Source organism: Corvus hawaiiensis, chromosome 26 (genome assembly GCF_020740725.1).
Source record: "Corvus hawaiiensis isolate bCorHaw1 chromosome 26, bCorHaw1.pri.cur, whole genome shotgun sequence".
Taxonomy (NCBI): Eukaryota; Metazoa; Chordata; class Aves; order Passeriformes; family Corvidae; genus Corvus; species Corvus hawaiiensis.
In genome coordinates, this window is record NC_063238.1 from 32,664,580 (window position 1) to 32,736,668 (window position 72,089).

General features: G+C 42.1%; 1 protein-coding gene and 2 long non-coding RNA genes across 4 annotated transcripts; 2 read left to right on the forward strand and 1 right to left on the reverse strand.

Moving 5' to 3' along the window:
• Positions 1-10,477: 10,477 nt before the first annotated feature.
• On the reverse strand, positions 10,478-30,270 carry HAS2 (hyaluronan synthase 2). Its single transcript, XM_048287029.1, has 4 exons — positions 29,681-30,270; positions 20,187-20,813; positions 15,548-15,649; positions 10,478-13,456 (listed from the first exon to the last, which is right to left on the reverse strand). Exons 2-4 carry the CDS (start codon positions 20,811-20,813, stop codon positions 12,524-12,526), a joined length of 1,662 nt encoding a protein of 553 aa, XP_048142986.1. The 5' UTR covers positions 29,681-30,270; the 3' UTR covers positions 10,478-12,523.
• LOC125317275 lies at positions 18,616-28,192 on the forward strand. 2 transcript variants are annotated; one of them, XR_007199991.1, is made up of 3 exons: positions 18,616-18,762; positions 25,313-25,378; positions 28,032-28,192. It is a non-coding gene; the product is annotated as an uncharacterized LOC125317275 (long non-coding RNA). The 2 variants fall into 2 exon arrangements; XR_007199990.1 differs by lacking the exon at positions 28,032-28,192 and adding an exon at positions 27,436-27,697.
• On the forward strand, positions 29,164-51,709 carry LOC125317274. Its single transcript, XR_007199989.1, has 4 exons — positions 29,164-29,551; positions 39,668-39,868; positions 41,509-41,641; positions 41,891-51,709. It is a non-coding gene; the product is annotated as an uncharacterized LOC125317274 (long non-coding RNA).
• Positions 51,710-72,089: the final 20,380 nt, after the last annotated feature.

Consider the following 72,089-nt stretch of genomic DNA (forward strand, 5'->3'; position numbering starts at 1 on the left):
TGATTATCTAACTGACAAGTTAGCCACCCAGAATGCTTGCAGATGGCTGACATGGCACTGTCCAACTGTGAAAAGGTCTTGCCCATTTTGCCAGCTGTGAAAGCACAGACAGGGTTCCACAGTGAGTTAAACTGCATAAAGGAAACCAAGTGGTATTTACACCTTCTCCTTAAGTTCCTATGTCAAAAAGCCACCTGTGGATTTCCTTGCTGAAAGACCACTGGGAGTACTCCAACTGAATGTCCAGAGCAAAATTGATCAACAAGGTCTTCTGAGTAGGCCAAAGGGTAAGGAAAGTGGCAGTATGTTATGGATATGTTATGCAAGTCAGGACTTCTGTCTGTACCTGTTGTTGCTGTTAGTCTATGGGACTGTCATTCCCACAAATTTCACACATATTAAGCTTGATTAAAAACAACCAAAGGAGTATTTAGCACTCAAAGAATCCTTTCATTATGGAGAACACTGAGATGCTTGTTACATTTACACTTAATGAAGTGCATAAAAGACGGTTGCTAAAATATGCTGCACTCTGGCATGTAGCTCAGTTAAGAGAATTTGTGGGGGTTTTTGAAACCTGGTCTCAACAGCAAATCTAAAAAAAAGCAACCTTTCTGACAGTACTGATCGTATCTTGACCAAAAGTATAAGAGGACCAAGTAGGCTACAAATAGCCAAGTAGGTAGAAAAAGCCCCTGTAGAAATTCTGTATACCTTGGCAAAAATTCTGTTAACTGTCTGATCTCTTCCAGCAGAGAAGTGGAAGTTTCCACCCTGAACTCAAATGTTGTTATAAGGAGGTAAAAGAGCAAATGAAGGAATGAATTGCTCATAGTAAGCCACTCACTAGAAAATAGTAAACAGATAAGATAGAAATATCACAAAAGAGTACATGCTGCAAATACCAACAAGTGGCAGCAGAAGGATAATTAGCACTTCAAAGAATTTTTATTAAGACAAGTAAAATTAAAAAAATAGTCTTTCCTCAGGCAAAATGCACACTGAATTTAGACCTGTAGATGCAGGCAGAGTTCACTGCCTCCTCCACCCTGTGTATGGGCCTAGTACTTCACAAGACTAGACCCATAGCTATGCAACACTGGACCAGAAACGTGTAGCAGTTTTACATGGAGCTACACTGGGAAAAGCCGACTTCTGAATGGAATACTAGTAAATTTGAGACTGGATTTTATGAAGTGTGTGGGTGGTGGTATGTGTCAATTATGTCATTCCCATTATCCTAGTGTCCCTGCTGACTTAGAATATACACATCTTGAATTCATTAAGTGCTGTGTTGGTCTAGGAAAGAAAATGAAGGGAATCTTCTCTTCTAGCTTACGGATAGAACTGATTCAAGGTTTACGAACAGCACAGACTAAATTTTCATTGTTGCGCAGTACATTTAGACAGAGTATGTAAAGTGCTCTGAACCACTCCAAAACATGTTGTAGCAACCACCTGCTTTCAGTTCCGGTAGCTTAAACAAGTGAAGTAAGATAGACTTGTCAGAGAGAAGAGGTGAAATGAAAGATTTGATTGCCACAATAAATGTAGGAGGAAAGATTAAGTTTGGCTGGGGTTTGAGAGAACAGATCAAGAAAGCCTCAAACTCTTTATTCACCTCCATATTTTTTGACATGGTTGAGGTGCTTATGTTTGCCTGAATATTGAGGGTGGCTCTAGGTTATAGTTTGGGAACTACCTCAGGGCAAGGAGCAGAGAGCACAGTTGATAAGAATGGAGGTAGTCCAGCCTCACCTGCCTTCTGTTGACTCCTACCCAATATTTACAGTCTGGCCCAAAAGGAAAGACTGCTGAAAAAGCTATTTATGCAGGTTAGCATGACCTTGAGCATTCGCTGAGTTAACACGAAACCTTTTATGGACCATCAGGGACTCTCTGGGACATAGGAACCTCCAGTGGATTGGAGGCTGGGATCATGAAAAGAAAGGCAGGAGAAAAGCAAGGAGGAGGAAAAACAGTAAGTGATAAAGTTAGCTAACATGTCTTTTCTGAGACAAATACAAAAAATACAGTCAAACTGTTCAACAGCAGAGAGAGCAGAAGCGAGGGAAGCTGTAGACATCAATTTCTCATTTTGATGAGGCTTTCAAGACATTTCAAAGGACAATGTCTTGAGCGAAGTAAGGACCTGTGATAAGGAACCATTCTAAGTTACATGGTTGGTGAAAATATATAGACAACAATTACATGACAGCTGATTGAAAAAAGAGGTTGCATTTCAAAGAGGATATCTCAGCAGGGACACAATCAAGATCTGCCTGGAATCCATTTTATAGTTGTGGTATTTGGGGATCAGTCAAATGCTGGTTGAAATTTTATTCAAGCTCTAGGACATGGTAATGGTGCGACAACCTAAGCTACCTGTTATTCAGCATTGAATGATGCTAGCTGACACATCCTTGAAACATTTCACACAGTTTTATAAAATGTTCTTGAAATCTTAGAATTCCATTGGAGGAAATCTGGTTTCATTGAGCATTTATATGTACAGAATCTGTACAGAATTAACAAACATACTTGGAGCTTTAAGTGGAAAACAGTTTCTGAAGACTCTTATTTTTAACAGAGGTATGTTAAATGGGAATGCATTTCACTGGGCTTCAGAGTTTCTTAAATGGAGAATTTCTTACCTTTCTGCTAATGACTAAAGCATAATAAGTGTTGTATTTAACAAGAAGAAATTCAACAGTGACCTTATAGCCATTAGAGTTGGGAAAAAACCCTCTTCAGTTCTCTTCAGTCTCCAATTAGCTCATGGGTGGAAGTTACAAAAAAACTGCAGAAGTTACAAGCTCGGCTCTGCTGCTGGTCTCTTCTTGTAACTCATCTCCTCTGAAAACAACCAGTCTTTGAGGACTCTCAGAGTTGTGGGTTGGAACCTGCTTTTCCAAAGTATTCTGCTCCCATGTAAGTAATGTAGAGCCTGCTCCTTCTAGCATTTTAGCATTTGTATGTTCCTGTTTGCAATGAGTTGTGGCTTGTCTGAATTTTACTGTCTGAATTTTACTGCATGAATATAATAATAATAGGACAATCCATGGAGGAGGCCTCTTCTACTCTTGAACAGACTTACTGTGGTGTAAGAATGGCTTTTTTGGCTTTGATTCCAAATAACGTAGGCTTAAAAGAAAAAACAAAACAGGTGTGCCTGAATAAACTCTCAAGAGTTTCATTGATCTATTTGATTAAAATAAATGACTTAACATATACTAAATAAACTGACATGTGCAGACAAGGTTTTTAAAATATGCAGCCCCTCCCTTTCAGGAGTTTGGCAGCAGCAACACAGAACGATGCCAGCTGGATTACAGTCTACTTGTATCAGGGCAAAGACAGACAGTGCTTTCTGATGGAGCTGTAACTCTCGAAGAAGTAAATAACCCTGGCTGTTGACTGCTGCTGTTGCCTTCACAGCTGGGGTCATAAAAGGGACTGAGACCGGATAATGCCTGGATAATGCTATTCAAATATTTTACCTTAATAAGCATTGATGAGCATGGTTTGCATTAACCTGGCTGAACAGGTGCTGAAGCAGGTGAGGATGCAAAGCATAAAACCTCTGTGGCAACTGGTATAAAGGTGGGAGCATCTTGCATGCCTCACCTATTTTTAAATCAATATGAACTATTTATCATCAGTCTAAATACAAGTCTTCTAAAGCACAATATTGTCCTGGGCAAGCTATTTTAGTAGTTTACCTCATACAAACAGGTAAAAGCTGCTCTGCTAGGATACAGTCCTATAGCATAGCAGGCTTTGCAGCCTAAACAGATCTAAGGAATGATCCATTCACTCGTTTTCTGCTTTTCTTAGAAAAACATGTGTTTCTGCATCTTGATTACTTGTTCTGCCTGTGGTCAAGAAGACAAATCAAGATCAATTTATTTAATATGAATTAAACTTGAGATAATTGCAAGATCTTTTTAAACTTCTGTAAATGCCAAGGGATTCAATGTAGCTGAATCAAAACAAAGTTTTTTTCCATCTATTTTAGATGTGGAAGTACATGATAAATGTACAAAACAGAGGCATCGCTTTACCAATACTGGAAATGTGGCCTTGTCTCCCTTGGAGAACATCTGTTTGTTGTTATGCAGCTGTGTTTTGGGAAAAGCAACCTTCAGAGCAGAGAAATACCAGTTCCATTCAAGCTTCAGGAGCAATTCAATTAAAACAAGTGTTAACTACTGGAATTTATGAAGTGTTTCCTGCCTAATCTTATGAAGCATGTGTAATTGCTATGGGTGGTTAAGACTTTAGTTTTATACCTGCCTGGCTCTGCTGATTTAAATAGAGAAGTAACAAATTAGATTTGAGGAAGTGGCTGGAAAACAAAAGGATACAGGTGTCCCGTGCAGTGATGCTGAGTTTCTCGGGTCTTTGCTTGTTAGCACATAGGGTATCACCCAAAATTCACAGGAAGAAAACCACAAGGATAATAAGCTTTTTGTTTTATTTCAACACCAGGTTGATCAGAAAACTTCCCACAGTTCTTGGCAAGCTGAAGTCAATGCCAGATATATTTCCAAATGACTTCTTCACTGGTTAGTTGTTTAAAAAAACCAAAACAAACAAAGGGTATGGAGTGATCTATCATGTGTGCAGAACACACTAGCAGAGACCAGCACTCTCCCCAACATTTACCAACATGCTACAGCAATGTATTACTGAGGAGTGTATTTCTGCTGACAGATTCTTTCCACCACAATTACAGAGAGAATAATGGCAGAGAAAAAACACCCATATGTCCCCATTAACTTTGCAATCTGTCTAATCTGTGTGCTTACAAAGCCCTCATCACATCTCAGATATTATAGTGATAACAGGGGAGATTAGACAGACTTCAAAGCTGCAAGAGGAATACGAACGTTGATTCCAAACCATGATTAATTTGGCCAGAACCTCACACTCCTTTAATTTAATTAAGAACATAAGGAGCAATCAGAGCAACGACAAACCAAGAGAGGGACTGAGCTGGCAGCTGAGGACAACATCGGCTCCCCAACAGGTAAAGATACCCACATGAGATCTGTCAGGCTGTCCAGGGAGCACACTCTGCTGGGAGTGGGCAGGTGATTCATTCTCCATGGGATGAATCCAGCTGATTACAGCATGTGTTTTAGAACTGGAACTGCGTTAAGCCAAATGACCATTAAATAATTAATTACTGGAATTAAAGACTAATAATTATATAAATTGAAATTAATGGATCTGGCAGCTGCCTGTGATCATGCTGTCATGTTGCAGTGTGTATAAAGCAGTTGGTCTGTCAGGAAAAGAGTAAACTGCTTCCAGTGGGCCAAGAGGGAAGAGCATGCACCGTGACAGCTGCACCCAGCATAAGGCACCATAGGTTCACACTCTTTTCCCCCTACAGTAACATGCTGATGTGCCAATGCCAGCAGGCAGAGCAGCCCCAGTAATGCTCATCTGGCCACAAAGGGATGTGCCATGCGGCGAGTTAGCTTATTTACAGCTTATTTATGCTTCTTTCAGTGATTAAATCCCTCTCTCCCTCCTCTGCTGCCAGGACCAGATGTCTTACTTGCACACCCGACTTCTGTGGTTCCTGGCCAAATATGGGTTTGCTGCACGTACAGCATGTTCTGTTCTACCACTTGGGTACAACATATATGCAGCCTATGCATCTGTCATGCTGGAGGTGCCTCAGAGGGGCATATGCAGTCGTTCAGCCAACAGCCTGCTTCTTGTTCAGCCTGAGGAAAGTGGTTGCTGGCATTGGGAGGAGGTATTTTGGTTCTGGCCTGTGCAAAGTCTAGTGCAGAGACAGTGCAGGCACACCTGCAACTTCCTCAGCTTAATTTGCTTTGCAGCAGATGGTATCTTCAGCATCTTCTCCAGTGCCTGCAGGAGGGCAACTCCATATCCCACACTTGGGATCATGTGAGCACATCTTGGTCACACTTCTAGTCTTAAACTGTCTTAAAGTCCTACCTATACAAAATACGGAGAAGAGGAGGTGTTACTAAATCAAATCAGAACTGCCCTTATTCTGAAAACACATTCTTAAAGGATTCTTCCAACAGTTTAAATAACCAGGCTGAAATTTTGGTAATTCACAAGTCCCTGATGTCTTTGTGTGCGCATGGCACAAGCCCCTGGCTTACCTAGAAGGCAGTCCTGAGCAGTTTAAGGTACATATACATCTAAAAGCTTTGAATGGCCTAGGGCATGAGTTTACACTGCCTTAATTATCTGTACATTATCTGTCCATATTTCCTCTCATGCCCTGTGGCCAATGCAATATAACTAATGACTCTGACACTGCAGACTTAAGCTACCTCATGCTTACTGCCCTGCCCAGGGCAATCCTCATGGAAAAGAAGTGCTGTGAATTCACATCGTGGCTTATCTTAAGGTAAATCATATGAGACTGATCTGGCATAGGTTGACATAAAAGTGTCATGTTTCTCTGCAAGTTTGATTAAATCAGTTTATTACCACAATTTAAGTAAAGTTTTCTTTGTACAAGCTAGTGAACAGAAGTTTCAATTTTACCGTTGTGGGCATAATTTCCCAAGAAACACAAATCAAACCAAACCAAATATAATAACACTTAGACTACAATAAGTAAAATCACAAAGATTTTGGTTGCATCACACTTTCTTGTGTAGACAAGGCTGTCAGAGTGCAGAGGTTTTTACATATTTGACCAAATCTGAGCATCTACAAAAGTCAGCATTCAGGGAAAGGCTGTGCTAAAGTGTGGAATCGACTCTTCTGCTGGGTTGTTTTCATTTCAGAGCTGTCCCTGCTTTGAGCAAAATGTTGGACTAGATGATCTCCTGAGACCCCTCCAACCTGAATTAAACTATGAGCCATGATCTGAGTGGGCCATGGAGCCTCCCTCCATAGGCAGTGAACAGCAACAGGCACTTGAAGGGAGCAAGGTCTATTTCTCTACAGTATAAGCATGAAATAAGCATTTTGTGTACTGTGCAATGCTGCTTTTATACCTCTGTTATCAAATGTTTCCTTCTGTCCTGCCTAAAGAATGAGGGCAGACAGAATTCACTGGTATCTGCATCATCAACTGGATGGGTTCAGCCTTTAAGATACATTCATTAAAAAGAATCAGTATGGAAAACTTAAAAACAGTTTTGGGGAGCAGATACAGGCCACAGTCTTGTAATTAATCTAGAATAAGCTGCCCATTTGATCTATTTTTAGCCACATTCATCTCAGTTCTTCATGACTACAGTGTTCTATGTAGCAGTATGTCCCCAAAGTGCTGTAGGGTCAAGACATAGAAAGAAGTGCTACTTCTACTCATAAAGACTATAAAATAAATAATTATATGGGCAGAGGGACTTACAAAATCTAATTTCCTGTGATCCACTTGCTAGCTGTCACACTTTCTCATGCTCTTTCTGTGGGTTTTGTGATTTCTAATAATGTGACCGATAATGTCAGATTCCAGACTTCACTCCCTTGGGTTATATAAAGCAGCACTGATCATGGGCAAGCTCTTAATGCTTTCTGTTTTCACTGATATTTGTGAGAAGCAGCCAAAGAAGGTCCTGTCATAACCATACCATTTCTACAGTGTGTCCAACTGGAGCAAAGTGAAGTACTAGAAGAAAGTCAGCCCAGCAGGAATGTTGTAAAAGAAGCAATGGAAGTATTAATGCAATGGGTCCTAGACCCTGGTTAGTGTTTTTTCTTGCTTCCTGCAAAGAACTTAGAAAATGTGTGGAGTTTCTTCATTGAAAGGTAAAAAAGAAAACTGTGAAAACTGCAGAACTATAAGACATCTAAGGATCTTTTGAGAGAATAAGATCCCACATTATGTCCAGTAAAGGAGTGAATTGACCTGCCTTTTGCTATTCAGTGGGGTAGTGATAGCTTGTATTTAATCTGGTAAAAAAAAAAAAGCCAGGGACTCTTTTCAATCTTGAGAACAGCTGATGGCAGGGATCACACCTAAGCTCTACAATCTCCCAGACCAGGCTGGTTGCTGCTCCATGTACCAATCCCACCTGTGTCCAGCATTTTCTGGGGCAGGACTCTCTGGCCTATGGCAACAACATGCCACAGACTGCACTTGAACAATAGAGTATTATCATGTACCAAAGCTCAGAAACATGGCCTGGATTTCTCATTTATTTAGTGAAAATGTAACTATGAGGTTATTTTCCTCTAGGCAGTCTGGTAACTTAGAGAAATCTTAGTGTTATTTTAGGAGAACAAATTGGATTTATTTGGCCGAGACAAATATTATAGAAAGTATAATACTTATTATAAAAAGTATAAAATTCTTCTTCCATAGCTGGAAGAAGCAGGAACAATTTGTGGCATCCATCCATCCGTCCGTCTGTCCGTCCAAGACAAAGCTGAAGCAGCAAATTTAGGCTAAATAAAAGTTGGGGAAAAAAATGTACTATATATAAAATAATTGTGTTAACTCCAGAGAAAAGTGGCATTTGCATCAAAGCCTCAGTAATACCAAACCTCATCAACAGCTTTCAGTGGTTTTGTTTCCTTTTTACCATCTTAACTCTTGCTAAGAAAAAAATTCAGACCAAATTTTTTAACAGATTCACAACAGCTTGTGCATCAGGACATGTTTGGCAGTACGTGTCTGACAGGAATTTTTCTGCCTCCTAGAAAGGTTCTGCTAAATATTCATGCATTTGCCATTGAAAGAAACCTGATTCTTGGCCAAAATGAAGCTTATTAGCAGACAGAAGAGGAGGGGTCCTTCCTCCCTGCTGCACCTCTGATTATTGTAGGTTTTGCGTCACACCTGGCATCTGCAAACAGATGCTTTCAAACCCAAATTAGTCTACTTTGGAAATGATTTATAACTTGAGATATTGCCAATTCATGGCATTTTTTTGAAAGGTTGTTTTTAAACTTTTATGTAGAATTCATAATTTGTGGGAGTTCTTTCAGCACCATCTGTCTATCAGAGGTGACTAAAAAAAAATCTGCCTTTTTTAAAAAGTTCAAAACAAAACATGAGTATTTCTTTTAACATGCTTTCTTCTTTTGATGGAGATCTCAAAAATATATTTGCTATTAATGAAAACTAGGATATTTTATTAAAAATCTCAATTTGTTTGAGAACACTTTCAATAAGAACTGTTTCATAGTCTATTTTTCTGCTGAAACCTTTTTCTAAACAGCCGCAAACATGGTGAGGAGAGTGATCCAGTAACAGAAGGGTTCTGAGTTTTTGGGTACTTAGTACCAGCTGCTGCTGAGCTATTTGTGCCTGGGGTCAGGATGGATGTGTTTGGAACAGAGATGGAATGAGCTTCCGTGTGCGGGTGGGAGCTGTCAGCACCTGCTTCAGAAAGGATGACAGGAGAGTCCATGTCTCTACCCCAACCTCTTGCTTAAAGGAGGGGCAGCTCTGAGGTCAGACCAGGCATCTCAGTACTATACCTAGTTTAGTCTTGAAACTCTCTCAGGATGGAGGGAGACTGCACTGTCCTGGCACCTGCTTAAATGTCTTCATGGGGAAGAAGTCACTGTTCATAACCAGGCTGAACCCTGAACCTTGAACCTCTCCCCTTTCATCTTGGAGTCTTTCATTGTCACACCAAGAAACACTGTTAAGGGCCTGCAACCATTTTCTTGAAAACCTCCCTAAAGGTATTGGATATGACCTCAGGGTCCTCCTGCCAAAGCTATCCCTTGTCCAGCCCATCCAGCCCAACCAGCCCAGGTGTCTCAGACCCTCCACTCCAGCCCAAACCAACACGCTGCCCCTGAGCTGAACTTGCTGCAGTTTATCAATGACGTCCTTGTGCTGGGGAACTCAGTACTGGTCATGGTATGCAGACATAGGGTAACAAGTACTGAGGGCTGAGAAGCTGTCTCCTAAGTACCTGACCTGTGGCAGGCCTGTGTGAGATTTCACTTTACACACTGTGTCCCTGCAGTAGTGGCTGCTGCCCCTAACCCGCAGTGACAGAATATACACAGCTACATTTCAGCTGTGCCAGGGCAAAGGGGGCTTGACAAACGGCAGCAGTGAGGAGCAGGAGAAGGCCGTAGACCTGTCCTCCTCTGCTTCCCAAGCTATGGAGGGTGGTAATTTCCAGTGGACAGGAGGGCTGGAAAACTTCAGCTCCCATGTAAAGTACTTTGGCCGTAAACTTCAAAGTGCTTCCCAAAAGGAAGTTGGATTGCTATTCCTGTTTTGTAAGTCAGGAAGCCGAGGAAAAAGGGAAGGAAGTGTTTTGACTGAATTGATCTAGCAGCTGCTGGCAGAGACTCTGAGTGCTGCCTATGCACCGCACTGCCTCTCAGAGCAGGGACCAGCTCCAGCCGCCTCAGGCACGCACTGCACTCCATGGGTGCTCCATGGCAAATTCCCACTTGGAAATCAGGCTGGTGACATGAGAACAACAGCCTTCAAACTGTGCAGATTTGTGGCTTCAAAGAACGAGTGCTGGTGAGAAATACCATGAATTAGTCATAATCTTATCAAAAATATTTTATTTATGAAAGTAACAATTATACTATACAACCTATATTGGAAATACATTGAATAATTGCTAGAATAAATACAGGCAATTAATTCAATCTTTTTATAGAATGAGAAGATTTATTTGACATTTGAATGTTAACCCAAGCTTTAACTTACATCATAAATAGTTAAAAGGCATAGTCAAGTTTTTTTTTATTTTTACCATTTCTCTTGCTTTTTTTTAATACTGTTCTATTTTGTAATCAACATGAATCAACTCTCCAATCATTAACATAATATTAGTATGACTTTCAAGCAATCATGTACCTCAAGATAATCAGACAATAAGGTAGTGTGTGTGCAGTTCATACTACAGCAGAATCTATTCCTGTCTGCATAAAAAAGAGAAGCTGAAAATGCTTCCAAGTTCTTTAAGCATCATATGCCGATTTCTGCTTTACCACAGTGCTTTTAATACCAGAATCTAAAAAAGGCAGCTGGTCTTTCTGTTGCTCTTTATAAAGTATATTAGAGCTCAATGCCACATTCCTTTGGCTGGTGAAGGACTGCAGAATTTAGTCCTGAATATTATTTCTCAAAACCATGGTCCAAACTAAATGTCCAAGACTGATTATTAGGCACCAAGGAAGTGATGCATTTGCTAAGGCTTGATGTTTTCTGATAAAAAAATTGGCTTCTTTTCTGGTAGATATGCTGTAGTCAAAAACAAATTATTGGGCTCAGTACTGGGGTCTGTATTACACTGGATGTCTGAGAAGGTGATGTTTTTATTTTTTGTAAACTGTATGAACGGCTCTGCAGAAGTTTTATAGTACAACATACACATTTTGAAAGTGTTGATAAGTTTTTCCTTCCATGATTTTTTTAATGAAAATTCTGAACTATTTGCTTGGTGCTAGCTGATTATGAACACCTATGACCATCAGTGAATTCAATAGCAGTTTCAGGTGCCCAATATTTTTCCAGATTAGAAGTTTTTGACTGCTCAGGTCCCATATAAAATCAGTGGGAGGCTTTCCATAGCAATGTCTTTTCCAGTGGTGTGGAGGCCTGCCTTGCCTTATGGTTTATTGTGCATGCTAGGGATATTAAGCTCTCAACAGAGAAGCAAATTTCCCTTTTACAATGTTATCAAAACAAAAACCCCAAATTGCACATATCTACCCCTTTGGCCTTTTTTTTTATGCACAAATATGCTTGTATGCAAAACCTGACAATTTTGGGCCTTATTAATAAATGTCTTATAAGAGCACATTTAAATGCCTTTTCACAGAAATAACCATTCATTAGTTGCAAAAATGCAGAGACACTTTTTATTCTTTCTGTTGTGAACAATATCATTTCAGCAGAAATTTGGGGAGAGAATGTGATTTTTTTGTCCCCAAATATATTTAAAAAGGCTAAAGAACAAAATGTTGGGGAGGCATCTTTTTTTGGCAGATAGTAAAATATAAAATATGTGATTTAAAAAAAAAGTTGGCTTAAAAATACACACACACAAATAATACAATAATATAAAAATACAGCTCAGCCAATGGCCTCTTAAAATTTACCTTTGGCATTACATTTGGCAGCCTAAAACAAAAGACCCTTCCTATAAACAGAACTATAAAAAAAGAAAAGTTCATAAATTAGGTTGCAAGGGGTTGTACAGTCCTTTTCTTGATTCTCCAAACTCCCTTTCTTTCTGTCCACACACATAAGCATGACCAGTGAGGTATATAGAATGTAACACTGTCAGGCATATGCACAATAAAAAAGTGCATAAACATAGACGTTCTCCCCTTTTCTTGTGAACAGGTCGTAACTGTGTGGTTTGCGTCCTTCCCCCCTTGGAAACAAAAAAATCTTTTTTTTTTTCTTTTCTTTTTTTTTTTTTCTCCTTACTTTGGCAGGATGAAAATGAACCCAGAGGAATATAAGTGTCCTATTCCCAGCAGCAGTGATCCATTTCCCTTGGCAACATATGTCTGATGCCACAGATACTACAAGGTCGTTGGGTTGCTTTACAACTCTGGGTAACTTCCCACGGAAACATCATACGTCTAGCACCATGTCGTAGTGTTGTTGCTCTTTCTTCCGCCTGCCACATTTGTTGATAAGAACCATGTACAAAGTCAAAAGCAAAACCCAGTAACATGCATAGAGTATTGTGCCAATGATGAGAACTGTCTGTTTTGACTCAGAAAATGGCTTTTTTGATTCCTTGTAAATAGTGAAAATTACGCCACCTAGGAGGATTGTAAACCAAATGGAGACTGGAATGAGTCCTATAAAATTAACTACAATGGTTTTCCTTCCTGATGTGCCCCACCCTGCTTTGTTTATCGTGGCAATTGCAAACATCTTTGCTGGCAGTAAACTTGACATGTACAACACTGAGTAGAGTGACATGAAAACCATGACAATGTTGCCCCTAAGGAAGCTGGCAAAGGAAGACTTTATCAGGCCAACTAACTGAACTGTCAACAGGAAGAGGAGGATGTTCCAGATTTTTCCCCTGTAGAAGAGCTGAATTACTGTGGCAATAAGGAAGAAAGGAAAGAATCCAGTGATTACAGCTTCATAGGTCATCCACAAATGGTGCTTGTGGAACCACATTGCATTATAAAGCCACTCTCTAAAGTAGGATTTACTCCAGCGGGTCTGCTGATTCAGCCACCTGAGATACTCTATCGGTGTTTCCGTAAGGCACTTGGATCTAGCTGTGTATTTTGTTGCATAGCCCAGACTTAGCACTCTGTTAGTTAGATGCCTGTCATCTCCAAAGCTGCACTGGGAACCCATAAACTCTTGATTGTACCAATCTTCCACAAATTCATGGAGTAAAGAGTTTCTGTACATTCCCAGAGGTCCACTGATGCACTGTACACAGCCAAAGTAGGACTGACAGGCTCTTTCGATGTTAAATGCCATCCAGTATCTCACACTGCTCAGAAAGGAGATCCAGGAATCGTATTTGTTCAAAATCTGCAAAATAAAAAAAAAAGTTTTCCTTTTAGATGAGCTCTTGAAACAGAAAATATGCACATTGGAGCAATAAGGAATTTGCAGAGACTAGAGCACCATTACATGAAATGTGGTGGGAACCTCACTCCTGTGTCCTACCCATGGCAAACCCAGGAGCTACTCAAACAGCTCTGCCAGGACATTGACAGGAAAGGTGAGATGAAACCTTCAAATGTCTGCTTCACCAAGATGTTCTTTTTTCCTTGCAAGCTTTCCTATTCTCCACCAAGAAATTTCCTTATTTTCTGTCTCATTCTTCCTTCCCTTTTGTCCCCAGTTAAAGACCTGCTGGATTTAGACTTTCCCAAGAGGAGCTGGTGAGTTCATGGTCTTCTGCTGCTTTTCTGCACATGCACATCTTTGGAACTCACAGGACTCCTTCCAGCCCTCCCAAAACGATGCTGGAGCATGAGAAAAGCTGAGCACATGGTCTTCGCCCTACATTTTTGGTATCATAAGGCTGGCCCTAGAGGTTTAACCCTGAACTGTGTCCCATATCCAGCATTAGGTCCTCTGAGGAACAACCTGTTCTGTCTCTGCAGTACCAGCCTGTTACCTTGTCCCAAGACATATGGTGATACTCCAGCAGAGTCTTCCTCAGGCCCACATAAATGTCTCAGTCTTTCTCTTCTGCACAATGCAAAGCTCACCCAAAGCTCAGACCTACACTTAACATAGACATATTCTAAGTCTGAACACTCAGTGGATGTATGAATGCATGCAGATGCACAGATCCATGGCTTCACACCCAGGTTCTCAACACACACCTTGTGCCAGAGGATGTGGCAAGGAAGTGTGTGGGTCTTTGGCCTTCTACAACTATAAAGCATTGCCCTGCAACTAGAAAAAAATAGTCTTTTGCTCTGACAGGCCTAATATCTGTCAGGTTTAATTCCAGGACATATTAGAAGCTTGGGGATAGGCTCAAGCCTGGCTCAAATGTATTTGGTGTATGCTGGAAAATGACCTGGGGGGAAAAAAAAGCCCGGAGCCTTCATTCTGTCACCTTGCCTCACAGAGGACACACATCCTTCCCATTGCAGATGCTTATGGATCTTCACTGTCACAGCTGAACCTGTACTTCCTCCCTTCACTTGTACTCACATATGCCTGGAATTTCACATGCATAGGCTGTGTACACCCGCTTTATGGTCAGTCTAGAGTTCCAAAGTTATTCAGGTTTCTGTGGGAATCCTAATTTCTGGAGTTATGAGCCACATGCCTGAAATACTTCTGACTACTTGGGCATTCATTAGTAAGTTCTTGCTCTTTTACATTGCTCTTTCTCCTGTCTCACATAAAAAGCTCAACTGAGTATTGGGGACTGATCCTAAGGCCAACTAAAATATTCATACACGTTTCTCTCTATAAATTGCAGCAGAAGGAGTTGTGTCAAAAGGAATCAACAGCCTTTTGCTGTAGTAGTCAGACAAACTTGGTAATGCTGGAAATCCTAACACTTGTGGAGCTGGTCTGAGTTGGGAGTTTTCTCTTGTCCTGCCTGAGAGATGGGAGACCCAGCAACACACAGAGTGCACAGTGCATAGCATTTCAAAATTACTTTTATTTCTAACAGTCTTGGCTGCCAGTAGTAATATAATTGAAGACCTTGAGGTGCTGGACATGGCTTTGGGAGACCTGTTCTCAATTTCCTGCTCGTCTATAGCTTTTCTATGGTACCTTGAGCAAGCAACTATACCCAGAGACTCAAAGATGCCACAACAGTCCTGACAATGCCAGTGCCCACCTTTTCACATGTAGGGGGCAGAATATTATTTGTTTGCTTGCTATGAGTGTTAAAACCATACAGTGCTCACATCCAAGAATAAGAGTTTCCATTCAATGGACAAAAAGGCTAAGGTATGATAAAAGCACCTATAATGGTATCACATATTTTATATATTTTTATATATATATATATATATATATATATATATATATATATAGTATAGACACATAAATTATATTTAATGCTATTCCAGACAGAGAAATCTGTTGCAATGCAAATAGCTGCTGAAACACCTCGGTTAATCAGAAAATTGTTGTACTCACCTGCACATCACCTCCAACTCCTCCAACCATTGGATCTTCTTCTAAAACTTTTACCATCTCCACTGATGAGGCTGGATCAAGCATTGTATCTGAATCACAGACCTATAAGTAAGAAAAAACAAGAAAAAAAATGGGTTAAGGAGCACACTAGAGAAGAAAATAAAAATCATGCAAGTGGTTATAATGACTCTAAATGCATATTCTCCTGAATGCAATTAAATCTGACTTTGAAGTCTGCACTGATATTTCTGTTAAAGATCACTTGTACCAGGCAGCAAGGCATAGTGCTGCACAAAACACAGAGCTTATTAAGGCTGTGCACACAAACAATCCTCTCCTCTGTATCAGCTCCATTTGTTTTACTGGCACACTGGGCTGGCTACTTTGAATAAGATATGGGGCACTGCAGAGTAAGAAGGTGTTTGTGGGTGTGGCAGGTTCCTGTTGTGCTCTGACATAGGGTTTCCCTGCATCAGCTGCACAGTTGGAGCACGCTCGTCAAATATTTCCCACTGCCATATGAGGGAAGGAGTGAGGAGTTAAATCCCAGGCACTTGTTATAAAAAAGAAAAAAAGTCGAGTAGGAGTCTGGGAAGAAACCTAATAGTTCTTTCACTCATGGGAGGCTTTAACAATTCATGTAAAATATGTATCCTGTATTTCAGAACAAACTAATTTTTAATTTTAGATGCATGATGTGTTATTAGTAGTGCAGGGATTTGACATTTGACTTAGAGAAATTATTTGCTATTTTTCTCTGGCATTCTTATAAAAAAATAGGTAAGGCCAGAAGGCGTGAGTCCTGAAGTTCAGTACTCCACAAGACCAAGGCAGAAGTAGATCACATACAAGGCATTTCAGCTATACAAACACTCCTAGTCAACTAAGCACTGTGTACATTAGGAAATTGGCTTTCCCCTGGAGAGTAGGAGGAGGGCTCAGACAGGCTGGCTGGTCTGTGAGGCAGCTGGCATTGCTTTCGTTTGCTCTGAAGAGAATGACTTGGGCTGCAGCCTGTTTAAAACAAGAGGGTGTCTCCTTATTGCAGTTGTTGCAGCTGAAGAACTGGACACACGGTGTGTGAACTCATTTCACAGACACCCAGGAACTGGAGCAGAGACTGTCCCAGAAACACCCCTCTGACCAGCTGAATCCCACCCTACAAATTCTCATACTGCTTCCAGTTTGTCCCCACATTGCATTCCTGTGACTTCAGATGGGGTCAGTAGGAGCAAGTCAGTAGCTCTGCATAAACAGCATATTAAGACAGATTCTGCTGAGGCTTTGTCATGTGTATCCTAATTTTGGTGTCCTTTCATGCAAACTTTCAATTCAACCTAAGCCTCTCACTCCAGGGGAGAGGTAACCTTTATGTCTGCTCTATGAAGGGGGAGGAGAGCACTGGGACTCTGCTCTGGACCAGACTCAAGAGGAGAGGTTACCCAGGATAGTTGGACTGCATATCTTGGGATGCAGCTGGGAGTCTGCCAGCATGCTCCCCCTCCATGCTCACTCAGAGGGGGCCAAGAGGAGAAAGGTGATGAAAACTCTCATATCCCCATCAGGAGAAAAGCCACAAGCATGTCCAGCTCCCACTAACTTGATGCATCCATCTCCTCTCCTCAAAGGCCTCATCCCACAAAGTCTTTGTAACCTGGCCAAGGTGTGACTCCAGCTTTAGTGGAAAGCTGTCATCAGTGGCAGCACTGAGTGATAGAAACGGAGCAAAACAATTCTACTGAAGAGGGGAAACAATGCTTGTATTTTTACCTGGGTCTTCATGGATAAACCTGTTGCTGAGTGTTTTGCACAGGGAATTTGGGGTTTGCTGAATTCCCAGGGTGCTCAGGCAGTGACAGGCATGCCATTTCTTGTGACCATGAGCAGTGGGCTGGGATCAGCTGCCTCCCAGCCCCTCTGCTTTCCCTCCAGCACCTGGCACTTGAGCAGCTCCCACCCCATCAGATGCATCTACCTACGGCAGAAAGACCTGCCCATGAGCCACATCACTAATATATTAGAGATGAGGAATCCTGAAAACACTGGTTTTTTAACAAAATACCGTCACACGTCCTGGGCATGCCAGCACAGTGGATATGTCTGTGTTTCTGGGACAAATCTAACAAGCCATCATTTTCCATCTGGATGAGGTTTTTGCAGGTGAACAGAGGATATATCCAGAGAAACACAGACTTATTTGGCTTAGGAGCCCAAATAAAACACGCTGACACCTGCCTAGCCAGGGGTTGCCCAGGATAGCCCAGGAGACAATTTGTCATCCTTCCACATAAGGGCCGAGTGACCCAAATATCACTGCCTTGGGTCACAGAATTGGGTTACATGAAAGGGACAATTGACCTTAAGGGAGCTGTTCAGTTCCTTGCTGTAGGCAGTGACAGTTTACCCAAGTTGCTCTGAGTTCAGACTGCACTGGACTGTCCACACAGGCACCTCCATCAAGCCAAGATGAATTGCACCCTGGTTACCTCGCAACTCTGCACTGATGATACCTGCCAGTTTAACTCCTCCACCTGATTACCTGCACACTCCTCAACTCCTCTAGGATGGAAATAAGCCTTCACAGCAGTTTTGAGTATTTAATGAGACACCACTAATGACTAACAGCTCATTATCTGCACTGGTCTGACAGTTTATGGTTGCCTGTTAATAATTCCAGGGTGTCTTTTAAGAACTATAAGGCCTACAGTTTTGGGGGCTGGGCAGTGGTGCTGGACTGGCCACTTTTTTAAATGCATAATCATTGCTGCAGATTACTTAGCCCTTGAAATATTGGGCTTGTTTAAAGTAATTTACCCTGGGTCACCCAAAAAAACCGTTTGAAATATATCAACCTTTATTAATTCATAAAACAGAGCCACGTTTTAGCTGCATTTTTTTATGACTCTGTAGTAGCCAGGGCCACCAAGGGGCTGCATTTCTACTAAAGATGTGACTGTAGATGTAACTGTGGCATCAGTCACTACTGCAGACTGTGCTCACAGCAGCATTACAGTCTCTGGCAAATTCATTAGAACTTCTGAGCCAGGTCAGGACTGTTAACTGAACAGAAATACTTCTTCTATTTTCTGAGTTTATGCTATGACTGTTGAAATAGAAACGCTTTTTCCAGGTTCCCTGAAAAATACAAGACCTGAACTGAGGGAGGAAACTTGCAGTGAATCTGCTTCTTCTCTGCCTTCTTTCTCTGCAATCTGGTATGTCTGTGTGAAGTGATTATAAACCCATGCTAATAAAGAAAATCAGCATTTTTATCCCATCATAGTTCCTCACAGCACAAAACCAAAGAACAGACAATGGAGAGCTTAAGCCCATTGTTTTCAAAGAATAAATCAGTTTCAGTTTGGGAAGTGGTAGAGGATGGGTTTTAAATCTTGGCCTTATTCTTCCAGCTCCAATAACAGAGTGGTTCCTGGCACTCATCAGTTTCTGCTCCTCATGTGCATGGAAGACTTGCTGCTCTCAGCCCAGCTACTGGCAGCCTCTCCAGATCCTTGGACACTGCACATGGATGCTGTGCTGTGCAGAGTGTGCACACACACCCACACAAGGCTGGGCACAGGCCCCAGAAACACATGTGGCTCAGCCATGCAGCTGCCCTGAGCCAGCAGAGAGCACCTCTCGGGGAGCTGCTGCTCCACTGCAGGAGACTGCTGGTTGCTCTGAGTGTGAGAGAAGCTAGGAAGAACTGAAGGTGGTTCATTAGGAAAATCATCTCCTATTCAGTGGGATTAGTCAAATGAGCCTTGTTGGCCTGGATTGCTAAGGAAGGGTCCTCAGTGTCCAGCCAGAGTATCTGAACCCACCTGCCTTCCTCCACACATGACCTCTTCCCCTTCCCACAGTCAGCAGGGCTGTTTGCAGGAGCGAAGAGTGCTTCCATGTAAAAAACATAGACAATCTTTCAGGGGATCCAAGGCAGCTGGAAAGAAATATGTCTCTGCTGCTTTGGAAACAGGGAGAGAGGACCCAGCCTAATTCATTTTTAAGTGAGTAGTGTGTCATAAGGGCCTTAAAGGCCAAGTTGCAGAGAGTGAGGTAATGCAGCTGTAAGTAATGAAGCAAAAGCTCCTTCAAGCTTTAGCTGAAGAAATTTTCTTTCAAATCTACACATTGACCCTTTTATTGAATACCCACATGGCCTTCAAAGCCTTTAAAATAGATCCCCATCTTTTTTACAGACTTCACCACTTCTCCAAGATATTCCCTAGTGAGAACAAATACCTGTCTTATGGGCTTGCATATGGAGCCACTAACAAACACAAAATAAAGCCTCACCCCAGACCCTCACCTACAGGAGCAGAGATGGGGCTTTCAGGAGGTCACTGGCTTTGCCTGAAGCAAAACCATTTGGATGAGGGGGAAGTACTGAAGGCGGGGGAAGGATTTCAGATTTCTCCAGTAGCTGGTTCACAGATTTAAAACAGTCAAAGATAGACTGGCCATTTTAAAAGGTAGCAAAATACCCTTTTAACGGTCAAGCTGTTTCCAAACAGACTGAAAGGAGCACTGTGTTCATCAGGGACTAGGATGGCCTCTAACATGCTGCACAAAATATACAAAAGCTGCTTTCTTTCAAAGTGTGTTTGAATTGGCACTGACCTGGTGCTCTAATACCTACCTGTACATAATCCACGCTTCTCCCCAGTGCTTTGAATGCTGTGTACATTACTTCTCTTTTTCCACCCCATTTCTGCATGATGCAAACACTTTTGTTGGACAGGACCAGCTGAGATACGTGTTGCATGCTTTCTCTGTGAGACTCCTCTGTCTCACCCGGACCTTTGTCGTGGAAGTTATTACTCCAGATATAAGTGGCACAACTGTCCCTACCCATGATTTCAGTGAAAATGTCCATCATGTAAACGTCATCTTCTGAGTTCCCATCAATGACCATAACAACTTTAATTCCAGGGTAGGTCAATCTTTTTACAGAAAGTAAACATTTTCTTAAGTAGTCAGGATCTTCTTGATAGGCAGCAATACAAAGGGCAACTGTTTTGTTCAGTTTGATTGGAGTCTCTAGCGACCGTTTCATTTTCCTGTGCTCTAGGTAGGCAAACAGGCTTTGGATAATGAGATGTGATGCCAGGATAGCACCATAGAGTCCAAAGGAAAAGTAGTAGTTGTCTGTTTGGATGAACTGGTAGCCCACAATGTAAGCAGCGGTGATTCCCAGCAGGAGGGACACCCCGAAGAGTGTGGTTCCAAGTATTCTCAGGATACATATAAACCTCTCACAATACATCTGCAAAGAAGGAGGGAAACCATTAGCAGAGCCACCACTTGCTGATATAAGGCATCATAAGGGGTACATGTGGCTGCAACACAGATCTCAGCATCAACAGATACACCCTGAGCTTCTGGCTCATGGAGTCACTGTATCCCCTTGCTCAACTTAACCTCTCTTTGAAGTACTTCCTCCATGTAAGGTACGACCTAAACAGACTTAATGTAGCAGAGATGTTTTCTGCTATTTGTAATGTCCTCACAGAAGGTGCTATCTGTGTCAGGATCTTATTTTGGCAGCCTGGGCTGGTTGGATAAGACACTCTGTCATATTATCCTGAGGAGGTTGGAGAAGGGGCTTTTGGGCCACCACTCGCTTCATACAGTCACAGGAGAGCGGAACAGCTGAATGTCTGGGCAGCCCCTCCTCATCCCCCATCCATGTCATGACTGCATCCCACCCTGAATTGTTTCTGTCGCTTAGTTATGTTTGCAAAAATATTGGAAAGACATTCTTAAAACAGATGCCTGAATGTATTTATAATTTTTAAAACAGATGTCTAACTATATTTATAATTTATATTTATATAATCAGACATCTGCTTTAAAAGGTATTCTCAATACCATTGCAAAAATGTATTATTCATACATTTGTGTACATAGATATATGCACATGTGAGCATGTGTGCATAGGGGCTAAAGCTTGACTGAGATTAAGTCTGTGGCAAAAATATGCATAAATTTAACAAAGCCAACACTCCACCCTGGACTCAGAAATTCACTATGACATCAGCTGATTCTGACCACTTCTACATATTTAAGTTACCTGGCTGTAAAATCTTCTAACCTAAACTCTGGGCTATGGAGGAACTGGCTGGCATGGAGGGTGCTCTGGCATTCTTGAAACAAACAGTACGGACAGGCAGGCAGGTGGAATATATTGGTACCTAACTGCTTTTTTTGACAATCACATTAACCATTTTATGCAACAGCTATCTCAGAATTACAGGAGGTTAATGACAACATTTTCTGTCAATAGAAGCATTTTATGTGAAAGACATAAAACAGATATGTCTGTTTAAGGCTAACCCAGCAAGTGTGTTGCAATGCTTGAATATTTTGCTGAATTAGGTCCTCTCAGAGTAATGGACTTAATATTTGTGTTTTCTTGCTATTATTCATATTTTCCCTACTGTTATCATCTCACTCATCTGCTGCTCATGTTTGTTTCACCATCTGTTGGCCAAAGCTGAAGCTGGAACAGGACTTCCTTACATCATATATGTTTTTAACTCTTCCTTGAAAAATTATTACCAAGATGCAGCAGCATAGCTGTCATCAACTATATGTATGTCTGAAAAGTTACAGGCTTGGAACAAAAAAGCCAACACAGAATCACTTACAACATAAAAATAAACTAGGCAAGCATGAAGTTTGAGGTTACAAAGACTTTGCTTTTTTCCACTGGCTATTTAGGGTCTTAAATTTCAAGACAGGAGGAAGCCTCTTAAATGTATATTTGGAGGCACTGTTAAAGAAATCGGACCCTATCTCTAGGACTTCCTTGAATACTTAAGGCTGGGATCTGACAGGTGCTGTAATCATCCACCAGCAAAAGGGACCCTCCCTGCTCTGGCCTGTCTGAAAATCTTTAACAGCGAGGGTCATAAAGACGCCTAATAAAAGACAGCTTATGCTTACCACCACTATGGGTGAACTGAAACTCAGTGCCCAAAATAGACTTGCTTTAGAAAACAGATTAAGTAATGGATCCCCTCTTGATTCCCTCGAAGTAAAATAGCCTGTGTGTTTACTAATCCCTCAAGCATGCAAAATGTCACAAACATCAAGGAAAATGTCTCATTAATGGTGCACTTGTACTCTGCTTTCCCATTTGGGGTCCTAAAGTCTGCTTACATTGAGAATTATATGGCTGAAATAAATAGGATTTGCATTAAGATCTGGAGTGGCTACATTTGAATGACTATATCCTGTAGCAGGCATCTTTTACATTAATTTGCTATTGTTTTGCTCTACCTATGAAGTGCTTCTGCACAAAAGGAAAAAAAAACAACCCAAATTCTCTGACTTTGTCATTACAGCACAGATCCTCTCCATTGCAAAAATCCAGTCTTTTAAGATAAAGAAATTAATTTCTGGTGTTAATAAAATAACTTTTTTTCCTTTCACTGTCAACCTTAGGAAAATAAACAGTGTTTTGATCTAAATTCCTGGCTTTCATCAAAGAAATTTTCCCCTTTGTATGTGCAATTGAGGGTTTTATGTATTGTCTTTTAATTGACTGAATCTCAGGGGAACTGGAAAAGTTGCTCAATATTCTCAAGATTTAACACGAGGTATTGATAGCTTGCCCAGCAGAAATGATCTTTATCAACTTCAACATGCCCAAACAATGGTAAAGAAGCCAAAAATTCTCCACCCATCTCCAATAATTAAGCCAAGAAGTTAAAAGGAAATTATGCTTGTCCAAGTCTGGGACCAAAAATGAGCTGCTGAGTCAAATACTAGCTAGGCTAGGCAGCAGCTGCATCAGAGACTTTAAGAGCAGACAGTGCTGTTATGAGCGTCTAGCCTGGCCTGACACAGTGAAATACAACAATTCTATCCTGCAATTTGTGCACCTAAATCCTTTATAGGCACCTAAATCCCTTACAGGCACCTTCACCTAACCCTGTGGTGCTGAACCTAGTATGAGTTTTATGCAGTTTCCAGCAAGCAGATCCAAGGTTTGCATGGCCAAAGTGAGTGTATGTTAAGAGTCTTCAAAGTCTGCTACTGAGCAGCTCTTTCCTTTCAGGGATGGAGCTGAGCAGTGCTCACCAGCCCATCTAGTAGAAATGAAATGTGAAAGCCATATGCTAAATCCTAATGCTGTGTAGGCTGCTGCTGATTGAGTCACACGTTTTGATTCACCAAGCAGTGCCTTGTAGTGACTGTACAGTAGGAGGCAAGGAGTGCCTTTCTTTGGAGGCTCCTATGGGAAAGCATGACCAAGAAATGAACCCTTGCATGTACTTGACATCAGAGTCCACCTGGTGAACTGTTTGGCATTGTGTCTCTTGGCATCCTGATAAAGCCAAATATATATACAAAAAGAGTATTTCTCCTTTGTGATGAAGGTAAATTTACTCTACATTACTATTAACAACTGGCATAAATAAAAGTTGTAGTATTCTAACAATGCTTTCATGAAAAAAATCAGGTTAACAAATGACTGATACCTACATGGTACATCTAATGATTTGGGTATTAACTGTAGCACTAGAGATCACACTCCTTTCTCAGACTGAATAATGCCTTAGATCTCAAATTAGATGAACATAGCAAAATATGCTTCAGTTTTCTCTATTCTGAAAAATATTTAGGCTAGCATTTACTGTAGCTATGGTACATAGATCTAATTTTAATAAGATCTAGACACTTGACTGAAATTCAGCAGATTCTTATGTCCTGTTTTGAATTGGGTCTTTACTCAGGAAAGAATACTGGTGACCTCCATGGTAATGTACCAATTTTCCCTCCTCCAATATCCTGTGGCAGAGTTCATCCACATGGCTATTAATCAGTGTTCATGCATCTCCAAGAATAACAGGACCTTAAGATAGTTCATCCCTTTATGAAATCAGGAGGCAAAGAGAAAGAAAAAGCTTATTTCGTTACTAATACAGAATAGGGAGAAATAGATATCCAGAAAACCAACGTGCACTGGTGCCAGCAGATATCAATATTATCTGCAGCCTGTTCAATTCTGCACCCTCTATTGTGTAGCTGCTATGAGGACAAAGGAAGCAATCAGGTGGTGCCTGGCGTCAATTGATACAGGACATGGAACCAGTGACTGATGGGGGTCAAACTGAAGTCAGGTTTGCTTGTAACACATGGGATGCATCTCACTACATCATTTCTTTCAGAAATCCCCTCTCATGCAACACTCAAACATTGCCACATAGTAATTCTGGGTAGCTTTTCCCCAGAAGATTAAAAAGCAAGAGAGGGAGACACAGAAAGTTTGTACATACTGTAATGATTTGGAAGGTTGTTTGAAAGAATTAGCACTTATTAATTCCAAACATCTGAAAACATTTAAAAAAACACTAACCATAAGCCGCAAAAGCCAGTATTTATCCAGGAACCAGTAATAAAGGCTCGGTCACAAATGTGCTTATTTTGTCCCTGTATTGGGCCTGGCTGAGATAGAATTACTTTTTCCCATAGCCCTTCAAGTGGTGTACTTCGTATTGGTAGCTGGGAAGGTGTTGAGAACACAGCAGTGTTTTGGCTACTGCTGAGCAGTGCTCCCACAGTGTCCAGGATGTCTCTCCAACATTTTCTCCCAGTATGCTACAGGTGGGCAAAGTCCTGGGAGGCGACATAACCAGGACAGCTGACCCAAAATGACCAAAGGAATATTCCATACCATATGACATCTACTCAGATACAAAAGCTAAACAGAGGAGGAGGGGGAAGCATTTGTTATGATGTATATTTGTTTTTCAGAGCAACTGCTGGTGTACTGAAGCCTTACTTCCTGGGAAGTGGCTGAACATCGCCTGCTGATGAGAGGTAGAGGATAAATCTTTTGTTTTCCTTTGCTTCAATGCACAGCCTTTGCTTTATTAAGTTGCCTTTATCTCAACCTACCAGGTGCTTTTCCATCTTATTTTCTGCATCTACATCCTGCTAAGGAGGGGAGTGATAGAGCAGCTGGGGCGGTACCATGCAGCCAGCCAGGGTCAACCCACCGCAGTCCCCTTCATTTTTAAAGGTTACAAAAAGCTGTGCCTCTCTCTAGACATCGAGGGCTGTGGCCACATCAGCAAATAGTGCAATACAACACAAACAGGTCTGCAAAGAGGAACACCTGGTGCTGAGGGCCTGACTGCACCCTCCATATGTTTTGTTTTGTTTGAACTAAGTATAGTTGGACCCAATGGACTAAAAACCTGAAAAGCGTCTTCCAGAGGTACATCTTGCAATTAGTTTCATTCAAGAGGAATCCAATTTGAGTGTTCAGTTATTGCTCAGCAATAGAAGCTCAAGCAATTTGGTTGAAGGGAGGACACTTGTAGCTGCAGCTTCAGCAGCACACTCTGTATTGAAAATAAATTGATAACACAAATCAACCTCACATATGAGATCTGCAGATCAGATTTGTCTGGAACCTTTGTGGAAACCAGAAGTGCTGAGCACAGAAAACCTTTGAAAACATCTCATTTTTATATGCCTGTATCAAAGCTGAATTCTTGACTATCTACTGAACCTTAGTGCTGAGGCTTTGAATGCAGCAAAGCATGTAAGTGTGTCATTAAAGATAAGTGTGCACTTAGGTATTTTGCTGAAGAGGGAAATCAGTGGATAATTTATCTTGCAGTTCTGTAGTAAAGGTGTAAAAAAATCTTTCTCTGAAAAGCTGCTGTTTCTGGGACACTTGAGATTAAAATGCATGTATATGTTTGACAAATTTATTGTAGAGATTAACCTTCCTTATAACAGATGGGTTAATGCTTAACCACTGCATTTCTTACATTAGGGAATCTAAGAGTGGATCAGGGCCTAGACAATTTGCATTTGCTTCCTAGTGTTGTCATTCACCTGTTGGGTGATCTTAGATAAGTGAATTCACCTCTCTCTGTCTCAGCTTCCTCACCTGTAAAATGCGAATCATGATCATGCAAGAAATTTTTGGAGGTCTATAAAACCCTTCATAAGGCTTAGGTTACTCTTTTTGATGTGATATGATATCCACCTGTTCTCTAGTTCCATATAACTGCTTTTAGTCAAAAAACTCCAACAAAAACCAACACACCCCTTGCTATTTTCCTTGCCTATATCCACCTGAGGGTAGCGTCAGTGGGGATTTGTCTGTAACAAACATGCAACTCCAACTCAGCAGGATGCCTGAGATCAGTGAGGTGGGCACCATAAAAGCCAGCACACACAGCTCTAAGTGCATACAGCCGCCAAGGGCTGTTTTACACACAACCAAAGGAAGAATGTAATCTTTATAAGCCTTAATGCCCACCTCCTTGCCTATGAGAATAATAGCACTGGCTGCCCCAGAGCAGCTGCTTTGATGACACAAGTGTGTCTGAGTGCACGTGTGAGTGCCTGTGTGCCTGCACACACTGTGTCTGGCCCTACACACACTCTCTCTGTGAGTACATGGTGTTTGAGGCTTACAATTTCTCAGACAATATTTAAATTCATTATTAGCCTTATTTTGGTGACAAATTAAATCATATATCATTGGAGTATGAATGATTCTAGGTACGCATTAATTACAAGCATAAGATAGCTGTCCAGACTCCCTCTTCTATTCTACAGCCTGCAGAAAGGAAGCTGAAAGGTTATGCTCCATCTGTACACCTTTACTACAGCACAATTACTCTATCTGGAACTTTTGTTATTTATAACTTCCAGATTTTGTTATGCTATTGATCTTCTGGAAAGGGCTCACATGAGACTAAAGTTAACTCTGAGGTTAAATTTAAAGTAAAGAACAGGATTACTGATGATGTCAAACTCTATCTGTATGCACAGACTTTGATCAACAAATCAAGAATCTCCTATTTGTTCAATGTGTGTTTCCCACTAAACTGCCCAAATTTAATCTCTTACAGGTTTGAATAACCAATGTGGAATGAATTTTATGGCTGCTGGTTGGATTTGACCCTAATGTACACAATAATACACTAGTTGCTGAATTAACCAAAAAAAAAACCCCAAAAAAACCAAACAAAAAAACCAACCAAAATAATCCCCAGACAAATGCTCCAAGAAACAAAACCAGAAGTAAAACACATTTATACTCAGATATTTTGGATTGTGGTTAAAAAAAAATCTAGTTTAGAAATGTTTTCTGGTTGCTGGTTATGAAGTCCATGGATGCTTTTGGCACAAACCTGACTATTTCATGCCTTAATCCATCAAATAAATATTTATTTGGTGTTCACAGCTTATTATCTTGTAATTTGTTTATAAAGCATAGGTCATACCTTGTTTGACTAAGTTGCACTACATGGAATGGAGGAATACTTTGCTGCTCTATACACTAATCTTGAATAGCAACAAAATGAAGCCAATGTGCTTTCATGCTACAAATATGAAGACTTGAGTTTTTGCTAGTGAACTTGCCGGGAAAACTCCATTAAATCCAGTAGAGCTGCTCTTCCTACTAGGAAAACCTTTACCCAGGTATTTCTATGCTTGCATGCAGGATAAGAAAGATTTATCACCCTTATCCAGTCCTCAGAAGAACGCCCAAGGCATCCATGTTACACACAACGTATGCCTTCAAAAAAGTGCATGGGTGCCCAAAGGAAGAAAACTACGAAGCTGAGTGAAACACGGAGGAGCAGCTGTGCCCTAAGATGTGGGGTCACTGCAGCCCTGCAAGAATCACGGAACCCTTAGAGTTCGAAGGGACCTCTGAGATTGCGGAGTCCAACCCCTTGCCCAGGCACCTGGAGCAGGTGACACAAGAACATGGCCAGGTGGGTTTGGAATGCCTCCAGAGAGAGAGACTCCATGACCTCCCTGGACAGCCTGTTTGGTGCTCTGCCACCCTCAACATAAAGAAGTTCTTCCTGCTATGAGGTGAAACTTCTTGTGTTTTAGTTTAAGGCCAATGCTCCTCGTCCTGTCGCTGCACACCACCAAAAAGAGTCTAGCACCATCATCCTGGCACCCACCTCTGAGATATTTATATGCATTAATGAGATCCCCTCTCCATCTTCTCTAGACTAAGACCATCAGGAGTGCTGTACTACAGTGGGGTCCTCTCGGGGCAGGGAATTGGGGTAAATTCTCTCCCAAGGGCCAATGCCCACTTCTGCCAGCGTTGCCATAGAGTCTGGCGAGGCTCTGACAAGCCGGCTCTCGGCCGTGTCCCAGAGACACGAACCGACACTCCAAGAGATGCCGGGCAGGGCTGCTGGGGACAGAGGGCTCTGCAGCCGGGCAGGACGCACCGGGGCCCCGCACTCGCCGCGGGCTGCACACGGCGCGGGGGAACCCCGGCCCGGCGCCGCGGCCAAGGGGCGGAGCGGCGGCGTCAGCGGGCGGGGAGCGGGGGATCCCCGCGCGGCCACGTCACGGCGGCCCCGCCCGCGGGAGCGACCCGGGCCCGGCCGTGCCGGCGCTGCCATCGCCCCCCGCGGCCGCGGTCCCCGGGGCGGCCCCGCCTCGGCCGGGGCGGGCCCGGCTCGGGCGTGCGGCGCGGGGAGCTCCGGGCACCCCCGCCCCGCACCGCTCCGCTCCCGGCCCTCCCTCGGAAAGCCGCCGCCCCTCTCCTCCCCGCGCTGCGCGGCGCCCGGGCGGCTCGGCAGCGCTGTCCGAGGCGGGACGTCAGCCCCACGCCCGCCGCCTCGCCTGCCTTCCCTCAGTCCCAGCCCTCCCTCCGCTCCTGTCGCGTCCCCGCCCGGCCCTGGATGCGAAGGCGAGGGGCGGCCGGAGAGAATCCGGACTGGGCTTTGAGCAGGTCTCGCCTTCTCCCCTGCCATGAGCGGAGCGGCTGCCCAGCCTGTGCTCAATTTTATTTCAATTTTGGGGGTTTATGGGGCGGTTGGGCTAGTTTTTTTGGGGGTTTTGTTGTTTTTTTTTTTTTTTTCCCCCCCCAGATCTTGAAGCTCAGCAATGTCTTAAACGGATTACACGGAGGAGGGGTTGAAGCTGAAAACCTCATTCATCCTCACGACGGTCCTATTCATTGCTGAAATAGGTGTAGCGTAGGAGCCGGTAAGATCCTCCCCCAGCCCCACTCGTATTTTGGGGATCTGTTCCACCTTTTCTCCCTTGAATCGTGAGGATGGGAGGAGGGGGTCTTCTGCTCTTGAGCTGACAGAAGCATAATCATAAATCACCTACCTTGTTTGTCCTTCTGTCCTTTGGTCATAGAGGGGCTCCAGCCAACTGTGTGGTCTCACGTACCGTTGCTCCCGCTGAATAGTTTCCAAGTTTGAGGTAAAAGAACAAATCGCACTTTTCAGGGGCTTATTGAGACGCTTAGAAATAAAAAATAATTAAAACTGAAAATAATAAAAAAATCGTGTAAGGCTATTCAGTCCTACTCATTTTCTCCCACGTGTTTTCACAATTACCATGTATTTGTCTTTCTCTGCTTCAGTTTCTAGCTCAAAGTTGTGGGATTTTTTTTTCCAAATAATAGTAATAATAATAATAATAATAATTAAAAAAAGTTAGAAATAATAAATTAGGAGTTAGTTTCTCGTGGTCGAAGCTGAAGATCTTATTTCAAACCCGGCTAGCCAGGAGCCTGGAGAAGTTGCGAGGCAGCGTCTGAAAGTTTGAGAGATCAGCATCAGATAAAGTCTCTTTGGTGATACCTTGCTGCCCGAGTAACTGTTTCAATGAGGTTTCTCAGCAGCAGCAGCAGCAAACGGGTAATATTTTCCAGACGTCTTTTTCTTTCCTGCTGCTGCTGCTGCTTTTCTGCCTCTTCCACGTTATGGGGTCTTTTAACAAGGGAGACTTGACTTGTTTTAATAGGCGGAGGATGGGAAGAAGGAGGGAACTCCTGTAAGGAGGAAAAAAAACCCAACCCTCCCAATTGCCATGATCTCAGCCAAGGACCAGCTCAGCGCCAGGAATTTAATTAGCCAAGTTGCAAGTTTTTTCAGAGAAATACAATACACATATGTTACCACCAACTGGTTTCCTCTTCATGCCCTGCAGTTGGGGGAACCCCCCACTTTCCTCACTCCCTGCATCCTTGGGCTTGGGGTGTGGGATTCGTCCCTCTCACAGCCACTATTCGGCTGGGACGGTTTTTGCTGCTGCTGGTTTTTATTAATAAGGGAATTGCCTCTATGAATGGATGAACTTTGCAGTTCTCAAGCCTGCTTTACCCATTCACTCTCGGGAAGATTTGTTGTAGTATATACCCGAGGAAGCTCCCACTGACATTCCTACCCATGCCTCTTGTGATAAAACAAGCCGGGAAACACGTTAGGCCATTTAAAAACTGGAAAATTGTCGTGTGGGTTTTGTTTTGGTGTTTTGGATTGGTTTGGTTTTGGTTTTGGTTGGTTTGAGGGTGTTTTTTGGTTTTGTTTCGTTATAAATCAGAAGTGTTAATTCTGTCGATGGTTCCCGGTTAGCCAGGGGCACCAGCAGCTCGCAGCACACCCCTTTGCCGCTTGCCGGCAGCTTTCACTCGCTTCTTGTGACTCCGCTCTGCCTGCAAGGCGGGTTTCCCCGCGTTCGAGTCCCCATTTCCACTGCCAATGACATAAAAGAGGCACTGGGTGGCACTGTTGAGGCAGCGGAGCCCGCGGGGCTCGGGGCCGGAGCGGGGCCGGGCTGGCGCGGCCGCGTCCGCCGTGCCCTGGCGGGGACCCGCGGGGGAGGATGGCGGGGATCTGCTTCCCCTTCCCCCGTGCTGTTTGCTCAGGGACCGCAGAGGTCGCCTCTTTGGAGCGCCGAGCCCACAAAGGGAGCCGTATCCAGACACCGTTGGGAAATCCGGAGATGACTCTTCGCCGAGTTATCGCCCGTCGTTGCCTTCTGGTGTGCGAAAACTCCAGAGCACGCTGGGGGCTTCTCGTGTGCAATAAATGGTTTAAAGTCGGTGGTTACCTAGGCCGGAGATTTTTTGGGTACCTACCTTGGGGAAGTGGCTACATTTACAGGTGTGTTCAGTCCCTGCCATGGGGAGAGTGGCTTTAGGATGAGCATTGAAGCTGAGCTCCTTGAACGATCAGTGTCTCAAATAACAAATCTGATGGCAGTTTAAGCCAGAGTTTTGTGGGCAGTTTTAACCTGGCATTGCCAGGGAAAGCAACTGTTTCACCCTCCTCCTCACTCTCCCTTTTCCTATATCAGGAGAACTGTCATAGGTTAGAAATCAGTTGTTTAGGGAGAGGGAGCAGCAATAAAGTAAGAAAGAACTTGGGCTGGATGAAGGCAAAACAACTGCTGTGGCACCAATCTGGCTTTTGGTGGTTTAGAATGTCCTTGAAAGTCCAGCCTGACTTAGCAAGCATAGAGCCCATCCGGGCTTTCAGGTATTCCTCTCTCTCAGACCGTCCTTCCTAGGCAGCTCCATTCCCACCCACCTCCCAATGTGTGTCACAAAACCTTTAGTTACAGAGCCCTGCACATCTCTCTCATCAGGCAAGGGGACATATGGCAGTGTCTGCTGCAAATGGGCAGAGGGCAGAAGGGTGTCAAGAGAGCTACTTGATCCCCCTCTCCAGAGGAGCCATCCTACTAGCCAAGTATTTGGTGTAAGCCAGCTTAATGACATGATCACAGAATGTTCAGGACCTTAAAGACCATCTAGTCCCACCCTGCCCTGCCATGGGCTGGGACACCTTGCACTAGACCAGGTTGCTCAGAGCCCCATCCAGCCTGGCTTTGAACATTGACAGGGTTGTGGCATCCACAGTCTCCATGGGCAACCTGTTCCAGTGCCTCACCACTCTCACAGTGAAAAATTTCTTCCTAATATGTAACCTAAATTTCCCCTCTTTCATTTTGTACCCATTATTCCTTGTCCTATCATTCCAGTTCCTGATGAATGTTTGTCATCTAGCCAGGCAAGGGGCTACCTCAGGAAGCTCTCCTACTGTTGTACACATAACCAAGTCCTTGACGTCTGTGTGAGTCCTAAGGTGTGATTTCCTGGCATCAGACTTTCTCTGGCACTGTCAGAGGCAAGAGAGGATTCAGTTGTAACGCAGGGGTCCTAATCCATCCACCCACGGCTACTCTCAGCACTGTGCCTTGGGGAGATGTTGCTGCCAGCCTCGTTTGTGTTCCTTGGGCACTTGGTGGCCTTGTCTTGATTCAGGGATATATATGTTCTGCACAGGGGACTTGACATCTAGGATAATTTCTGAAATGAGATTTCAGGGGGAAGTTGGGTTTGTTTGGTTTGGTTAACAACTAAATGTTACAGATGAATTTTTTCAAGTGAGCACTGGTTATAAATGAAATAGCGTTTTTTTGTTTTTTGGTTTTTTGTATTCCACCTTTTAATAGTTACATTTGAAGACTGCGTGTCACCTCTACTGATGAATGCATCTTACTCTGGAAATACACAGTATCCCATTGGCTTAATCCCATGCTCCTTAGGTTTGAACAGGGATCAAGAGACAGTAGGTGAGGCACAAATCTTTGTGCAGCAACAGCAGCACTTAAATTACACCAAAACTTTGCTTTAGAAAATGACATAATGGGAATGGTGAGCCTCTCATGCCCGTAGCTATTTCCTTCTCAGCCATAGCTCATGTTGCGCAATCACACTGCCAGGGCAAGTGGGATAACGTAGGTCGGGAAGTTAGGTTTGCCTACCAGGAAGGAATTAAGAGTAGGAGGACATGATTAATGCCAATCCACGCAATGCTGTAGAAACCAGATGTAGATGTGTTTCATTAGAAGTATATCACATCTACATTTATATGTTATGTTACGTCGACATGGTTACCATTATCAAACAATCCTGACTCCTAATTGTGATTTATAATCACAAGTAGTGAGGAAAAGGGAGTTCTTGGCTGTCACTGTCCACAGGCATAGATTATCACCAGCCATAGGAGAATAATCTTAATGAACTAACCTGACTTAATTTTCTAATGAGGCAATGGGATTGTTTGAGAGAGGTCAGACAAAATATATTTTTGGGGGAGATTAACATAGGCTATGGTTAAATAAATTGGTTACTGCAGAATAAATTAGTGTATGAATTGATGTCATGTAAGCCACTCTTCAGCAACTGAGTACCCAGTTTTACCCTGAGGGAATGTGGGTACCCTGAGGCTCCATGTGCATTTTTCCTCTCCCTTCGTTCCAATCACCCTTAAGTATGTGAACACTCACCCCCAGCATACACACATGCTTGGACCAGCAGAGTTTACAGTGCTTCACTGATCCCTTCAGTGACTGTGCTGAGGGCAGGTGCAGAGCGCGACAGCCATTTCCTACGTGCATGTGTGAACTGGCTGTGCAGGCTGAAGGGATCGGGGCTGGCTGAGTGGAAACGAGCAGCCAGTGCTAGCAGACAGCAGGACTGCCCTAAACAGCCTCGTCAGGAGCATTGCTGCCCAGAAGACAGGAACAGAGCTGGTCCCCCAGTGACGCTGAGGTGGCTGAGCCCACTGGCTCTGGAGGCTCTTATCTTGCATTGTCTCTAAGGGAAGGATTTACACACACCTTTTTACTGCAGATCGGCTATTGTGTAGGGCTTATCAAAAAGGAAAGCAAGAAGCAGACTTTTTGCAATGCATAGTTGTCTTCACAGTAAGAAAATGAGAGAAAATAAGGATCTTTGTCATGTAACAGTGAAAAACTAAAACTGGAAGGTAGATGTATTCATGCTAGAAAGAAGGCACATTTAATAGCAAGCTTTCTTTAAACAGCTGTCTGAACGATGAAGGGGAGTGGTGGATTCCTACGTTTTGAAATCCTCTGGATGCCTTTTTGGAAGCTACATTTTAGTTCAGTGAAATTTATTGGGCTCAGTACAAGAATAACTGAATGGATTTCCATAACAGGCAGGTCAGACAAAGTGGTCTAGCAGTTCCTTCCACCTCTAAGCTCCACGAAGCTATTGACAACCAGACTGACATGTCAGGTGTAATCTACACCTATTTTCACATGTAGCAAATTCTGCTGGAAGTGGGAGAGTTACAGAAACCAATATAGGTGTAAGTGAAAGCAGAATCATGTCCTAAATTATGATTTTATGGTAACTGAGAATCCACTTGCAGATTTTAATATAAGTATCATGGGCAGTTTAAGGCTTATGAAGACTAGGTGCAGACAGACCTAACACTCTGTGGTTGTTTTCACCATGTATAGAGCCATTTTAGAGGCTTTCAGTGTTCTGGGAATTTAAATCCAAGGTTATTTATATGCAAAGATCTACAGAGTCCAGAGAAAACTATTGGTCTTTAAATCACTCTTGCAAAATTGAAACTTTCCAACAATTTCTTTTTAATATAACAGAGGAAGCCATAACTTGAAGCAAGTTAGAAGTTAATAACAGGCAGGTTCAGACTAGAAACAAGTCATGCGCATTTGGATGTGTCCAGAACTCTTGGCTAGAATGGACTGTGACTGTCAGCAAAAATGCCTGTCAGGATGGTTTGGAGTAATGAGTTTTAATGTGCAACCAGCATGGAGCAGAAGGAAAAGGAGGTCAGTTAGAGGTTTCTTTTGTGAAGTCTAATTTAAGAGAAATTACTTAATCACATGCCTATAGTCTAATGTGACAGTAATGAGACTCCAGTTTAGAACGTCTCAATGTGAATTTAAAGTAGAAGCATTATATTCTGTAGGATCCACAGATAACACCACACAAAACAAAGTGCACATGCAATTAAAGGTAGATCTATGCACAGTGACTCTGCTAGTGGACTAGACTGACCAGAGCCAGGCAGCTCAAGGTTGGCACATGTTCATCCACACTATTTCAGTGCTGTTGAGCTCCTGGCAGGGCTGACCTTGACCAGTCTGGAGAGTCTGACTATCCCTGAAGGGGACCAGAACCCCCCTGGAAGAATGCCTGGGCTCTCATCTCCAGTGGGCTGCTAACAGCATGGGGAAATATTCCTGTGCATTCCCAGACACCTTCAGATAGGGAAACTGGAATGAGTAATGGGTTTTACACATGCCAGCATAGTGGCTTTTAGAAGCCTCCACAACTAGCTGGAGGTAGTTGCCTTTATTAATCTCCTTTCTTCCTGAGCAGGACACTGAAGTGGTGCAGCCAGTCACAGCCTGCTTGCAGCATTACCCTGGCCTCTGACAGCCTGGTGGTTGCAGTTGTCCTCCCAATAGTGATGGCAATAGAGGCAGTGCAGTTCTCAGCCACCATGTGGGAACAAAGACATGGGGACCTCTAAGGTGCTTATTTATGATAATAATGATAATATATAATAATATATATAATATAATCTAAAAATATAACAATAAAAATGATGATGATAATAATAATAATAATTTAAAAATAATTGAAATTAAACACAAATTTTCATTTAATTAAAATTTCCTTTGAAATGAAATTTTCATTAACTAAAATAAAAAAAGAGCGAGTGAGGCTTTCCTAGAGTGTATGAGATTTAGGCAGGGCCACAGGACACCCCTTTTATTCACTTTTAGGATGCTCTTTTGTCTGTTGCTGGTACTTACCAAACAGTTCAATCAAAGTTGCCACTTTACCTAAATAATTACATGGTCTCTTGCTTACTTACCAAGAACACGTGTTGCAGATCAGTGTCAGGAAAGTGAACACTACTAAACTGATAGGCCCTCCTTACCACCACCAGCTCCATGAGAGACAGGTCACCATCCTGCAGGCACCTGAGTACAACTACCCCAGGAGACCTCAAGGGATGCAGCTGCACTCACACAAGTTAGAGGCCCGTTTTCTGCCCATGTTGTATGAAAATTCATCAGAAATCAGATCTCTTATTCCATTCTCTGGAAATCCCACATCAGAGCATCAGCTCTCAGTTAATGACGCATTTTTCATCAAAAGTAGCTAAAAATCAGGAGTGAAACTAACACTTGTGTGGTGCTGTGTACCTCATAGCTGGCTGCTGAGCCGTGTGGCTGTGTGGAAATATGGCTGTGGCGTACACAGTTTACCAAGGAAGAGTGCATCTCAAGGTGGGACCCAGCACCTTTTGTGACAACACTAGCAACCAATTCCTGCCTTAGGAGTCTGGATTTTTTTCCAGTCCAAATTCTTTCTTGTCTGTCATATACTCTTAGGCTTTGGGAAGGGTGCAGGTTCCATTTTGTGGAGGTCTCTGTCCTTCATGGATTTTCTTGCACGTGGTCTGGGTTGAATCCTGGGTTGCAGCATACAGCAGCTGAGCTGTATGAGTTATTAGATGGTCAGGCAGTCAGTAGCTGAAGATTTTTCCCCCATGTTACACAATGCATCCAGAATGTGTGAAAATGTCTGGCAGTGTTGCATTGTGGAGCAGGAAATGAACCTGAAGAGAGCAGGGCTGCTTACAAATAACAAGTATCAGAGAGTACTAATGATCTCCAGCAGCTTGCACACAAAGCAGGTGAGATCTCATCACAGGCAAACGCTTTTCTTGCTTTCCACTACGATTTGATTTGCACAGGCGACTGTGCCACAGCCCTTTGACAAATGTGCATTTGAATGTATATGCTGATAACAAAGCAAACATGTGAGCAGTGACAATCTGCAGAGCCTGCTGATTCCGCTGGCTTTTCTGATCTTTCACTGAAAATGCTGTTTTCTGTTCACGTTATGAGGGCAGATTTCAAAGACACAGCTCTTTCATGCCTATTGTCAGACTGAAGCCTTGACAATGAGGTCTTTTCCTGACCAAAGCCACAGGAGCAGGCGACACATCAGAGCTACCAGTGAATTGACAGAGATCTGGCAGCATCAATGTGCCCTGATGTAGAGTTCAGCTTTTCCTGCTGCTGCTCGTTGTGCTCTGAAGTGACATCGACTCTGGCCTTTGTGGGGGAAAGTCTTTCTGCTGCTGGGAAGTGGAAATTGTCCAGGTAGATACCAACATGGAAGCAATGCCATGAGAAGAAGTGTGAACTTCCATGTACATCTGTCAGGGAGAGCTGTGAGCCTTGCTACCCCCTTTCCCTGCTGGGGGCTACAGGCAGCCACTGTGCCTCTGACCCCCCACACAGGGAACAGCACCCCTAGGCAGGAGGGGAGTGGTGCAAAAGCTGGATGATTTTTCCAAGACCTTTCCAGAAAGTCAACATCTTCCTAAAGTAGTTAAGAGCTGCTGTGTTGTGATGTGGACTGACGCCTAAAGGAGTATCCTGGCTAAAGAGATGTTCCCCTGTTGCATCTTCCTGTGTTTCAGTGAGAGGATTTTCCTCACTCTGGCTGGAGGACACAAACTGGTCTGACTATTAAAGTAACTTTGGTGCTCCTGTCATATGCCTGTTTCTAGATGTTAAACATAGCTTACACTACTGATTTTATTACACAATGTACTGTGCAGGCAAACACACAATTTAGCATAATAAATAAATAGAATGATTTAGGTTGGAAAAGATCTCTAAGCCCAACTGTTAACCCAGCACTGCCAAGTCCATCATTAAACGATTATTTAAACAGTGATGTTGCAAACGCTCGTGTTCTGTGACCAGTGGTAGAACATGCCATCCTCTATCAGCTATCTCTCTGAAACTCTGGGTCCTTCTGGACTTGACACTTAAAAAGTCCTTTGTCCAAAAGTAGCTTCCAGAGAGGCCTGTCCTCCCATGACATTCAGTGTCACCTGCAGAGGTTTTAGCTTGCTGTGGTCAAGAAAGAATTTTTTTTTTCTTTTTGCATATGCTCATCTGACAGCAGGTCAGGTGGTTCCTACTATCCCAAACCGGGCAGGATGAGCTGCAGGCTCCAGTCCGGTCATGAGAACCCAAACCATAACATGACCCTTCAGAACCAGTGGATAGACTCTAATTAATTTCATTTGCTAGAATAAACAGAGACATGATAACATATTAGGCATATGATTGCTGGGAATTATGTTACAGCAGCTTAAGATCTTGCAAACTATCACTTGTGCCAATCAAACACACTCGTTCTGCCCATGCTAATCTATATTTTTGTGCAAATCCCGCAGCAATTTTGGTTTGGTTTGGTTTTTTGCAATGGGTTTGAGCTTATTGTAGTCTGTGACTCATCTCAGATGAGTATGCCCATAAATTCCAGCATGTACTATCCTACATGCACGAAGCAAACATTTGGCAATTTCCAGATTACAGCAGACACAAGCCCCTTTAATGTAGATGCATTAAGGGTTTCAGTCCTTCTGCAAGTCCTGCAAGAGTCACCAAGCCCTAAAAGGCTAATTTCTCTCATTCTCTGCTCTCTAATCCACAGTATTGATGGATTCATAATTTTTCAATATTCCTTGCATATTGCAAGGAATATTAAGTATATCCATGACTTCAAGATCAAAATCAGGGTTACAGGTGTATTAAGGACAGATAAAATCTCTTCACAAAAATCTCTGGATTTTGTGGCATTGCTCAGTACTTCAAGTTGCTATGTCCTGCTGATTGCCTTTCATTAAAACACCTTGGCAGCAAAGTGCTACTAAAAAGATCTGTGCCACTTCCTATCAAGCTATCATTGAGTGGGCAGTTACATTAGAAAATGAGAGCACAGCATGATCCCTTGATGTGCTCACCTATGGATATTCTCAAAGGATTTTCCTTCCCATATTTTCTGAATATTAGTATTAACTGATATCAATTATTATTAATGATGAACTCAATGAACACATTTTTTGAAAGAAAAACACAAGATGTTTAGCTACAGTGATGACACACAAGGCACAAATTTCACACCATTGGTCTGCAGATGGCTGGGTAAGCCTGTAATGCTGGGGAACAGTGTCTTGATTTGATTTCTGTAAGAGCAGCAGCATAAATCTCCAACTGCTGTCTAAGACCCCAAGTCCATTCAGTCTGAGCAGACCCATTTCATTGCCTGGCTTTTGGCCAAATCTGTCATGGGGAAGAATCATGTTGTAATGCAATAGCATCCTGACTCTGCAGGATGCTGTTTGATCTTGCCTGTATAGATGGGGCTATGTCCTTGCTATGGCAGCATTATGGCAGTGTGCTGCAGCCCTTTGAAGATCAGGGGTTTCCTTCATTTTTGTGAGTTGTACTCCTTGCTGGAAGGAGACCCATCCTGAGTGGGACAGAGAAATCATGGGAAAAGCAGAATTAAATTAGGGAACACCTTCTCATAAATCTTTGGTCTTGAAAGAACAAGAGAAAATTTTGCCAATGCCCTTTGCATTCTCGTCCAAGGGCGGTGACAGCTAACAGACACTTCTTTCCCCACTTCCCTTCCAGACACATCTGCTGGGTCCTTTGAACCTACAGCCTGCCTCCTCCTAGTGCTCTGGAACAGCAGTTGGTGGCTTTCCCCTAGATTCACCCTCTGGTGTCCCCAGCTGATGGACGTACCAAGACTTTCTCTCTTCTGGTACCCAGGACAGCAGGAATTTGTATCCATCCTTTAGTTACAGTTCCTCATAACAAAGGAAAAAATAGGTATGTTAATTGTTTCTTGTGTTCAAGAAATGTGGGTGAAAATATTGAGATGATTTGTGAAGGCAGGCAAACACCAGTCATTGAAGAGACCTGTAACATTTTTACTGCTTCCTCAGAACTACAAAGCCATTCCCAAGGGACTTGAGCTCAAGTCCAGGCCTCAGCTAGGGATACTTCCATAGCATCTGTGCACCAACACTTACAGTCCATAAAAACAGGGTGCCACCTCACCCCTTCCTGAGGTTTGATTGTTATTTTTAGAATGGAGCAATGGAAAACCAAAACCTCAAATCCTTCTTCTCAAAGCTGCCTTTATCTTGCATCCTGCCTTTGAGTTTGCTTAGCTGCTCTAGCCCTTCTCTTACAGAGGAAGTAAAGGGCCATGTGTTTCAATGAACTGTCACTGTTGGCCTTGTATGAGGTGAATTTAAGCCCCTTTACTCCATTTCAGACAAACAGCGTAAGCTTAAGGCAAGCTGGAAGAGTCAGGAGGCAGAATCACATGTTCCCTATCGGAGCAAAGATGTCAGAAACCCCCACCTGCCCGTTCAAAGAGAGTTTACAGGTGCACATGAGAATTGAGGAGGCTCAGAGTGATGGTAACTCATGTGTGGTGTCTGTGGCCTCAGAGGGAGGTTTCAGTCCTTCACCCCTCTGAGCTTTTTGTCCATTGCCAACCCCAACAAAGGGTTGCCAATGGTTTTCCATGTGCTGGTGCTTTGTCAGCTTTGTCACAGTTCCAGTGCGAGCTCTGCCCTCAAAAGCAGTGTGGTCTTTCAGCAGAGATCTGTCAGGAATGCCTGACAGAGTTTGGAATATGGGGTGTATATCATCTGTGTTAGGCAAAAGACTTGTCTCCATAGTCTCCCTTTATAGCTGAACAGATGGGAAACCTGAATGCCAGACTTTCTTTGCACAAATATTTCAGTCTCATGTTGTTCAAAAAATGGTGTGCTGTGCAAAGCAATGAAAGACAAAGATGCTACATTAGATTTACTTGTGAAGAAGACCCTGAAGAGAAAAGGTTACAAAAAAGTGCAAAAGATAATTCTGTAAATACAATTTCTTATCAAAGCAAGTGATGCTGTGACCATCAAGAGTTGTTTTCTGTCAAGTTTTGCTTCTGTGATTTCTACTAAAGGTTGTGGCTATGCTGATCTCAGTTAGGAAATTGATTTTAGTCATCTTTTGGACACTGTTTCAGCCAGTGCTTGACATACCTTAATATTCTGGAAATTTCTCTATCACTCTATTAATTTCATAGAAACTGGCATGGGAGATAAAAAACACTGACAAATTAGAAAAAAAAGGTTAAAATAGAGGACGTAAAAATGACTTGCCAGAAGTTTAACAGACAAGGTAAAAAACACTTTTGAAAAAATACTCTTAAAAATGAATTAAAAGTGCCCATTGCAGTTAATTCCCCTTTCATATCCCAATATCTTAGCTGTTTTTTGCCTGTGTAATGGAATATCTACATTTTTAAATGCCAATGAAGTTTAGCAACTCTTAGTCACAGGGAGTTGCAGGCGATTAATAATGATTCTGGCATAGTGAAAACTTCCTCTTACAAGTATTTTCACTTTTTTCCATCATTAATCTTGGATGATCTGTCCATGTCTCTATCTTCTCTCTTCCAGGAGCTGGTCTTCCCCGAAGCAGCTCAGCAGTTGTGTGGGCTGCTTGAGCTGGCTGCAGCAGGGAGGGCAGGGCTGCAGAGTGCTCTGAATCCTTATCATGTGCCTGCTACTGGGAGCCCCCATCTCCTCTGGTGTAAGTTGTTTTGTCGTCTGGGTGGCTGATCAAACCCCGCAGCAACTGGGTATTGTTTCGGTAAATGAAGTCAGGAACCAAATTCCCCAAGGTGTGGAGATGTGTAGAGCTAGTTCGTGGTGACGTGTTACACTTGGTAACATCTCTGGTTCTTTCTTGGAAACAGAGAGGAATCATTCATTTAAGCAAAATCTAAAAGGGTTTTTAAAAATATCTTTTCTTACTTTCTGTCTTCCTCTGTTCCTACAGAAACCAGGAGGCCCACTGAATATTCCTCACTTCCCTCTCACCCTCTTGATGGGGATAATCACCGAAGCAGCACCTCTTGTGGTGCAGGGTTAGGCTTGTCTTATTGCACATGCCACAAAAGGGGCTCACAGGCCATCTCTACAGGGTAGATGGCCTCCAGTACTTTATGCCTGGCCAAAACCTTCTATGTCCATATGCTGAGTCTTCACATGACCTCTGCTGAGCAGGCAGAGCTGCTGGAGCACTTTTCTAGGAAAGCCCATTGCTGTTTAGCACAGAAGATGGAATGTGAAAACCTGAGCTCAGACCGAGGTCCTGAGAGTGGTGTTCACACTCTAGGGTGAATATATTTGCTAATTCAGACATCAGGCATGGGATGAACCTTTCCTCCTGGTCCCAGGTGTCCTTGGGTGCCCCTGGGTTGGGTGGATCCCGTCAAGTGCTCTCTGCCTGCTCTGCTCACTTTCACCTCCACCCAAGACAGAGGCTGGAGGAGAGAAAATGAAGCCTTTCCTTCGTGGTGGGGTGTCCTAGTGAGACCCGGCATGGACAGGGAGAGTTAGTCAGAAACCACTGGAAACAGAGCAACCTGGGAGGAATCTGCTCACTCACACAGCTGCTATTGCCTAACGTGAGCTTTGCACAACACAGTAATTGGTTCCAACTGACTCACAGCAGAGTTTCACGTCAGGAAGGGCGTGCGGCTGCTGCGTCGGGGACACGGCATTGTAGAGGTCCTCAGCTGGCAAAGGAGCTGGGCAGAGAGCAGCAAGAGGTGATTCTCCTTTGAGTAAGGAGACAGAGCCAGATCCTTACTGTTCCGAGTAAGGAAACACAGCAGGTCCCTTTCTCTGCATTGTGTGGGGGGCTTACTCCTCTGTCCAGAGTGGGCACTCTTATTGCAGATATTTTAAGAGATCTGCAGAGGCAAGTGATAGTGTGGCTGATTGTAAACTAATACTAATATTAACTAAGAGCTTTTCTTACCTTTGATGTAAGCTGTAAACATTATATGAGCTCAAATCAACTGTATTTGAATATATTCGAAATCTGCTAAAAACAGACTCACCCTTCTCTCTTTGTTTGGTGTTACTGGCCAATAACATTAGCAGTGCCATAATTGTATCCATTAAAGAGGGGATAAGTGACAACATAAATATAAAGGCAACATGAATTCAGTCTTTGTTCACACAGGCGAACACTAGGATTTACTCATTCTTGGTCTGCATTTGTTGTAGCCCTACTTAAGCTGACAGCCAGAATGAAACCAGGTTTGAAACAGCTCTGCTCAGATGCACCGTGGTTCCCTTACAGCTAAAATATAACACTTTTGAGTGAGATGAGTTTTGAGGCACAGGATTGTTTCGCACTAGAGTTGTGATTTCTGACACTACCCTTTCCAGAGATTTATAATATCAGTGGGATAGTGCTTTCTTTCTTTTCTTTCCTTTTCTTTTTTTTTTTTAAACTCGTTTATATATGAATGAGGCAGTGCCCTTTTATTTTCTTTTCTTTTCTGTTCTTTTTGCTACAGCTCACTGGCTGCTTCCCTTTTTTCCCAGCCTTGTAGTATTTCCACCCTCCTCTCCCTTCCCCCAGTCTGCCACAGTGTCAGTGAGAAACAAAACTGCTGAAACCTGAGCTTTCTAGCTAGAGAAGATGAAGAATGAGAGGAGGTGGTAATTAAACCCTCCCCCATATTATTCATGCAAAGGAATTGTCTTTGAACACCACTTCATCCTGGGAGCCTCTCCGAGTTTAAAGAGAAAGTTGAGTTGTCATTCTGGGGCCATAATCTAATCACGGTGTCCCCCTTTGATTTAAAAATCTTCTTAGGAAGTGGCAAATATCTCTCCCTGTCTACCCTTTTATATTTTATTTTTAATTTTTAGTCTTAAGAATGTGGTGCTTGTTGTTTTGGCATTTTTCTTATAGTGCAGGATTTTACCACCCAAGTTAGGCTGGTTTCTCTCACTGGCTATGGTTTAAGAGGTATCAGCCTTTAGCAGTATCAAGAACAGAAAAATATTCCTCTCTGTAATTACAGACAATTCTCTGTATGCACGGTAAGACCGAAAGGCTCTCCAGGAGTCTCCATCTTTCAAGGTGTTTCCAGATTCATGCTATCAGAAGCAGCTTTGATATAAGTGGTGCTTCTTGGGACAGGCATCTACCATCTGCTGGAAGAGATCTACCATTTTTAATCACTTGGCCACTAAAGAGCACTGAATGTGTTTCTTTATCCTCTTCTTGCCCTGTTTACTCTGAAGAAGCCCAGCAAAACATCTCTAAACATCAATCCATTTCCACACAGACTGTAAGTGCTGCCACTGACACACAGGTATATGCCCACACACAGAAAGTAGGACACGATGATCTTAGCGGTCTTTTCCTTTTCAAGGTTATTCATTATATGATTCTCTGATTCTCTGCTATTTAACATGCTTTGTGTTCTTCCTTGAGAGGGCTGCTCTGCTTCAGTGACTCGAAGAAGATAAAAATTATCCATTATGATTTCTGAGATTTTCAAGTGAAAGCTCCAGTATTACTCAAGGGATCGGTGAGATAGGGCCTATTCCCACTTCTACCAACTGCCCTCCAGGTACTGTCCACCCTTGCTGTCAGAATTTATTAGGTCTGTTCAGGGCACAAATGCTTGTTCAAGGTGCTCCTGCAGATTCTTGCAGAGTTCAGAGTCTGCAAGAATAAAGAAATAAAGGCAAAATTAAGATGTGGTCATTGCAGGCTGGGGTGTATCTGAGCACATGCAAGTGATTGCATGGTGAATTTTGGCTCCTTAGCAGTGTAATGATGCTGAGGAATTGCCTGTCCAATCGTAAGCACAAACACCTGGGCTGTGTGTCTTGCCTGAGGCAAGATTTCAGGACATCTGAATGCTGCCCTTTGATTATAATATAAAAAAGGTAAAAAAAAAGATCATTTTGTTGTGGACAATAAAAAAACTTTAGGAAAAAATCAATAATAAGAAAAGTAATGACATAAAGTAGATTTCTCTGTCAGTTTAAAGCTTTCAACACATAGCTTCATTTCAAAAACACCAAATGCTAGTAGCTCCCCTTGAGCCCATATGGCTCTGCTCAGTAGACACACTTTAAAAAAAATCCTTACCAGTTCTTTAGATATCTAAATATACACCTGTCACACTTATTTTAAACATCTTGTCTTAGATTTTTGGTTCTAACAATTTTTAGGTACAGATTTACAGCAGAGTGATAGTTTTGTTTTAATCTATGTCTGGTCAAATCTCTTTTGTGCTGCTTACATAATTATCACTTTAAAAGCTGCTAAGCAGTTTTTGCATATACTTCTCATTCTTGAGTTCATCTCTGCTTACTTTGTATATCTAAGTATTAGATATTGAGCCCAAGATGGTCACTCAAATTCTCTCACTTTTCAACGAAGAAACATAGGCACTGACAATGGCTGTTCGTATCTTCCTGAGGTTGTTTGGATGACTGTTTCATGAGGAATCTTGAGGGATCATTTTTAAAGTGCCTAATTCTTAGGCAGCTAGATGAGAAAGAGCTTATGCTTCATACCCTCAGCCTTGACTTTCACAGCAACCAAATCTGCTTCATTAAGAATTGAACCAGTTTAGCTAAAATGCTGCATAATTATTATATAAAACATCTGATATTCCCAAATGCCAGTGGGGCACAGCTGATAAATCTCTGCTTTGTTTCCTGCTTCCCACGCGAAAATGGCCAGGCTGAACACTGTCTGGTTTTGAGTTAGAGCAATGAGAAGAGAAGATCACCTGAAAGATGCCTCCCTCTGTAAATGTGTATTCAAATACACAAGGAGATGATGTGAAGGAAAGCAGATTTTGCAGCAGTCTAGTTAGAGATTCATATTTGTATTTTTTTAGATAAGCCCCTTCATATAGCTGAATAGCTCTTTTTTCCAACAAACAGATAAAGCTTGTCTTTTTTTGTGAAATACACCATAACTTGCACAATGGGGTGAAACTCTCATAAACAGTTTGAAAGAAAGTATCTGTCTTTTGCTAAACAGATGTGGGTTCAATTTCAGATGTCAACAATAAAAAAATAAAATGCTTGACAACAGGGAAATAAATGAACAATAACATGGAAATTCATAATTTTCTGTAAATTAAGCCAGACTGTTAGAATCACAGCTTCTGTATTTAGTAAAATATATTGCAGTTCTGTGGAAGCTGGTTGTCCTTCTCTTAGGTGATGTTTATCTGCACAAAATACACATGGAAGGATACCAAAGTGTGCTTCTTGAATCTCTCTGTAGTTTTATGTTGGTCAGTTTACAGACGAATTCAGGATGCCCTAACCTAATCTGAATGAACTCAGGCTTTATAAAATCACATAAACACCCACAGTAGAAAAAGCAGTATTCTGTTCAGAATAAAACCAAACCACAGCCAAACCACCCCACTATAACCCATACCCCAGATCTCTGATTTTCATTCAATAAACCCAAATGAGTGAATAGGCAGGGTCATTGAGGTGGCTTCCTGAGCATAATGTGACAAAGGCTGAATTTGTGTTTAGAATTGATGGATTCAGTGACTCCAAATCAAAGTTGTGGGTCTGGTTCCTTAAAATGACCAACACATCTGTGATCAGAAATTGCATCAACATTAGACAATTTTGTAGTGTGTAATGTGGCTTACATATGTGGCTAGAAGGCAGGAAAAACTATTTTTTTTTTTAAAGGCATTGCTTTTCATTTTTAAGATATAAAGCAGTGTAAAAGCCATTTACAGAAAAATGACCCCGAACCACTTATCTTTACAATTGTGTTTATTTGTTTCAAGAACAAATACAAAATGGTTAAATCTTACTATTATTTTTGGTGACATACGTTGGGTTTCCTTTGTACTCCACTGTTTGTGATTAACAGCACCATAAAGAAAACAAAGCCGTGATTATTACTACAGTAACTGGAGAGGAAAATATCTCCTGATTGAAGTAAGGAGTAAGTTTCACAAAACACCATGGCAATTCATTGTGTAACTTGGGGCAAGCACCTTTAAATTTGAGTGGAGGGTTATGGGGGTCTTAATTGAGTTATTCATTAATATTTGTCATCTACAAAATGAATTTAGTGTCATTGAAATCTTTAGACACTTCTAGATTTTTGTGGTAAAAATCATCTTTATGGTATTGGTCATTTAATTAGTCAATGATGTATTGGGAAGCCAATGTTATGTCACATCCCCATCAGCTTTCATTACTGGCATCTGTGATGATCTTTCCTTTCATGGTCTGAGGTCAGCCTTGGTGACTTGCATCTTGGATGCCCACCCTTCCTCTCAGATTCCCTGAACCCTACTGTCACCTTCCTTCTGACGCTTTTAATTTCCATTTGCATTTTTTTGCTCACTGACCTTTAGTGATATGTGTCCTTCACTGGACCTTGTCTGTGCTGGTAACAGAGGGCTGTGGGTATTTTAAGGTGCATCCTGATTTACACAAACAGCTGTGTTTTGCATCCCTCCATGACAGAAAAAATCACCCCAAATTCCAGCATTTAGTGGCAGCGCATGGAGACTCGCTTTGATGCTTTGGCAAGCGTGAATGTCCATACTGTCTCAGTGACAAGAATTCCTTACTTATCTCCAAGGATTCATGGACTCCTAGGAAAGATGTTCAAATTTTAGCCATTTCAGTTCAGCAGGTTTGGTTCTCATGCAGTCAAAGCTCAAGGGTATTGCTTTGAATGCTTTAACTAGAAGCAAGAGCCAGATAAACACAGAGCAGAAGGCCAATGAAATCCTGTTGTAAATCTATCAAGCAAACACAAACCCCTCCCTGATCATCAGCCTGGTTCCAAAAATGTGCTTAATGGAAGATTCATGTGCCAAAGGATTCCTGTTACTGGATTGTGCAGAGCTGAGGTATTATTGAATTCTGCATCTTTGTCCACATTTCCAGCTATGTGACTGGAGCTCGTGTCCTGTGCTGCACTGTCCCAGTAGCTGTAGAAACCAATGGAAGTATAATTGAACATGTGAGATTCACTTGATTCAGTTATTCAAAGCATGTGGCTGCACTATCTTCCAAAACGCCCTCCAGCCAAGCAACCCTTAGCTTGGCCATAGCTAAAAAATGTTCTAAAATTCGCTTCTGAGGTCAGCAGCGCTGTGATACAGCTGAAGGAGTGCAATAGCTGCGAGCCTTGCTGAGCACATTTCATACAAGGCTCAGAAGCGCCACTGCCGAGGATGCTGCTGGCTGCGGCCGCTTGCAGGAAACCCATCCAGGCTCATTCTTAAAAAGTCACAGATACGCACTGGAAAATCCTTGATATTTATTTTTGGATACAGGGCTAAACCCTGGCTTTGTAGAGGTGAGGAGAGTTTCCATTGATTAGATTAGAGCCCAGACTTCTTTTTCCAGCTTGATTTCTAGCTGAGCCCTGTCTCAGGCTACTTCCTGAAGGAGTGGCAAGGAGAGTTGTGCTTTTTATGTTCACCAAGGGCAGGCTCTGAGGCTGGGAATCAGCCTTAGCTACCACCAGTGCACTAACAGAGTGATTAACAGGAATTTGATAATGGCACACTCTGAATACAGACAGTATAGATTTGAGTTCTGGGTAGCTGCAGATTACTAATCTCTGCAGCTGCTGCTGAGACATTTTCTGGTAATAGCTAACAAATTCTTCTGAAAGATCATCTTCCCCACCAGAAGGAAACACATTTACTCAAGTGGATTACGTTTCTCATCCATTATTTTTAATTTCTTCTCTTATTACTCTGTGCAAAATAAGAATAGCCAGCTCATCTCACCTTTTCTGTCTGTACATTTTCCTCCTTTTTCAAGGAAGGTCAGGCTTACCCCCTTTGCAGATGGGGAAACTGAGTCATAGGGAGAGGTGTCTGAGGTCATTAAGAAGCAAATGGAAAAAAACGTTGTGTAAATTCGTCTCTAGAGTCCCTGCCCAGTTGCTTGCTCCCTTAAATGTCAGTCCCACAGGATTTAAGCTAAAGCTAATGGTGATAAATAGGAAACTCCCCACTGACTTAGATGATCTTTGAAATCAACACACGTCTATATATATATATATATATATATATCTCCTTCCATCCTTCCACAACCTCAAGTGATTTTAATATCATAGTATCTTGATCTCATCTGCAAAGTCTTAGATTGACACAGCAATCTCAGTTCCTGTGGCTGGTGAACAATAACATTATCACTGCTGCTGCAGGATGACTGAGGGGCTGATTAAACACACCCAGAGGAGAGTTTGCCCAGTGAACGATGCAGAGTCCCATTGCTATAGATCCACATGTCAAGCAGACTTTCCAGACCTAGATGTCTGCTGCACTGGAACATTGAAAGGTTTTCCCCTGGCTGGATAATGTTCTCTGGGGCTCATGGGGTGGGTCCAGCTCTATGGAGGACATGAACCACACCATGCCACCAGAGACCAGAGGAGACAGCCCTGCCCCTCTCCGGTGCACAGGCAACATTTTCCGGGAAGATGTGGAGCCCCCAAAGTTACCTTCCAAGCCCAGCACTGGATCTTCTGTTCTTCCTCACACCTCCCAAATTTCTGCTCTCCCAGATGACAAGGATTCCTCTGCTTGGCTGTGGGAAATCTATAAAGCCCGTGACGAGGTCAGGGCTGGGCAGCATGCAGGCAGCTCTCCCTCCAAGGAGGGCTCTCCCTGGCATCAACATGGCACTCTGTCCTACTCCCAGCTCCCACACCCCAACCAACATGCACTGTGCAAGTGCTCAGTGTGTCCCAGGTGGATCTAACCAGCTGGATGGGACACAGAAGCTCCCAGGGAGGCCACAGTGCTGTAAAGGAGGCTGTACCACTTAGAGTCTGAGCTGGTAGCCATTTGTCTGGTTTTCCCTTCCTGTGAGTGAAGTGTCACCTAAAACATGTCTCCTTGAACTGCCCGGATGGCTGAGGTATCACCAAATGTCTGGGTTTCTGCGGCTGCTGTTCTTTAGCTGGGTGTTCACTGTGGGAGTGATCACTGTCGCCACTGAGCTTTCCAACTCTGACATCCAGGACAGTGCCTGGGGTCCCAGTGAGGCTCCAGGAGTGAGGTAAGCAGGTGCAAGGTGTCTTCTCCAAGGTCTGGATGGGAACCAGAGCTGGCAGTGCTTTGGGCTGCTCCCTGGGTCTGCTTGTGCCACTTCCTCTGCCCATTCTCACTCAGTGCTCCTCTAAGCATTTTCTACAAGAAAAGGGAGCAATAATGGCTCCAGTGAGTGAGTTTTTATTTCCTAAATATAAGAACTCAAACACTCCAAGTCACATGAGTGCTACTAATCGCCATTTTCCTGCCCAGCCTGTTAAAACTTCCACTAACTCATCCTGAGTCCGCCATTTAAAGATACGATAACATTTTGTATCCAATTTCCCCTATAATTATATTGTACACACTGTTAGCCTTGCTGAGAGCGAGACTATCAGTAACAAAACACTCCATCAACTTCCAGCACTTTAACAAAATCCCCTTTTTTATTTTATCAGTCTGATGTGAATCCCTCTGATCAGGTGTTAACAAGCGGGGCTATTTTCCCTCGATAATCCTCTAGCACTATAAATACATATTCACTACTCAGACATCAAATCACTTGGACTGCAAGAGGTTTTAGGTTTCCCACTTCTACCTCATTTTTATAAATCTTTGTTGTCAAAATCTCTCATGTTAATTGTCCATAACAGCAGCATCAGTATCATATCTGGGAAGAAAAAAATAGTTGGCTTTAAGGAAAGGAAAAGCCCTTATTTATGTTGCTACATGTTGTAAGGAATTTATTTGATTTATGTTAGATTATCCATATACATAAAATTTTAAGGATTTTATCAGTGGTCCACATCTATCTGTCAAGTACATCTCATTTTTGCTTGATGGGTGAAATATCTTTGGTGATCACAACCATACAGCAGACGAGAGCTGAATTCTGTTTTGTCCTTGGAAAAGAGACTTCACCTTCCTGCGCTTATTGCTCCACCTGGAATGGCTGCAGTCTTTTTGAATATACCAGCATCTCTTTTCGTCCTTCTGGGAGATTCCCAAAACAGGAATGGGAACTGGACAGAAGACAGCCAGTAACAGAAGAGCCCTGAGAAAAAAAACAAAAACCAAATAACCCCCCAAAAATGGTATAAGTAGACAATATATTTGTCTCCTAAATTTGTATAAGAACACAACTAATTCCTGCCTCATTACACAGTTTCTTACTTGGTGTTAAGAATGTTATAATCCTCTTGAGAGAAAAGGCAAATAATGACGTTGGCAGGAATTATGATCAGAACTGCACAAATTTTCAGTCAAAATCTCTTAGGACTGTATATAACAAAATTTCTAATATTGTCTCTACCATTCTTTTTTCTATAACTTTTTAAAAAGCTGTAAATAATTTTAATGCTGATTTTTCCCTTAGAATTCACTGAGTCAAGGCCATAATAGTTGAAATCCAGAGCGACTATCTAATTAATTAACTTAATTTAAATATTTAATATTCAAGCCAAATATTGACATTAAATTAAATTATATATTGAATGCTGCACAGGAAAATGCCTACATCAATATTTACACCTTTCTGGCTTTGTGTTGCATTGAATTCTTTAGAAATTTTTCCCATCACTGCCCAGGAACTCAATGTGTGAGGGATGGAGCACCTCTCCTACAAAGATAGACTGAGGAGCTGGGATTGCTCAGCCTGGAGAAGAGAAGGCTTTGGGGAGACCTCATTGCAGCCTTCCTGTACCTAAAGAGGGCTTAGAAAAAGAAGGGAGAGGGATTTTTCATGTGGGCAGACAGTGACAGGACAAGGGGCAATTGTTTTAAACTTAGAGAGGGCAGGGTTAGATTAAGTATTAGGAAGAAATTCTTTACTCAGAGGGTGGTGAAGCACTGGAACAGGCTGCCCACAGGAGCTGGGATTCTCTCATATCTGGAAGTGCTCAGGGCAAGTTTGAGTGGGGCTCTGAGCAGCCTGACCTAGTGGTTGGCATCCCTGCCCAAGGCAGAGGGCATGGAACTAGCTGGTCTGTAAGGTTCTTTTCAACCCAGGACATTCAATGATTTTGTGATAAATAATCACAAACTCTTTTCATACCCTTGGTCTCACAATTAACACCCAATCAGTGCTAAAGATGTTTTCTTTACATATGGAAAAATTCACCTTTTGTGGACAGATTATACATACATATACCATACATCTAAAAATCTGAATCATACTAAAAAAACAGAGTTCAAATTTTAGCAAAAATAGAACAGCTAATTAATGATAGAACTCCAGCAAAACAGTAACACAACTTACTTCTCTGATGACACATGATTGTCCTGCCCTTTCTGTGGAAAAAATTGCCCTCTGACTGCAGTATTACTAATTTTCTTACTGTTAAGCCATCTTGGACAAAGAGTGGTGTTGGTATTGAGCATCCTCTGTAAAGATTAATATAAAGATTCTGCCAATGCTTTTTTTCTCCTCTGTCTTTTAAAAATGAGTTTTTATTTTCTTCTGGTGTTTCAGTTTGAAATTTAACCCAGGAAACTTCTGCTGCCAGGCAAAATAAACCTAAAGCAGAAACAGGATCAGTAAGTAAAGAATTATGTAATACATCCATGCCAATCAATATGTGTATTGATTTTGCATGGGCAGGTTTTGGTAGCAGGGGTCTGTAAGGGGTGGCTTCTCTAAGAAGCTGTCAGAAGCTTCCCCCATGTCCAGCAGAACCAATGCCAGCTGGCTCCAGGACAGATGAGCCGCTGGCCGAGGCTGAGCCCAACAGTGATGGTGGTAATGCCTCTGTGATAACATGTTTTAGAAGGGGAAAAAAAAAGTTATTGTACAGAAGTAATTGCAGCCAGAAAAGATTGGAGTGAGGATATGTGAGAGAAAAAGCCCTGCAGACACCAAGGTCAGTGAGGAAGAAGGGCCAGGATGTGCTCCAGGTGCTGTAGTAGAGATTCCCCTGCAGCCCGTGGTGCAGACCATGGTGAGGCAGCTGTGCCCCCTGATCCACCCGCTGCCAATGGAGGAGCCCATGCCAGAAGAGGTGGATGCCTGAAAGAGGGTTGTGAACCTGTGGGAAATAGAGTCCTGGCAGGGACCCTTGGAAAGAAGGGTCCACACTGGAGCAGGTTTGGTGGCAGGACTTGTGACCCTGTGGGAAATCCACACTGAAGCAGCCTGTTCCTGAAGGACTGCACCCTGTGGAAAGGGACCCACACTGAAGCAGTCCATGAAGACCTGTAGACCATCAGAGAAGTTCATGAGGAACTGCCTCCCATGGGAGGAACCCCACACTGGAGCAGGGGAAGGACTCCTCTCCCTGAGGAGCAGCAGAAACAACCTGTGATGAACTGTGTAACTCTCATTCCATCTCCTTGTCCCCTGAAGGGGAGGGGGTGGAGCTGGGAAGGAATTAGGGATGGGGGAAAGATGTTTTTTAAGATTTGGTTTATTTCTCATTATTCTGCTCTGATTTTGATTAGCAATAAGTTCAACTTAATTTCCCCAATTCGAGTCTGTTTTGTCTGTGATGGTATTTGGTGAGTGATCTCTCCCCGTCCTTAACACAGTAACCTTTGTTACATTTTCTCTCTCCTGTTCACTTGTGGAGGGGGGTGATAGAGCGGCTTTAGTGGGCACATGGCATCCAGTCTGGGTCAACCCACCATAAATGATTTTGTGGAAAAAAGATTATTTTGGTTTTTAAGGAAATCACATATAGGTTAATAAACATAATAGTACAGATTTAGCATAGGTATATTCCTTCACAGTCACTTGGTTTACCACCAAAACAGTTAAAATGTGAGTATAGCACACACTAAATGGATTAAGAGCTGGCCAACTGGCAGATTTCAGAAAGTATTTGTTGATGGGGAATTGTTACCAAATGGATGTGTTTCTCATGGAAATTCCCCAGTGGGCTGCTCCGTGTCTAACACTGTTCAACACTTTTATCAACTCCTTATTTGCACATGTTGTAATAAGCTTTGATTTTCCTTGATACGCCTGACAGATTAGTTAGTGTTTAGTGATGTACATGTTTTCTGCACACTGTTAGCCTCTTACCAGAGTTTTGCTGCAACTCATTCTGTTGCCTCTTGTGGTCTGGACATAAAGTTTAGCTTTTTAAGACCTATTGTGAAATTCCATGGAGAATTCTGCCCATTTTTCTCTTTCTCTCACAGATAAAATAAGGCACTCCCATTACAAGTTTTGGTACTCAGATGAAGCAGCTGGAGAGTCCACTCTCTAGTGACTTGTATTTTGGAAAAAAAAATTGAAAACTTTGAAGGAAAGAATGGTTAAGTTACATTTTGGAAGCCTCTGTTTTTGAATCTGCAAAAGAAACTCATCTCCCACTTAGAAAAATGTCTTCAACTGTTACCTGAGAGATGTGTAATTCTGGTACTGTTTTGCACACATATAATGCTCTTTATTCAAGGATGTTGCAGTGCTGAAAAATATTGCATCACTAGGAGAAGAGCATAACAATAGAAAAGTACTGTTCAAAGCTAAGTCACCAAAAATAATGCTAGCAATGACATAGTATAAGTCTGCTGATTTGATTGTAGAGGGAGGGATTATAAATCTCCCTGATTACTGTGAGAGGGAGGTACCCTCATCTGGTGTGTGTTCAAAAGTTAAAGGAATGAGTCTGGAAGAAGCTAATGGAATAGGATGAAGTGAGAATATAATTTGATTTTTTTTTTTTTTTTTTTTTTAAATTAGGGACCATTTCTTTTATGACCAATCAGATTTTAAAGAGTTTGAAAATATGTTACTATTCTTCACAGTGGGGAAAGAAGTCGCTGGACAGTGTTTAATTTTCAGAGGACAAAATCCTGAAGGGCTTTCCTCTGGTTTTGAAGTGAGGAGTCCATGGATTTTGCATGTTGGATCACTGCAGGGGTTGTTGTGAGAGCCTCTCTGCAAACCAGGTCAGCAGCCAGGAGGAAATTAACAAGCAAGGCAGCAAATAGGTGGTGAGAAAGATTACTTGGGAACAAACCTTGTTGGAACAACTAGCTAAGAGCAATTAGCAGGGAAGCCAGCGCCAGCCCTGGCCAGTGGGAAGAGCCAGCCACAAACACTGACAGCAGAAAGCACCCACCAGGAGCGACAGTAAGGGAAGGGCTGTTTGCACATGGGGCTGTGCCTGGCTGCGAGCAGAGCACTGGCTGGTGCTGCCTCTGAGGCCAGCCAGCTGCCCCAGGGCATGGGTAGAGCTCAGGCATGATTCTGCTGAGAATGACCATCCTACTACTGAAATCTGCCTGAGTCTGGATCAAAACCAGAGTGAGACGCAACTAGAAGAGGATATCTATGGCTGACACCGATGCACTGATCTTTCAGAGGTCTCTTTTAGCCTGGAGTGAGCAGGTACCTCAAGGGGGAATGGGATCATGTTTCCTTCTCTTGCTTGGATTTTCTAGGTTGGAAAGGTATGCCTGGAGCTCAAGTATCTGGTCTAGAAGCACTGCTAGGCTCATGGTTTATACTTTAACAGCAAACTACCAGTGGAAAATTTACTTACTCTTAATAGGTTCAGATCCCTTTACTTGTACTTGGTTTGCTTATAGCTGGTAGTTCCCACACTCTGGCTTCTGTTTCTTTGTTATGAGGAATCCTCAGCCATTCAAGATTCAGATGACTCTGATGCCATCTTAAATGGACAATAAGCCCAAAACTCAGAAAAATGCTTTTGCTCATGAGAGCGGGGAATATCCTCCTACCAAGGATATTACTTGTAAACATGTAAACACATTTGATGGTCTTGAAGAAAGAAAGATTTAGAAGTGACATGACGGGCTAGAAGGCAGTGCCCTGCTGAGAGGGCAGTTCCATCCATTTCTGCTGAAGCCAAGAGGAATCAAAGGGGTTTTGCAGGGGAAGTGTTTCTACAGCCATAGACCCAGTCTCCTGGTCTGCTCACAGAGCAGCAGCATTTCTCCTTTGTAGCACTGTCTCTCTATACTGCCATGAAGGCACTTCAAACAAACCTCCTTGGCTTTGGAATATTTGTGTCTCGGAGGCCTGCATGGCATTCTTCCTTCTGGCAATATTTTGTTGCTTTTACTTAAGACTGGACAAGTCTAGAAGCCAGGCAAACAGTACTTTTGAGTAACAACAAACATCTCAGCTTTCTTTAGATGGGTAATATTATTGGCAAATTCAATGCTGAGCTGCAGACTGCAATTTGTTTTCTTTAAACGTACAAGGAACACTGCTGTGAAGCACAAGCTGTCAAGATTATTTTGTGTAAGCAATTATCTTCTATCTTGACTGGACTGATGTGGGCTCGACACACTGCCTTTGTAATCATGTAATTGCTAAATGAAATCACAAACTGGTGGGTGAAAATGCAGAAAAGATGTTATTAAGGTTTCAATGTGACTGCTACTGAATGTCACAGCATCTGCCATATTGACCTCCACTCTCTGAAAAAGCAAGACAAAGAGGGTTCATTGATCATTTAGTACCGTGCCAGTGTCTTCAGGCCTTAGGGCTTCATGAGCTCTACTGTGAAGCAAGTGGATTGATTGCAAAGGTTCAAAAAAGTTTAAAATGAGTAAAAGTAAGTTATGAAATAACAAAAAGAGAATTGAATTCTAAACTCCCAATTTAGGCATGAAAACAGAATGAAGTCAAACAATAAGCAAACAACAATGAGGTCTTTGGGGTCTGTTACTGAGAGGGTACATGCAAAGAGGAGAGAAGGGCACATGAAGCATCACTTCTCTCAGCACTGCTGTTTGAGAAAGGATCACAGGAAAAAAAAAAGCAGCAGCCCAGGATGAGAAGAGCATATGCTATTTTTATTTTTTTCCTTCTGGTGGGAAGTTATGTGTATGTTGAAATATTTTTCTCCTCCTGCCACAGCAGCCTACCCCAAATAGAGTTTTATTTTGGTTCAGTGAAACAAGATAATCTATTTTAGTACAAAATATCTCACATAGGTAGAGCAGCTGAAAAAGTAGATTTAAGCATGGCAGTAAGGAGCTCTGGGTTTACAGAATTGCACAGTTTAAAAATTGAAGCACAGACTAGGCCTTGGGGTATCCCATGATTCTGGGATGAAAGTACAAAGCATCTTTATTAATATTATAAAAAAATTTACCCATAGATGAACTAAATCTGAAGTAAGCCTTTCTTCTGAGGCTTCCTCTGTCTGTCAGACTTCTGTTTGTTTGTGAAGTTTACATGCTTCCTGGGTTTGACCAAAACCAGGGCTTCTGGAATAACTTGAGAAATGTTATCACTCTGATGTTTCTGAGCCGGCTAGGATTAGAAATGACTGGAAATGTTATGGAAGAGTCTGTTTTCATGAGATTTCCATCCAGATATGTAGACTAAAGGGGTTTCTTGCTCTGTGAATTTACAGAATACCTTTCAGTTGTCTTTGATGTAAACTCCTTGTTTCCTGTAGCATAAAGAAAATTCTCCCCTGCATTGTGTCTATGAAAATTACAGCAAATAGAACAGTATAAGCTCACCTTTTAAGACCTGCCCTTTTGTTTTAACTGTTAACACCTGAAAGATGGAGGTTTTTCAGTTTTTAAAGCTGGGTATCACAGTTTGTTTGTTGAGCTAGGAAAAGATTGTGTTATAATCGATCCTTTCAGGACCCTGCAATAGGCATAGGAAATACAGTATTTTTTTTAAGCTACCAGAAACCAGAGCCCACAGAGTTAAACTCCCGAGTCCGTCCTGAGAGTACCTTGTTTTCTTTACACAATTACCTGTGGTCTCAGTCTGTTAGATGATCTCAGCTGGCATTCACAGTAATACTGAGACCATTGACAAGGGATGAAGTTTCCAGCTTCAGCTTGAAAGATCCCTTGTGTTTGTGGATTCAGGTCAGACTTTTAGTGTTACCTGAACTTAATTGCAGTTTGTTTTTGCTTTGCATTGTCTTCTAAAAAAGCAGTCCAGGGAAAGAGGAAGGCCTGGGGAAAACAAACTCCTTGACCAAAATGACTTCAAAAGCAGCATTAGGACCACCTCAAAGTCTAAACACATCTCTGGCAGAAAGGTTATCTCCTTGCTCCCCAAACCTTGCCACTTCCTGCAGAAGCCCTGCCTTTCTTCGTTTTGGGCCATAACAAAACCCAGGACTGCTACTACCTTACCCTTGTCTCCCCTCTCGAGTTCAGACAGCTTGTGCAGGCAGCGCAGCCCTACTTGACTCCCTTTTCCCAGTTTTGCCTCAGAATTTTCCTTTTCAGTCCCATACAAGGAGGTTGGATGCCCAGGCTGTTAATGATCATCATTTAGGTCACGGTTATCTCTAGTATGCACCTGTGGCTGTCATCTTTGATTAGCAAATACAGTCCTGCTTATCCTTTCTTGAGTTAGGGCAACCCTTCTTGGTTTTGGGCCTACTTTAAAAGTTGGCTCAGTCTGGAAAGCATTTCTAAATGCTTCAGACAGCACTGAAAAGACACCACTAGTAAAATATGCCCCTTGAGTTTTTGTGTGCATGTTCACATCACAGCGTTGCCTTTTAATATTTTAACATAGATACAAAAAGTGTTACCTGGATATATGTTGTGGGCTCAAACTGCAAATTTCATTGACTCAAAACTTTATTTGACTTAAGAGCTAGTAAAAAACTCTTCTGAGTTCCATTTACATGGTGATGACCTCTGCAATGCATTTGAATGCTTACAAATGATGGCATATACTATTGAGACACATCTCAAGATTGGTGAGTCACATCAGAGCAGGCAGATGAGCCTGAGACATCTTGTTACCTCAGTTTAATGGGCTCCTGCAGACGAGCTTATTGGCAGTAAATGTTTGTGCACATACCTGTAACTAAGACATAGTGGGCTGACAGCAACGTGTTGATGTTATTCATTCCCATGAACAAATGACAATTGGTTCCTAATTCACCTTTCTTTTGCTGCAACTCAATCCACACATGCACATTGCTCTGATGATGCACAGCAACATCGTAAGCTGTCATGACTGGATCAAAAATCCTTTCAGTTAATCTAGTTTCTGCTATTAAGGTACTCTAACCTCTTCTTTTTTATTCTTCCACAGATATGAACAAAATGGATTTGAAGTGAGACTGTAGTTGCTAAACTGTCACACCAATTCATATAATAATGGCCATCACAGTAAAAAATATGTCTGAAAAAAATTACAGTTCTGCAGCCTTTCATGAAGAAAAATCTAAATCAAACGAGTGTAACTGTCTGAAGGTGCTAAATGAAACTAGGCACTTTAAAGAAATGGATTGGAGACACTGTTTACCTATGTGAACTCAATTTATGTTTAAAACAAGTGAATAAAGTATATCTGGAGAGTTCAGTAAATCTTTCAGGAGTGAATTCTGTGCGCAAACTGCAGTTATGGCAATAAACAGACTATTCTGCCAAAGCAGTGTATAGGAAGTGAAAACAGATCTCAGACTGTGCAGGATCTCAAGGTAAAAGTTAACACTGTGACAGTAATGGCCATGAGCTTTGCCTGCAAGCAGGCTTTTGTGCTGAAAGCAAAGACTGAAGAAACAAGCTATGCCAAGATGAATGCAGCAGAACAGAAACGTGTAAGGAGCAAACCACTCAGGAGAAGACAGATTGCATTTTAGAACAAGCTCAGCAAGTAAATGAGGAATATATTACTCTATAGTGTAAGGCATTAGAAGTAAAATGTCAGGAGACTGGCAAAACTACCCACACTCTTTCTTAAAAAAAAAATAAATTGCCCAAATTTGCCAGTCACTAGCAAATAGTTTGCCAAAACAAGGAAACAGGTTATATGCATGTGAATAAAGAGACAAACCGCATCATGCCCATAATATTCTGTTAACTAAGTAGATTTAGTTCAGGATATGGAGCAGGCACCTCTCTCTGCCTTGTTGGGTCTTCTCTGTGCAAACCATTTTCACTTTGCGTAAAGAGACTCTGGAAGCAGCAATTTAGGAGTACAAAGCATTGTGTAATGCATGACAGGTAAGTAAAAGTAGCAAGCATCCATAAATGTGGTCATTGCCACCTAGAAGACACCTGATGGTGGCCTGGTAGTTACTATCCAGGGGTACAGCAGGATCAGTGATGCTGTTGAGTTGCCATCTTTCAACTTTCAGTTTTTTCTTTGGGGCCATTTACCTCCCATGCCAGTATTTTTTCTCTTGAACCGTCCTCCCAAGGCATTAAAAAGGACTGGAAGTATTGAATTGCCAAGTAAATATAGCTTTACATAGAGCTTTGCTTCATCAGAGTTAACACTGTATTGATAACTGAAAATGAATAAAATGGGATCTATTAATGCTTATTAACATTTAATATCAGCATTTTTGGGGGAGCTGGGGGGGGACACAAATACATAAATCAGTAATTACAGACTTATTAAATAGTGTTGAAGAGGATTAGGCCTCACATATTATCATCTCTACAAACAGAGTTGTAAACCACTGATAGTGAACAACAAAGCACCTGATAATCATAATTTTGGGACCTAGAAACAGTTTTCCAATAACCACATCCATAGAGTGTCTTACTGACACTGAGATCTGGTGCCCAGCAGTTTTATTGGTTGCAGTGTCAAGGCTTGGTGATGGGTGAAATTTTACGACCTACTCAAACTGGTTATGAATGGTTAAACCTTTCCTTCAAATTTGCTTTCCTTTTTGAGCCATAAAATTCACTGTGGTCTTGTTTGTCAACTCTTTCAAGGGTTGAGGGATGTCTTTAACCAATTTTCTATGAAACTTCTAAACTCTTTCAATTATAAATTCCTATGCTATCATTGCTGACTGTTATTGCTCTTAAATACACTCTGACTCCAACGAGATATGACCACACAAGAAAGTAACATTTAAATCTGTTTGATTAGTGGATGACTTCAACAAATGAAAATGAGCAATCAAGCAGTCCATTTTTGTCAGTGAGTTAACTATGTGAGTTATATTAATTCTTGCAGAAAGCCCTTTATTCTGTGGAGTTTGTTAAACAGTTATCACATTCTCTTGAGTCAATCTGTCTAAATGCAAACATCAAGACAGATTATCTTGTAGCCTGTAGTGTGTAAAACAATTTGCCCTCAGTAGGTGGGCTGTTCTGTATTGTTGCTGTTTTCATATACCATTCTTTTACTCCCAAGAAACACAGCTCACCACTTTGATGTGATTAGCTTATGGAAATATTTATCATAGGAACAGTGATTAAGTTTTGGTTCCAAGACAGGTATAAGCATCCTCTAATCTATACCATTTTCCTTCAAGCTAAACTGTTCCCAAGTTGAATCATAATATCCATTATCCTCTTCCATTATTCAACCTCAAAAGTATTTCAACCCTAAACTGCATAAATACTAGCAGCACTTAATTAGTCTATATCTTTCAAACATTTTTCCAGTTTTGGCAATGTGAATTTTTTTTGCTGCTGAAGTTGTAGCAAAAAAGCTGTTCCCCAGCATGGACCTAGTATACAGTGAGATAGTCTTCACTACAGCCTTAAAATATCTGCCATGAAAATCCTCAAACTACATTTATATGTTTCAAAATCATGACCAAAACATTTAATAGATTTATATTGGAGTCTTCAGTGGATGAGCTGAGAAATTTTTTCCTCTCCTTCACACTGAATGGGTGGGGTGGAATATCCTCTTTTGGTATGAACAGCTACACAGATTCTGCCCCACAGTAAGAAGTGTGGATCTGTCGATGGATTAATTCTGTTTGAATACCAAGATGAATGAAAATGGAATTTGGCCCTACAACTGTTAAAAACTCAATGTATACAGATGTCATCTGAGCCCTACTCTCAGCAACTTATAAACTTCCAGTGGCAGTCAAGGGGTTTGGATCAGATCCTTTATTCTCTGAGCTATGACACGTTATGTCCTCTCCACTTCCCAGACTCCGGTTTATATGTGACAACTCTTGACTTCTGCATAGTGAGAGTCCCATTGTTTTCCACATCTCACAGTCTTTTTCTCAACACAGTCCATTTCCCTAGCAGAATTAATTCCAGCTTTGTTCTATAAATGCTAGTCTCTTTCTTTAGCCACTCTAGGCATTGAGCCAGTGAATTCAGACTAAACAGAGGATATTAATTTCACTTTAGCATGTATATATTGCACAAAAGCTGTGATGCACAAGGGTTTACTTCCAAGAACTAGAGTGAGACAGTTGTGTAAGTTTTCAAATTTGAACGTCAGAGATAACTTGCTGAGGGAATTGGAGACAAGAGGAAATCCTCTAAGATTTTCTGCTTTTAATGACTAAATACCTCAAGAAAGTGGGCTGTGAAGTATGAGTCCTTCACCTGAAGAACTGGATGAGATCAAATAAACCTTGTGCTACCACCTTTTGATATTCTGCATGCCAGTGGTTTCCAGGAGTGGATTGCAGGAAGGTGTTGAACTCTTGTCCTGAGAGCTTGAGACATTTTGTAACAGAGAGGAAGACAGAAGCTGCTGGAATCTGAACACTCCCAAGGCATTGGTTTAAATATGTTGTGATGTTGGGAAAAGTGAAGCTCACCTTTCTCAGGACATGGAAATAGCCTTGTAACCAGTGCAGCCAGCCAATCCATGCTCCCTGAGGAACCTGGGTGATGGTTAATATTTGCTAGGAGCTGGCAGTCCAATCAGTAGACCTAATTTAGCAAATTAGGCTCTATTTTATGAACTCCTCTTTGCTTTAGGGGAGAATAGTAGGGATGTTACTCAGGCATAACTTCAGTAGCTCAACTCATAAACATTTCCTTGAGGCAGACAGCTTCCCCACTGGATTCTTGTTAATAATGGCATGAAACACTTACAGATCCCTGGACAAAAGGAGGTCTTGCACCTTATATTTGTGGGACTGATCGGATTTCCTTAATTACTTAGGGGCTTTATTGTTCTGCCTCAGCAGAGCTGTGCAGACTTTATCTCTCACAAACATATGAGAAATGCAGTCCTCAGCACCCACAACTCCTTGCTACTGTTATCAGCTAATTAACAGCACAAAGAAATAACAAACCTTAGCCCAAAAGGCATCACAGAATTGAATGAGTTAACTGCTTACAGAGCTGATGAGGCTGCCTGCTAGACAAAATACAATTAAATCCAGTTTAAAGTCGTTTTTATCTGACCTAAAACTTTTAAAAGAAGATTTACTTCCTTGAAGACAAAACAGTGATGCCCAAGCTGTTACAGTGTACGCCTTCAAGGACACATCTGTTGATACATTTGGGGAAATGTTCTGGCTTAACTGACCAGCTGTGCAGGAAATATGTGTGGGATCTTCCTCGAGAAAATTTGTGCCATGTGTAGGTCTGATTAGTAACAAGAAAAACCCCTAAGTTTTTTAGCCCCAAGCTTTCATCACTAATTCGATGTTCATGGAAGCCAGTTTGCTGGAAGTGGGGTGAGTCTGAACCTGGGGGTGAGAGAGGAAGATCAGTGAGCATGTCCAGTTGTCCACATACATTTTACAGAACCACAAAGGAGAGAGATACATTTTCTCCAACCAGGTACAGATGGGATGAAGCAAGACCCCTACTGTTCCTGAACCTTGCATGCAGATCAGGTTTCACCTCACCAGGCACACTCAGCTGAGCTGCTGAGCACCAGCGTGCAGAGTCTCCATCTACCTGTTGCTGGCAGGGGCTCTGGGGCTTGGCATCAGGAACTAAAGTGACACCTTCTAAAAGTGTAGATATAACCCTTTGGTGACAAGTCACAGAGTCCTGTGAGTTAACTGGCTAGATTTTCCTGTCATAATGTCAGCTGGATGTTTCAGTGCTAAATATCAGAAATGTAGGAAATGTGATGAAATAGAGAGGCAAGGCCCTTTCCTCTTTGCCCTTTTTGACCCAGCTCAATGGTTTTCCCTTCTTCACAGCCTCTCCCCGTCTCCAAGGGCCCTGCTCCTTCCTTTGTCTTTCTGCAACAGTCTCATCTCCTCCCTTGCTACTCAGACATTTCTCCTTTACCCACCTCCTCCTGTCCCTTCACCCCTGGTTTGTTGCTGATCTCCACCCATATCCAGTGTCCTCATGAACCCAGGACCATGTAGGCATGTCCCATTCGTTTCAGGAATTGCTCCATTAGTTAATGTCTGAACATTTTGCCCTCTCTGAAGGGGCATAACACCATGTGAGTCAGTCTTGTGGAAATAAGTCTTACTCGTCAGATCTTTGCTTAGGTCCTTTAGTGAGGGATTGGTGGATTTATTAAAAATATATTATTACAACATGGAGAATCTTGCTTGTCTGTGGATAATGATGTAATGTATGCAGCTGTCTGGATTAATCCAGGGCAAAGCTAAGGGAGAGTTGTTACGGACAGGACTATCCCTATTCTGGAAATGGAAAGCCAGAGTGAAATAAGTGTTTTGATTTGTCTCAATGTGACACAGATGATTTCCTCTTCATGCTACCATGCAGACACGAACAGGGTTCATGAACCTGCTGTGGCCTCTTTTCAGATCTTGTCATTGACCTTTGGATGCTTCCATCTTTTGATGAGCTTCATTTAATCCATAGAGATTAGAGAGAAGGGTTATAGGGTTCAACCAACAATTTCGGACCTGTGCTGAGGAGCCTGCAGGACGACACAAGCTGCTTCTGCAGTCTTTCCTCATGGGCTCTCTCTGTTTCAGTGAACTGAAGGAACTCAGTGAAATTAATATCCCTCCCATCATGGTATATTCTCATGTGTTTTTGCAGGACCAGCCTGGAAAGTATTTCCCATACCTTCAGCAAGTTACTAGTCATATATTCAACACTATTTGTTCGTAGTGCTGCTCTCCATAGTCTTTGGGAGAGTGGCCTGATGCTGCACCTATACCAGCCTTTTCCCACCTCAGGTTTCCCATCCCTTTCAGTGGCATGCAGTGGAGCAGACCACTGCTCAGCTGACCCAGGTAAACCTTGACAACATAACAGTACAGTTGCAGTGGCTGCCATTGGTGGTCTGCCCTGTTTTCCCTCTGGTTAGCTCTGCGGCAGGGTTCTGGGTACTGCATTCAGGGTGTCTGGCTCACTGGTGCATTGCTGCAGTACCTCTGCTGTGCTAGAAAACAGTAACAGCAGTGTTACACTGCCCTGACAGAGCTGAAGGCAGAGCAGCTTCTGCATTTGAAGCTCCTCTTAGTAGTTACAAACGTATTTACAAAGTTGAATGACAAGACTTTGTGATATTCTCTGTTAATCATCATGATAGTTTTAGGACAGACTCCTACATCTACAGAGAGTCCTGCCAGAGTATGTGAAATCAGAGTATTTGTGGGCAACAAGTCCAGGTATTGTACAGGTGTCATGACGGAATGCCAGACTTAGTGCTAAGGTTGTCCAAAAACGTGCAGCTGTCACCCAGGCATATACTGTGTGGTTTCTGGACCTGACTGATAAAGCAAAGGGCCACTGATGGAGGAAGAACAACCAAAGACCTGGCAACTCCTTATAGAAGTACTTGGAGGCTGTGGGTGAGGATTTCAGAATTCAGGTTTGGGCTAACAGGCACTCCTCAGCTGCTAAACCCCAGCAAACTTTTGTGAGAGCCAAAGGCATACAGAATCAGTTCAGCTCACTTCACTGGGAGGAGGGTTAGAGGTAGAAAGTGTATGAATGTTTCTACAAAGAACACCCTCACAGTTAAGTAGGTGAAAGCTGATGCAATGAGTATGTGAAGATGTGTCTTAATTTGGAGGGATATTTAACCAAAAGGAAGGGATTTTTCAGACAAATAGGAAAATGTCCATTCCTTTGGAGTAGAGTTTGGAAAAAAAGAAAGGATATAGAAAAGTACAAAAGCATCTACTGTCAGCACTGACATTTCTCTTAGTCAAACTCAATTTTCTGGCACACTGATTTGATACAAATGTTTTGAACAGCTTTCATTCTTATCATTCTTATTCCTTGAGCAAACATGAAGGAATATCAGTCCTAATCTGAGTTCAGCTCCGTTATGCTTTTCAGTTGTGTCAAAATGCAATAGTTGTAGAACACCTGGCAATATTTTGTGAACTGCAGTCTTTCTCCTCTGCCTTTGGAGCTTTTCTTTCTCAGTCTCAGCTAGGCCTGTCAGTAACGTCGGTGTTTTTTATCTTCTACTGCCATCATATTGATGTTGCCCCAAATGTTCTGCAAAGATAGGTGGACGCATATTACCTTGGAATTGGTGTTGGAAAACATATGCCATTTGGTTTGTTTCCTGACTGGTAGCACTGGTGCAGACCAGGAAAAAAGTTTTACTGGGCAAAGATGGTGTATTAATATACAGCAATAGTGTTGTGAATTCAGTTAGGTCCTTCTCATGTCCACTTCAAAGCCCTTTGGATTGATGAAAATGAGATCTGTCTACAAATATAGTCATTATTTTACATGAGTTAATTGTTACAACCACTTTTTCCTTTGAGGAAGGAGGGAAAGGTGAAGGGGAAAGTTCTTCAAGGACTTGTGGCACAAACCAAGGTGTGTAGAGTCACATGTTGACCCTGTGCATACAAGTAGCAAAAAAAACCCAGATGCAAATAACCTCATGGCCATGTCAAGCTCCTTATAGCCACTTCTGTCTCTAGGCTGAAAATAAATCCCATGGCTGCTTCAGGCAGAGGAAAGAGATACCTTTCTCATCACCAGATCATACGATCATAAGCTATGAGATGTTGAAGTGCAAAAGGAAGTAACTTCTACTCTTCTAGTAGTGTGACCATTGCTATGCATGGAGTAGGACAAGGCCATTTAAAACACTCTGGAAAAAATGAAAATAGGGATTTTCTTAACAAATATCTTCTACGGACAAGAGGCTAAATGTATCTGCTGTGATGGGAATGGTGGGAAAGGTGGAAGTACCTGTGAAGAAGAGTGCTTGATGTAAACATAATGTGCTTTGTCCTGATGAGATCTTGTGCTGAATTGTGTTGGCTCATTTGTAAGGCAGATGATGCCTCAGTGCCCATCTGCAGTGAAAGGGATGCAAAGGCCTGACTCCCTGATAAAAATGTGTCAAAACTTTCCAGACAGGATCAGTGTTTAAAATTATGTAATTTTTGAGAGAGGATAAAGAAAAGGAGAGGGAGTAGGTAGGTAAAGAATTTGATAATGGACAGAGGACATTCCACTGACTCTTTTGTAATATCATACAACAGCTTTTCTGAAGGTTGCATTTCACAGCAAACAAGGCTTTTCTATGGGGAGAAAAAATTCAATTTGCCATCTCTTAGAAGTGCATTCAATAATCATGGGTATGATCTTGGTTCTAAAACAATCCTGATAGGCATACCCTTATCTAACAACTGAGATAAAGAAGTAAGAGCTTCTGCAGGGGTCTGGACTCTTACAACAGCTATGACACGTCTGTGCCAGCAACAGGCCAGTGTGAGTGAGCTTCACTCTGGTCTGTTGTTTACTCTGGACTTCATTTCTGGATTTCAAGTTTCTGGTGGCCTTTGTTCAGATTCCCAAGCACAGAACTATTGTAAAATAAAGAGGACGCCAAACTTGGACTTGGAAGAGGAATCTCTGGCACTGTTTGAAACATATAAAAGCATGAGGTTTGGCTAACCTTGCTGAGATGCTGTTGCACAATTGTGTATGTCAGAGATCAGTAATTGGCCCTCGTGCAGATCCTGGTGGTCTTGAGAAAAACATATATTTTTAAGTCACAGTGGGTTTTAATGCCAAAGAATAAGTATTTGATTATTCAGATAATGCTACTACAACTCACTTTCAACTTGAATGAATGTTGGCAGGCACAGTCAAGTTTGTTGCAGATCTTTATTATGTCTGTCAGCTGTGGAGTCATAGTATCACAATCACAGTGCAATGAGTGATTCCTTGACTTAAATATTACTGCCCTTTCTCCTTAGGAATGGAACAACTTAAAACACCCTTCTCATGTAGAGAAGTGTTGTTATTTACACTTTACACAAAAGTAGTTGAAACGCCGTAGGTTCAAGTCAAAGACTTCAATAATGGTCAGCTATCTATGTGCTTCAAAGACTGAACATGTTAAGCACAGGTGGTCACACAAGTTTTTCTGGTAGGCTGGGGAACAGAACCCTGGCACACTAAGCTCTGGCCTGCTGGATGAAAACACTTTTCAATTAGTATCAGTGTTCCCTGTAGGCTATATCTTTTTAGTAGGTATTTTCCCATTCTGTCATGAACAGTATTCCCAAAGGTGCACCGTTGACTTCTGTTTAGAAGTAATTAATGTAAAAAGTCTCACTGAGGAATCCCTGGAAATCCCTGGAGAATAAAACCCCAAAATTTTAAAGCGCTTCCAAATAATTGTTTTGGTAATATCCATTCTCAAACCCTGAGTAAACAGAATACATATCTGACAAAATGACTTTGCTGTCCTCACTGCTATACAAAAAGAGGAGAATGTTGTATCAGAAAAGGAAACTATTGAATTTCTTCTTGGTGCAAGTCTATGATGTCATTGCCTGTTTCCCAGTGGACAGGTCGTTGTGGGCACCAGAGTGCTCCACTAAGAAATATAAGCATCTCCAGTGGGTGATTCGGACATTAAATGGCCAAAGTACTATCTGGAGACATGGGTTCCTTTTCTTCACAGAATTCTCAAGTTCCTAATTTAATTGCCAAACTGTAAATGGGATGAAATCTCCACTTAAAATTATATTTTAAAAGGTCTTCTATGTTACTGAGTACACTTTAAAATTTTTTGCTGGTGTGTCTGAGAACAATATTCTTTGTCATACACAGATAAACCCCATGTTTTCCCTAACATGATTAAAATTGTGAGTCATCAAATATTACAGACATGTGGGATGCAGAATTGTTCCAATTTAGCCCCAAATCTTCTTTCAAGAGAATTCAAGTCCCCTGAGTACCTGCATTTCTCATATAATGGATGTCCTTAATTGCTTAATACTGAAAATGATTTAAAATCAGACCTGCAAATACGTTATTAGAGGACTTGGAATTATTCAGACACAAATATGTGCCTAAAAAGTATAGTGCAAAGATTAAAATGCAACAATTTGAAAAACATATTTTACAGCAAAGCAAAATATTAAAAATTATCACCAAAAAAAACCCACAGAGAAAATGTTGGTTAATTATCTACAAAGCCTGCTTAAATCAAAGCTGTTTGATAGGTTTTTAAATGAATGGCAACTAAAAAGAGTGTGACAAACAGAAATGGAAGGAGAGGGAAAAGGAGGAGACATGCAGTGAAGCCCCAGAAGAGCAATGTCTATTATATTAGCATGGAGTAGAATCCACTTGGAATAGAAATGGGTGAAACAGGGTGAAAGAGTTGATGCTGAGGGTCTGATATCTATACTTGGTTGCATTTTGGAGAGTTTTTTGACATTGGCTCTAGTTTGTCCCCATAGCACACAGATTGACCAGAGCAGATCATTCCAGAACAATCTCTTCCAGCCCAGCCCTAAGTGAACAGAATTTCGGTCACTCGACCTGAGGTTGCTGTGCAAGGTAATGATGAGATTTGCTTCAAATATATAACTCTGTTACAACATGAAATATTAATGTGACTAATGCGACATGCAGGCCTGCAACATAGAATGATCTTATGAAAAGGTAATTTCTGTGTTTTATCTCAAGAGCCTGATGCTAGCTTTATGAGGAGATTGTAGCAGAAGAATGAGTGTCTTCTATTTCAGAGCTATGCAGCAATGCTAAAGCTGTACTCCTGCTAAACCATTACCACAAAGAACACTTAAACCAGTGTACTTAAAAAATCTCCCAGCAGATCTTCACTAATACTGAATCCATTATTGAAGAGGGACAGGGATTTTCCTCAGACCACACAATTTTCTGCAGAATTTGCAAATAAAAATCATCAGATGAGGATAAAAATAGGAATATTTTATTTGGAGCAGTCTTATTTTGGGTCCACTTTCCCAAGACAAAGCATGACATAATAGATGAGAAAGAGTTGCCCTTGGGATCCACCTCTCTATAGAGAACACCTCTTAAAAAAAACCCAATAAACCTCAAGTCAAGGTTTTGTTTTGATCCTTCAATGTTTAAAGCTTACTATGACCTCTAATGCTGGGATACAGCTGGGACATGAGAACCACAGTACTGCTGTCAGTACTACATGAACTGTTACAGAGAAGGGAGCAGGGTTGCTCAAACTCTGCCAGCAAATACAGCACAAGGTTTGTTCTTGTGTGTGCCAGCATTTACTTCTCACAGTAGAGAATCTTTGAGTAGGATTGGAAGGGACCCTGAGAGGATACCTAGCCCATGGATCTCCCTTTCTTTCCCTCACCAAACTTAATATTTTATTGCTTCATGCACTTCAGCTGTTTCAAGCACCAGGACATGCCAGGCTGTGCAACCTTTGCCACAGGAAAGCAGGCTGCAGCTCCGTGTTAATTTAAGCCTGGCTCCTAATTCTGCTGATGGAAGACCACTCCTTGTTGTACTCTGCTGAGGATCCCTTCCCAACCTGCAGTTGCAGCGTGCAACTGAGGTGGTCGCACGGATTCCGTGTCCTGACAGAGAGCTCCCAGGCTGACTCGTCAGATTTGCCTTGCAGGTGGCTCAGTGTGGAAGAGAAGAACACCTGCAAGGACTGGATCTGGGAGCAGGGGGTGGGAGCTGGATGGGAGAGTCTCTGATGCATGCCTGTGACCTGACCTAAGTCACATCCTTTTGTTAAATCTTCCTTGAGCTTGGTACAACCCTTCCATTGATTTCCAAACATTTTTGTTGTTGAGAAATTTTAAATGGATAGAAATTTTGAATGGAAAGCCTCATATACCTTCAAAGGATGTTTGTATTTTACTTCAGAATACTTTCAGTTGTGAGGATTAGGCAGTTAAATTACTTTTACCAGAGCATTAGCATAGTCTGTTGTTGAAATTCGTGCTCTTAGGGCAGGGGTACAAAGGTACACACCCTTGTGTGTAACAACACACACTTAGGGAAAGCTGGTGGCACTTTGCCTCCTAGACTGGTTAGGCAGTTTTGCGGACTCCACTTGCTGCATCTCCGTATTTGGGCCCCTGACTTCCCCTGCACAGCTGGCCCACACTGGCTGGCAGTCTATGAACTAATATCATTGACGTTTATTGACTGGAAGCCTTTGAATATTTTGTTTGTGTGGAGTTTATTTGAGCAATACAAATTCCTATTTGGCAGGCAGTTTGAGTTCCCTCTAAAGAGGCTTGTCTGTATTTGATAGTTTTGCCACTTTAACTACAGTGGTATAATTGAAACAGCAACACAGAAAGTACTCAAGGGAACAGGCAATTATACTGGTGGCAAATTGTTTATATTGGCCTAGCATATTACAGAACAAAATGAACTGTACCAAAATGATGAAGTTTTCTATCAATTTCTGTAAACATATTACTCTAAACAAGGTGTTTATCCATGTATATTGCCTGGCCTCAAGTCCTCTTTCTAACAGGTTTAGGCATGCTGGTATAATATAAATGCTTTCAAATTTAATAGAGTTCCAAAGTGAATGATATTTTCTCCTCCTCCCCCAAAATCTGCAAGTCTGGCAAGTCTAAACTCTCTGTTGATACCTGCTTGGGATAGAGATAATTTTTTATAGATCCTTCTCACTCCACAGACTGTAAGCAATGCTATGAGCTCACTGTGATGTGTATGAAGGTGAAGAGTGGCTCTTCCTTCTTATCTCAGTTGCTTTGATGGCATCGGGAAGATAAAGAACATGCTGCTGTTGCTTTTGATGCTCCATGAGGGGAAAATAAAGAATTAGCAACAGCAACTGTATTGCCCAAACCTTCGCCTGCAAACTACTTTGAACAGGTCTTTGCATTGCTTTGATTATTTTTTGTTTGTTTTCATCTGCTAGACTGGTCAAATGTCTGGAATAGCTAGAATATGTTAAAGAAAAAACAGAAGGCAGAACAGGCATCTTAAACAGAAGATTTTGTCTGCCTGGATTTCTGACATGCAGTGAATGAGCCTGTCTCAGTGTTCCTGTCACCTCCTGAATACATGACAACTTCCTGGGAGGTTGAAGGAGACAAGCTGGCAGCAAGGGGAGGGATGACAGTGTCACACTCAGGTTTGTAGGCATCAGACTACAGAAGCAAGGCAGGATCCAGGGCTGGCTGCTGCAGCTCCCACCCAGGCTGCCACAGCAGTGCCTTGGGCTGGGTATAAAATGAAGCCCTTGGCTCACCATGTTCAGCTTGTGGCTGGTTCAATAGTTCCTAGCACAGCTGGCCAGGCCCCAAAAGATCCCTCTACAGGTATTTAATTTTCCCAGAGAGTCAGATAGAGAGG

Coding starts and splice junctions, on each gene's coding strand:
- HAS2 (XM_048287029.1), bottom strand. CDS start 20,813: ATGTATTGTGAGAGGTTTATATGTATCCTGAGAATACTTGGAACCACA. Junction 15,650..20,186: donor GAAGCGTGGATTATGTACAG/GTAGGTATTAGA, acceptor TCTTACTTATAG/GTCTGTGATTCAGATACAAT. Junction 13,457..15,547: donor GAGTTGGAGGTGATGTGCAG/GTGAGTACAACA, acceptor TTTATTTTGCAG/ATTTTGAACAAATACGATTC.